Source organism: Cetorhinus maximus, chromosome 13 (assembly GCF_964194155.1).
Source record: "Cetorhinus maximus chromosome 13, sCetMax3.hap1.1, whole genome shotgun sequence".
NCBI classification, from domain to species: Eukaryota; Metazoa; Chordata; class Chondrichthyes; order Lamniformes; family Cetorhinidae; genus Cetorhinus; species Cetorhinus maximus.
In genome coordinates, this window is record NC_135891.1 from 41,552,368 (window position 1) to 41,624,456 (window position 72,089).

The 72,089-nt window shown below is 43.8% G+C and overlaps 1 long non-coding RNA gene across 1 annotated transcript; it reads right to left on the reverse strand.

Annotated features, from left to right (window-relative positions):
• Positions 1–24,083: 24,083 nt before the first annotated feature.
• Positions 24,084–31,723, reverse strand: LOC144689183 (uncharacterized). The gene is made up of 3 exons (XR_013578589.1): positions 31,592–31,723; positions 24,782–24,925; positions 24,084–24,690 (listed from the first exon to the last, which is right to left on the reverse strand). It is a non-coding gene; the product is annotated as an uncharacterized LOC144689183 (long non-coding RNA).
• Positions 31,724–72,089: the final 40,366 nt, after the last annotated feature.

Here is a 72,089-nt window from a genome sequence, read left to right on the forward strand (position 1 = left end):
GGAGGTTATTTCACAAACATCATCTGCAGGGTGTTGCAAAATCTAGCACCCAGCTGTATAAGGTTATGCAGCAAGAACTCTAGCTAGTGAACGTTCATTGAACAACAGAAATATTATTTTAAGCTAATAAACTCAATTACATTTCTGCCTTACAAGTATACAACATGGACCTTTCTTGAGCGCAAGCATTTCATCTGTGTTTGGAGCAGATGATCCTGGTCTTTCTGTGGTAATCTTCCTCTCATAAAGGAGACAAGAAAAATGACAAGGTCACAAAGAAACAATTAATTTGCATAAGGTGTTTCAAATGCTGACTTCGAAGAGGCAGTACTCCATTATTGTATTGGTAAAAGCAGGGATACAGAGTGGTGATTTGATTGTCATCAATGGTGTCTAACCTTGGGGAATGCCACAGAACTACAAAATTGGATCTTTAGTTTTTCCCAGCTAGTGCTGCATATCCACAGAGACTGTGATTCTTAACTCAGGACCTGGTAGGTCAGCAAATACATCCTTGTCAAAGCACAGTTTATACTCAGAGGCTCACATCAGGCCATCTTTAGTACTTGTGCTGCGCTGCATTAGAATAAAACTTCAAGGCTCAAGTGAGTCAGATCCTTCAATGTCGAGATCAATCTGAAGGTGCACGTCCCATATTTCAGACCTCATTTGCATTGCTTTTTCTCCTTCTTCTCTAAAGTATCCAGTCAGGAGCAACTTTATACCATATCTATGTTGCTCTGCTCACCAAAAAGCTTCTGTTTATCTGATGAAGAGTCATATTAGACTCAAAACATTAACTCTGTTTATCTCTCTCCACAGATGTTACCAGACCTGATGAACATTTCCAGCATTTTCTGTTTATATTTCAAATACCTAGTATTTTGCTTCCATTTCCTGTTTATCTCACTCCTCAGCCATCTCTTACTCTGTTCATCTCTCAAATTTTGGTGACACACTCAGGTGCTTTAAAACAAATTTAATCATGCAAATTTAAATCCCCATTCATTTCGATTAAACTGAGCAAATTTGCACATTTGTTAATTGTTGCTTAATAAACACTTACCAAACAAGAACTCATTGATGTCTTCAGTGCATTCAGGTGGATTATACCAATCTGCACTTGGACAATTTTAAGATCATGTGAAAAACTCAGAACCATTAACAGAATGACTGCATCATATTGTACAGTTAACAAATACATTAAGTCTAATTTTCAAAGCAAATTAATCCTTTCATTTTTAGGAGACATGGATGTCTGTTTAAGTTAGAGGAAGATTCTAGTCACTACCTCAGTATGAAATGAAGGACAAAAATGATCAGTTGTTATAATAAAATCAAAACTTCATTAATGCATAAAATATTCATTCTCAGGTAAGGTTCTATCTTATGTGCATATAACATGGTTGAAACTGTAGGTAAAGGATACCCAAAACAAACTGCACGGTCACAAGTACTCAATATGCAATATCCAACTCTTATACACAAGCCCAAATTAAAGCCTATAGAATTGCTCAATATATATTTTGATCTTGATTTCTCTGACAACCAGGGCTAAGGGCCAAGTGCTGGAAAATGGGATTAGAATAGATAGATGCATGATGGCCAGCACAGACATGACAGGCCAAAAGGCCTGTTTCTGTGCTGTACAACTCTATGACTTATTTCCTCTTGAAGAATCCTGCCTGTAACATAGCTCCAGGTACCAATTACTTTCTAGTACCTCATCTAAATGGCTTTTAAAGATATGTGTGTATTGATAGCCAGTGTTAGCAGGCCTTTAAATCATGTGCTAGTCTTACCTGACAATTAAGTAATTAACCGCAGTCCACAAAGGACCACAGGTATCTCTCTCCATTGGAGAGACACAATTGGTTATAAATAGCTTGAGGAGCACCATTCTGGAAGTAAAATGAGGAGGTAGGCCTCAATAAACTACCACAGCTGGCAGAGGAATTGAACCTGCCCCATTGGTCTCATTCTGATAACCATCTAGTCAACTAAGCTGTCTTCCATAACTGCAAACATGCATTTTCAGTAGTGGTCAATGAACAGCACTAAGATTTCAGAATGTTGACTAGTTTTTCCCCTCCTTAACCTATAGGGCTGAGACAATTTACACCACCTCTTTGATTGAGATTACTTGGCTACCAAACCTGGAATCCTCCTGGTCTATATACCTCAGGTGCTCACTAAACAAGCTGTTTGTGGAGCACCTTCAAGAATATTTAAATTGCATTTATACTAAAGGAGTTTGATTCCTCACAAATGATTTGATGTGATTTACTAGAAGTGAAAGATTTTGTAATAATTTTAGAAATGTCAATGTCAAAAATATCATTAGTAATATTTATCTGTAACGTATTTAAAATATGTTCGCATGTACTTCCAATCGACAAAATCTTGTCATACTGTCAAGTTGTCCATTAAAACTTATGTCCACATGTATTGCTAACATAAACTGTCTCGCTGTTAATATACCCTCCCGCCAGCAATGATGCTGTTGTCCCTCAGTTTTACATCATTCAACTCCATACCAGTATGGTAGAGAAGCTCCTATGCTTTAAACAATTCTATTACTGTTTCTCATATTAAAATATGTTTTCCAATTTAACGGTAAATAAAGTCAAAATATTATATAAAGATGGTGACAGAATATGTGATTTTAAAATGGTATCTGAATTATACCTACATTTGCCAAATTATCCTTTGAACTCTAACTCTGCTTTATCTGAAGACTACACTTGGCCTTGTTTGTCCGTACAGAACTCGAGGAGATTGACTGACTAATTTTCTACAATTTTTAAAAGATATTAATTAAAAGAGTTTACTGCATAAATGGCAACTCCTCCAGGGTTGGTGTGTTGAACAATGTAAAATTTTGGGATGATAATTCACTGCTTCCACATAAGTGGAACTGGCTAAAACATAATGGGAAAATCTATGATTCTCTGCAATTCTTTGTTATTTAAAGGTGTTTTAACATTTTCAGTAAAATAAAATTATAATGACATGTATGAAAATAGACTAAATGGTGTCTGATATTTTCCTTGGTAGTAAAACCTTTCATTTTCTCAAGGTGGTTCATGCAAATTTGGAAATTATAGTGCATTGTTTAGTTTACCATCTTCACACCTTTGAGTTTCATTCTAGCATTACATATGTTATTTCAGTGAAGCTTTGCATCTTTTATGTCATACCACACCAACAAAATGACAGCAATGTAGCACATATCTCAATGCATTGGTTTGAGAGGAAAGCAGCAATAGTTATTGGGCAGGGAATCTAGTAGTTCATGTCTGAACAAAGTCAAATTCACACAAAAATCCAGTACCTGGTAGTAAATGTGACCATTTAAATTTACTTAGAGTTTTTGTTCTCTCCATTGTGCTTCCAGCCACTAAAACAGTATGATTGATAAAACTATTCACTTCATAACAGAATAACACAGTTGTATCTGATAAATACAGAACACGACAAAGTAAATGATGCCCAGATCAAAATTCTGCTTTAAACAAAAGCTCTGCTCCTGCCCTATTTCAGATTACACCAGTCATGGTTATCCCATTACACCACACGACAGGCCAGCCACATACCTAGCAATCACTTTCAGAATTATATGGAATCTGATACTTCAAAGGAGAAATCACCCATGACATATTTTTTCACAGGTAATGACCAAGATTTTTTTAGGTTAGGAGTTTTCCTATCTTCCTCTCTCAAGTCTGACCATTTTTCTACATGCTTTCAAAACATATTCATACATAAAGTTTATGAGGAAAGTTAGGCATGTCATAGACACAAATAAATTAGAGTATCACACAATTCATGGCACCGTTTTATATATTGAAAACCTGAGGCTGACATTTTTGGGATAAAGAGAGAAGACAATAGGAGCCTGGATTCCCTTTCCCTATATTACTTGAAATTAGGGCATATAATGGAAAGGGAGAAGGGAAGTTAAACAATGAGGCATCTTGAATCCCACCCCAAATTGGCGCACAAGCTTTCCTCACTTCACCCCATCCCCACCAGCTGGGGTATTGTCACCCAGTGTTTGATAATGATGGGTGGGGCTAGGGATACCAAGCAATTTCTCTTCCAGTGCCCTGCAACACCATTGGTCACAACTAGCAGTAGCCACCATCTTCTGGTTCTGCCTGCTAGTCTCAATCAAAGGCCATAATAAAAAGAAATCCAAAAATCATTGGAGTACTTCCCTCTTTAACAGCAATTTGTACTTTAGCACCAAAATTTCTGTTTCCTTGCTTGGTTTCTTTGTAGAATGGAGATCCAACAAGTGGTCTTACCTAAATGGTTAATGGCCCCTGACCCTGGAAACTAGGTCAAATCATGATCAGGTTAGAATGGCCAAAAAAATATACCCTAGCCCTCTGGCATCAAGGAAAACCCAGTCCCTGATGTTCTGTTGATCCACTGGGTTTTAGTGTTTTCATCTTAACCATATTTTTCCTGCAAAATAACGGAGCCTCCTTAAATAGTGAAATATTATACAAAAGAAAACCCTCTAAAAAGTGGTTTTAAGAATCTACTGTTACGTGGAACATGTGAAGAAGTTAATACTTTAACACTTCCTTTTCTCATAGGATAGACTTGGTCCAGGTCTCATGGCATTGTGCAGCTGCTCCATCTATATCAAGTTTGGTGGATGTTGTAATATGCCTTTAAAGGATATCAGCATGAAATCACTAGAAGGGAAATGTGTCATATGATCCAGTCTTAGTTTCACTTTTGCTTTGATGAGAGCACAAACAAACCATCAAACCATAGAAAAGTTACAGCACAGGAGGAGGCTATTCGGCCCATCTTGTCCATGCCAGCCCATGGACACCCAGGTGCCCTTTCTACAGCTCTGATGCCTTCAAGCTTTATACCTATGTATATCTGTTCTCATGTGCCTTGTCTTAATAAATGAACCCACAACGTCTTTACCCAATCCCTAATGAGTGATTGGTGTCTTGTGTCTTGTACAGTAAATAATCCCAAGGTATTATATCATTGCAAAAACCCGACAGTAGGTACAGTGGGGAGGACACTATGCGGCTCTTTGCATAGATGCATCTGTTGTTTAAAACAATGAAATGCAGTGAGAATATTGAGGTACATGAAGCAAACAGATTATTAATTAGACTGTTCGTTTGTTTAGAGGATATAAGCAATGCAGATATTTCCCCCATAAATTAATAAACTCTCATCAAAGGTTGTTACTTCCAGGTCAGTTCAATCTTTTTAAAAACAGACAATAGGAAATAAAAATCTAGAATGTACCTTTGATTCAATGTCATCCCTTATTTTAAAGTGTAAAATTTTGGCCTCTGGAGAATTTTGATACAATTCTATTTAAGTATCAATATTCTTTCCATTATGCAAGCTTTAAACTGGGATTTGCTTCCTGCTGAGCTACTTAGGTAATGTTGTTAATGGGCTTCCTCCACTCACAACTCCAAGTGGTCCCATTAGAAACAATTTATGACTTTGCTGTAGTCTAAGAGGCACTCCAGAGTCATCCGACAGTGTATAACCATGGTAATATTTGGGAATGCAAATTTCACAGTCAGTTGCATGGTTTACTAGGGTCTTCTACTTCTGTAATGGTTTTCAAACTGGAATAAAATCACAGCCCTGCTGTTACTAATGGAACACAAGAATGCTCCCTATTAGTTACATCACTGGAATGGCATAGCAGGAAGAGAAATCGCTTGGTATCCCTAGTCCCACCCGTTATTATCAAATACTGGGTGGCAACATCCCCCGATGCAATAAATTATGTTCTTACATATTGCCAATCAAGTTTTATGACTGGTTATTCAGCCACCACAGAACATCAAGTAATTAAAAAGCAACCAAAACCAGCCAAATAAATGGTGCAATGGGGGCACTAGCCCCACATATGGCAGAGTCTGTAGATCGCACATTGGGCTTGTCAGCCATCTCAGAACCCATCAAATCAAAGTTGAAACAAGTCATCCTCACACCCGAGGAACTACCTAAGGGAAGAGAGGAGAGCAGTGGGAGGAAAAGGCTACAGGCACTAGATAACCTTTTTCCCATTCAATCTGGTCTCATATTCATGGGAGTCTTTTGGATTTGACCCTGATGGCATATTATGCACTTCAACAATTCTAACTCTGCAAGCGATGATTAGTTTTTTGAACTAATGACACTGAATGCTCCCTTTTACATTTCAGGGCTTTTCAGGTTCTGAAATAAGCTAGGACTTCGAATGCTGTGGAATCAGGGGAGCAATAGCTCTGGAGTCATTTAAGAGTCAGCTAGATGCTGTGGATGGGAGGGGTAGGGCCATTGGTTTTTCTAGAAGAATAGACCAAATGCAGTCCTTCATCTGTACTTGCCTTCATGATTTACATTGCCTTGTGGATTCCCCAACATTAGCAGCAGCAACCAATTGTTGCAGGTAAAGAAAATGTTTATAGACGGTTACCTGAAAGCTACAATTCATAACTTGCACTTTTGACTGCCAAACCTCTCTCAATGTTTGGGAAAGATCTGTGTGGGCCATCAGTATGGAGAGAAAAGTAACTGGCAATAGTAATTCTAGCTACCACCCATGACACCATTTCTGCCTCCAGAAGCAAAAGAGGAAAAACATTTCAGGCAGACCTCAACACGTGTGAAGACATCAACAGCACCTCATTTCCTTTATAATGCCATCATTGATAGGAGCCTCAACTTCAGAAAGTAGTACAGAATCACTACTTTCTATACAAAGGGTTAATTGAGGAGTTTGGTTGGAGCCTTTTAAAATTCTGTCATGTATTTTATTTACAATCGTAGAATTCAATAATACAGGACAAGCTAGTAGAAATCATGGAAATAGTGGAGCATGTAGCCATTTCATGCACACACTAAGAAAATAGAAATGTTTGATCTTCTGTCATTTCAGGTTGCAAAACTACTAGAACATTCCTTAAAAGAAGCAAATATATAACTAAATAAAACTATGGGGAAAGTGTGAAGCAATTTCATGGTCCACAAAGCTGTATTAAAAATTAAAGCTTTGCATAGAGCTTCTCATAATATATCTGCTTGAGATTAATTATATAAAGGTGCCACACCAACTAAAGCACTCACTAATCTATTTCCTTGGTTTAGCGGCATTATCATTTTTGTTATGATCTCGGTAGAGAGCAGTAACATGTTTATTTATTTCTTTTAGAATTTGAAAACACAGGTATTTACTAAAAGAATGATGCCATAAAGTTCACGTTTTAAAACAAAATAATTTTACTACATGAAATTAAGAACATGAATTCTAATAATTAAACTCTATCTTAAATGGTCAGTTACATTTAAGATCTTAAAAGCACAATGAAAACAGATACTTAAATTTAAACCAAACTTCTTAATTCAATGAAAGTGAACAGGGCAAAAGAGAAATCCTGTGTCAGACCTGCTGAGTTTATCCAGGTATTTTTGTTTTTGTTCTTAATTCAACTTTTCTTCTACAAACATTTGTTTTACACCGCCCATAACTCAAGTCAGATAATTATCAAAAATTGGAAGATTAACCACTTGGTCTGCATACTATTTCAAAGATTTGTATAAGTGTTGAGATTTCTTGGGCTTTCCACTTCCTTCCAGCAAGGTTTTCCCTTCAAATGTCCTCCAACTGTTCCAAGTGCACTGTTGTAGACTTCTTGTTCAATACAGGTGTTGCTATTGTTTTAAGCGTATAGCCACTTCAGGTTAGAACTATCCTGATTCTAGTATTCTTTAACTCTGGAGTCTTGCATCTAAAACTCTCTCTCTCCTATCAGCATGGTTATCCCAGAAGTCTAACTCACTCTTAGGAGTCCTTCAGTTAACAAGAAGTTTAAACTGTTTTAGCCAGTACACAACATTTCAAATGAAAACTGCTCTTTGCTCTGCAGCCAGATTGTTCTAAAACTAAAAACTCTGCTTGAGACCAGCACCACACCCACAATCTTTTCGCTCTTATTATAAGATGCTTTGATATAAATCTTTCAGAAAAAAACACTTCTTAAAGGAACCATCTCCCCACCATAAAACATATTTTTCCTCCCAAAAGCACAAGGGACATCACACTTTTAAAAGATTGCACATAATTTCAAAGAATCACACAGTGCAGAAGAGGCCCTTCAGCCCTTCGAGTCTGCACCGACACGTGAGAAACACCTGACCTACCTACCTAATCCCATTTACCAGCATTTGGCCCATAGCCTTGAATGTTATGATGTGCCAAGTGCTCATCCAGGTACTTTTTAAAGGATGTGAGGCAACCCGCCTCCACCACCCTCCCAGGCAGCGCATTCCAGACCGTCACCACCCTCTGGGTAAAAACGTTTTTCCTCACATCCCCCCTAAACCTCCTGCCCCTCACCTTGAACTTATGTCCCCTCGTTTCTGACCCTTCAACTAAGGGGAGCAACTGCTCCCTACCACTCTGTCCATGCCCTTCATAATCTTGTACACCTCGATCAGGTCGGCCCTCAGTCTTCTCTGCTCCAACGAAAACAATCCAAGTCTATCCAACCTCTCTTCATAACTTCAACTTCAAATTATAATTTAACATTGGAGCTTCAAACATTCCTTGAATATATAAATCAAGGGGTCTTAGGTCATAATTTTGTTGTAAAATTGGTAACCAAAATCAATTATTTAAGATCTCAATTGATATCTGTTAACCATGCCATAACCACTGAAACAAGAAGTTCTCTCCCGGAGACAGCCTTATTGATGTTTAGGTCCTTCGCATCTCTGTACCTGTCAGCACGACATGCCAAGGCCATCTTTCTAACACAGACACTAATGAAGGGCTCACTTTTATACACCATCTATATATTTTATTCTATATTTGGTCACTTTCAACTTATGCACAAAAATAATTACATGAGTCATTATACATCAAATCACATGGCTGTTACCTCATGTAACACTTTAAAAGATTCTGGATGAACAAATAATTATCATCCAGCAAAAGCCCAAGTGCTAGTCCATGTATTTAAGGTCCATGTACTTATGGTCACAATTATGGGGTGCTCCCCCTGCACCTGCAGTTGATCTGGGGGCCGCCTGCTGCCTTTCTTACTCCAGTGTATGAGATGACTGTGGCCTGTGTCCTTAGGGTGCCTGAGCCCTACTGGGGCCCAGCACATCCAGGGGCCACCTGTATCTGTGAGGGGCTGCCTCAGTCTACAGAGAAGCTTGAAGTTTTGGTGTCACCATCAGAGGGGCTGCGGATCCACCTTCAGTCATCAAAGTGCCTTGAGAAGAGCCCCATTGTCTTCAGCCAGCCCTTTCAGGCCCCACATGCATTCCCTTGGTTGCTGGATGTGTGCCATTTCCTGGCAATGGGGAGATGCATGGCTGGCCCAACACACCCACCCATCTTTCCATCCATCTCATGAATGAGGTCTTGCTCCAGAGGTCTGTGCACACCCCTTGCAACCACTTGGAGATCTATGTTCCAATTCTTTCCATGAGGTTCACCTCTCTTAATGGAGGATGCCATGCATTCATATGCCAGAGTAAAGGCACCACTCATGGCACGGATGGACTCTTTCATCATTTGCACATGGGACTGCGCTGTATCTAGAAACTCTGACAGATGTTCACATATTTGATACTACTGTTGAAGCATCTGCTGCTTTGTTGATGACATCTGAAGCTTACCACATGAAGTTGAGCATCACTGGGTCTCTCCTCACTGCTCTGAGGTGAACTGGTTGCCCCTGGCATTGCCTCTGCAACCTCCTCCTGTGCAGTAACCACCAGACCATGCCACTCATTCTACACGCACAACACAGCCCACTGATGTGAGTGTATCTGCAATGGCAGAGGCTGTGCTGGAATGAAGCGATGTAGTGTCTTGAGATGACACTGTAGCCTGTGGGCTTTCCATGTATTTTGGAGCCTCGGTCTTTTCCTCATTTGCTGCTGTACCTGCTGGAGAGACATGATTTATGTGAAATAGCTGCTCCTTCAAACAAGCCTGGGTGCCTCTCCTTGATCAGTAGCTTCCAGTGATGCTAAAGGCCCTCGTACATGCCACAGGATAGACATGGTAGAGAGAATGATGGATGCAACTGTCCTTTTACTCACTTTCCATAGCTTATGCACTCCTGCCTTTCCCTCAGCATTAGGCTGCCCTGCCAGGCCTCATCCATGTCCATGGCCTCCTCCTCTATCAGTGTCACAGCAGCAATGAATAGCACTCCATCTCCTGTGTGTTGACACTCCCTGGCTTTATGACCACGGTTCTCCTGCAAACACAAACATACTCAATGTCACTGTTCTCATGGTCCATTCTCATTGTACATCTGTGCTGGTCGCTCTGAGGTACTGTATGTGTGCAGCACTGCTTCACTGGAATGGCATGGTAATGCAACCATTCAGGCATTAAAATGCTGCATTCATCTAGTACTGACCATGGGGCTCGGATTCGCATGAACTAGGTGCTCACTATAGATGTTGGTGCCCCATGCATGGATCCACCAACTAGCGTCACATTTCATGGGCACTTTTTAATTCATGCTGGGCTTCAAGTTAGCAATTTTAAATACCACTCACTTTTCCAGACTGCACCAGGACATTTAATCTCTTCCTGCATTGGATCAAGGTTCTTGCAACCACCCTTCAGCTGATCAATATCTCTGCCACCTCCAGCCATGCCTTATTCATCAGGCTTGCTGGTATCTTCCTCCTGTCTGCTGGAAACAGTATCTCTCCTTTTCCATGTTGCCTGGAGGAGCACCTCCAGGAAGGCATCACTGAGTTGGGGATTGGCCCTTCCTCCTACTAAAGCCATTCCTCTGCAACCTCTGTTGATATAAATCCCGTCTCTGTAGCCTGTGTCTGCAGCCTGCCTGAATGTTGCAGTGGTGGCTTTAAGAATGGCACCTTACACCATACACCAAGCTGCCAGCATTATGACCTCCCAGCTACCTTTAATTGGTCAGCTCCCCTGCCTGCCGGTCCTTAATTGGCTCTTCCTCATGTAATCACTGAGGATGCCCTGTCACTTGCCAATGAATGTCACCGATCTGAATATCCCCCTGATCTTGGGTCATTGGTAAAATTCAGGCCATTAAGTCTTGGGGTAACAAAGGCATGGCTGAGGGATTCAGCAGCAGGTGCGCTGAGGCAGGGGCAGAGTCGGATGATGTTATGGAGATGGCAATAGAAAGTCTTGGTGATGGCACAGGTGTATGGTCAAAAGCTAATCTCAGGGTCAAGTATGATACCAAAATTATGAACAATCTGGTTCAGCCTCAAAAAGCAGAGGGGTTCAGTTGATAGCAAGGGAACGGAATTTGCAGTGGGGACTGAAGACAACCATTTTCGTCTCCCCAGTGTTAGATGGAGAAAATTGATAACACACATATACTTTTACCATTTATCTCCACAGTATACTGACAATGAAAGTCAAAGCACCCATTTTTTTGGCCTAGGTTTTCACCAGCCAGTTGATTACAGCTTCACTGCACAGCTGATTAGGAGAGTCCTACTTCTTGTATTTGATCCATTTGCATTAACTGCTATGCAGTTTTAAATCTTCTCTGCACACACGTGAGAGACGCATGGACGTAGTAACACTACATCAAATACTGGAGGAGGTCTTCTACCCTGTTACCCAGAAGAACCGCTGTTCATTCAAGGACAAGATCAATGCAATGAACTCTGCAAAAGATTCTAGCCTAGATTCCGTAAGAAAGACTATATCCTGAAAGAAAATGGCTACTGTGGCTTTTTATTGGCAGCATGTGGCTGAAAAGTTTAGAGTATTTGAAAAGGCCTTCGATATTCATAACAACAAAATGAAGAAATCATTGCACTTGTCCTCTTGTACAAAAATCTCTGTGCACCAGTTTTTTTTTACGAAAAATTGCAATGTCCTTTAGGCCATAACAATTCTTGGTGACACACATATTTCTGATCTTCCTTGCAGACAGTTTTCAAGTACAAGGTAATCTCAAATAATCCTGTGGGATAAATGGATCAGATTACCCTGACATCTGAATGGAGAATATAATGTTATTATTAGTCTAGCTCAGACTCCTTGGAGTCTGCTGAGATATGGGGAATCAGCATTTGTCGTAATTTAGAGATTGTTGTGCATGTTATCCCTGGTGATTTAGTTTCAGGATTTTGGATTCAAATCCCTAGTTGTTAGTGAGCATACCAATGATTGAAGGAACACTGACTGTTTTCTAGCTACCTCATATATTTCAAACTGTAAGTGGATACAAAAGGATTACTGTGCATATAAGTGCAATTCATAATTTTTATTGCAGATGCTTGTCAAGGAAATAAAATAGGTGCTATTCACTTACAACAAGGTTGATATAGTTAAAAGAAAAAAGATATATCGAAGTCACCTTCTCCTCTATTACTCACATTATCTAGAGTATTATTTCAGATATTAAGCACACATAAATATTTAGACCTATTTTTTCTGCAAACTTTTTTTGTATCAATTCCAAATGAACATCTATGTTTCTTCACATTTGGTATTCATCCCTTCTAACTAGTTGAAATGAATTTTACATTCCATTATCTGTAAGTGTTTAAATTTGTAGTCTTAATTACACAAAAAAACCCGCAATTGTTCCACATGAATGAATGAAAACCAGAGTATTGCTAAAAAGAAAAACATGTTGCTGAAGCATTTTATCTTTAACTGATTGGGACGAACACAAGAACTCTTGCCAAATTTCAAACAATCACAACAAGTTAAACTACAGGAGAAAAGGGTGCTGATTGGTTGGCATTGATTCTGATTGGCCAAGGCGCTGCCATGGAAAAAGCAATGGAAAATTATAGGCTCCCCAAGATCCTGGGTAATTCAAAAAATGCGCAAGGCTTGAACATATTCCTTTTTCTTGCAGAGAACAGGCCCCTGCCTATGAATGTATATCACTTCTAGCAAGCATAAATGAGCCACGTTATGAGCTGGACGGATTATCTTAAATTGGTTGTTAGTGTAGCTATTAACACACTCTGGATTGTTTAGCAAGTGCTGCTGAATCACAGAATCACATCTAACAGTAGACATATTGTTTTGGGTTTTGCAAGTGAAAGGTGGTTGAGTACGGTCTGTACTCTGCCTATTATGAACAATTGAAGGAACATGCTGCTGAAGGAACATTAGCCAATCGCTGAGACATTCAACCTACGTACCTGGCAGTGCAGATTGTACAGACCTCAACCAGCAAAGGGTGGTGAATTGGGAGATGTTAGGTATGCTGTCTACTTCAGCCTGGAAGGATCCTGACACAAAGAAATTCATGGCCTTGCTTACCTTCACAGTGACTAGCAGTACTGTCCTTGCTATGCTGTGAGGCTGGTCTGGGTCAAAGAGGTGACGGAGTTTTGTGAGTACCTCCTTTGTGAATCATAGGCGGCATGCACACTGCATCTGGTTTGGGTGGAGCTAAAAGTACTCTTGGAAGACCCTATATGGATAAGCTCCAGCCTGAGAGCCCTTCTCCCCTTCCTCCTTGTCCCTATGTAAGCAGCTTGTTCTCTAATTTGTTCCCTGCTGCTCCATCTCCCTCTCATGTTGCAGCCCAAAGGGGATAACAACTGTGGTATCCTTAACTAGGAGCAAGTAGTGTGCCCAGAGCTCTTGTAGTCACAACCAATATCCCCTTCACGTGCAGCACCACCATTCCCTGCAGATTTCACCAACTGTAAGCAATTCCTCAAAACACCTAGTACTTCAGTACCACATTGTGTGTACTGGAAGCTACATATATTAATACACAAGGCCCTCTTCTTTGCAGACAGAAAGAACATGTACATACATTGCGCCTGTTTCAGCTAAACAAGATAAGTGACATCCATTCATTGATTCATTCCTCAGGACAATACCTTGACCAATCAGGGTCAAGCTGCCTGGTTTAAGTTTCAAACAATGCTTGGCAGTTAACTGTCAGTGACCACCGGTGGTGCATTCTCCATGGCAATGCCACTTGCCAACCAATCAGCACTCTCTTCACATACAGTAAAAACTGTTGTTTTCCCCCTTATATTGGTATTCTTGCGAATGTCCTGAGACATGTCTCGTTTTTCAGCAATACTCAAGTTCTGTACTACCAAACGTCTATCCAGTACTTCCATAAACTCAAACAGAGTCCGTAGAAAGCAATCAACAACTAGTCTGCAATTTAGTGTTGTTGTGATGGGGAGAGAGTGGTTGAGGGGGCAGATCTTCCTGATGCTAAACGCATATTTAGCTACATGTTTAAGAGAGCACATTTAATAGGACGTTGACAACCAAAAAGGCACCAAATCAGTATTACACGCTGACTGTCATCACAATCTGCCTACTCTGCACGGTTGTAATATCCATCTTAATGCCCTCATGCAGATGGCATTTAACAAGGCCCACATTAGAAGTGAGAATGTCACCCGTAGTGCCGCAACTACAAATGTTACCGAGCTGAGTTTTGTGGCCATTGAGTTAACTAAGCGGAATTTGCTTTGACTGTTACTCTGCACGTTCATTTGATGTCTGTGAAATAAAGCAGTTGAACATGTCATATCCATTCTTATCTCATCAGAAATTTCTCAGTCCAGCTATGAAAGGATTGTCCATGTCAGTCCTCAAGCAAAACAGATGATATCCAAATCACAAGGGAGTTCTATTGTTATAAAACAGAATCATTAGGGCACTGCAGGCACACTGCACTGAACTTAAGATGCTTGGATCACTTTTCAAATGACTAGCATTGCTGTACCTCAGAAAGTATTTAAGGAAGACTTAAAACTCACACATTTGTTAAGCATTTAGGAAACAAATATGGTTCTGCATTTACAAAGTGGAAATTAACAATCTTTTCAGACAAGGGTAGATTTTGTCTCTTTGAGCTGCAGCTTGGTTAGATATCAAGTGTTAGTTTATTGCAGATCCATTATTTTCATGGAGATTGCTATCTCAAAGAATTTTGAGCTATATATTAATAATGTGTTTCTGCCAGCACAGTACATGTGAGATTATGGGTTGCACATATTATTTGTAGGAGTTTGCTTTTTAAGTCACTGAACAGCAGCCTCAGTGAAAGGTGTAAAATACTAACAGCTGGGTCAGTGAGAATATTAATATTACAAATGTTTTTAATTTCAACTGCTTCTGACTTGCTGAATTAGCAACCCTTTGCAGAATTTTCCTACAGTTTTCAAAAGTGGGGACACTGAGATCAAATATGAGGTTTACACCATCTGAAGGAGAACTTACAATAAATTGTTTTTGATCTTACTGCAATACAGGCAGCGTGAACAGAGAACCAAAATAATTCCCACCCTATCAAAGTATTAATCTCTTATGTTTAAATAAAAATGAACAATACATTGTGATATTTTATTTAACAAGAGTACTTATCTAAGAAGATCCAGAAAGAAGGTTATTATTAGTCTACATTGAACACATATGCTGGGCTGACATTCCAATGTAGTACTGAGAGAATGCTGCATCATCCAAGGTGCTGTCCTTTGGGTAAAACATTAAGCAGATACTTAATCTGCTTGTTACATTGAACATAGAGAGACTATAGAACCAAGGAGTTTACAGCAGAGTGATTTGGCCCATCATTGTTGCAGCCCTGTTCCTTCACTGGGGCTCTGTCTTCCTCAGCTTCTATATTATCTTATCATGATTCAATTGCAAATACTTCAACTGTTCTCTGTGGTACAGCAGTCCAAGGTATGGCAACTCCCTGCATAAATAAATTTCTTTTGACCTCTTTCCTCACTGTCTTAATGACAAGTTTAATTTGGTGAACCCTCTTCACTAAGTTCCCAACCAGAATAAATAATCTTTCTTCATCCACCTTATCAAAGCTCCTCATAATTTTTAAGAATCTCCTTTGAATCTCTGCTCAACGTTCTCTCCTCAACTGTCCTATTAAAGTGTACTGGCTAAAATTCCTTTACAACCATCACCACCAAAAATTAATTGGTGTTTGTAATATGTGGCTGCATTAAAATTGGCTGCTGCATTTGTCCTTGTGACAATAGTCAGTTTACTTCAAAATTATTCATTGTATGTGAAGAGCTTTGAAATATTTCTGAGAGATACAATGGGGTTGTTCTCGAAATTACAATCTCCTTTATCTAAAAGATATGGTGGTGTTATGTCTTCTGGATCCTAATTAGATTGAAATAAACACACTTTAGTCTGAAAATGCTGGAGCTTCTTCACGTGTATTCTTTCAGCTCTGCATGTGGCTGCAGGCTGATGCATTACAGTCATGTGCTGAGTTACAATGTAACAGTGAATATGGCACCCCGGGATATATATTCACATAAAAATTAGTTCCTAACTCTTTACGAATATAACAATAAAACATCCCTCTTTCTTTTAAAGAAAAAAGACCCTTTATATCAATATAACTGTTCCAATCATTAACTTCTTTTTAAACTAAAGAGGATTACAATTGACTTTTATGTTTAAACTGATCACCTTAAGAATTATTTTATAGCAATTTTCTTTTCTAAAAATATTATTCATGGTATCACTTAGATGGTAAGATGTTGTGCCTTTAACTTGTAGATTTGGCATTCATCGCTGTCAGCGGTGAGTTGGCATGCTGCATAGGCAAAGTTATGGGTGTTGCTCCTGGTGGTGTCAGAGTCATGCTTGATGTTGCTAATATTGTGTCACTTGCTGGTGACATTGTTGACGTTACACCACTTGTTGGTGATGTTGCTGATATTGTCTCACTCATTAATGATGTTGGTGGCATTGTTGACGATCTTTCCTGCTCTTCCAGCTCAGGAGCAGGTCGAATGTGGACTCTGTACCTTCTCATCTAATTACTAGTTACGGTAATTAGAGTCTCAGTTTCACCAACAACTTATGCTAGTTTCTAGACTTTCATCATTGGATCCTATACATGTACAGTTTGCTCTTTCAACAACTTGGGCAGGGATTTAGCATGCCTGTTGAAGTGTTGACCTCTTTCTACCTGTGCATCATTGAGTTGCTGTCTTACTCCCTCCTGGTAGCTTGGAGGAATTTTCTTGCTTGGAAGAGTTGCCTTAGACTTAATCCATCAACAGCTCTACAGGTGATTCCATGTCAGCCTTGAGAGGTACACATCAGAGTGACAATAAGCAAGGTTTGGTCTTCCTTTGTCTCTTGGCATTTTGTCAGGTGTCTCTTGACCAACTGGATGCATCTTTCTATGAATTTGTGTCCCCTTGGGTAATGTGATGAGGTGATGATGTTGAATGCATACTGTTCAGCAAATTTCTTAAATTCTCTGGAGATTAATTGGATTCCATTGTTGCATATTATTCTTTCAGCAATCTCTTGCTCAGTAAACAGAACTGGTACTGCTGAGAGAATTGTAGCTCTCAAATCTTTCACCTTTCAGACAAAAGTAAATTTGAGTAGTGGTCTACAACTATGAGATAACAATGTGTGACTAAATTGGCTCCCACATTATGCCATGGTTTGCTAGGTACTACATTAGCTATTATCTCCTCTTTCTGCTGTGTATTTTTATGATCTGGAATACATTGTAACATGACAGTAGAGACATGAAAATATTACAAATTTTACAACAGTGTTCTTTTTAAAATGGACACTGATGAACTGCTAAGATGTGTACCAAGGGGCCAGGTGACCTATGTAACTTCCAACACAGGCTATCAAGCTTCCGGAAAGTTCCACATTGAATTATAATGGGGGGTGGGGGGGTGGGTGTGGGGGTCACCCTCTTGAATGGACATGCCTAAACAGCACTTCTTTTCTGGAGTTTCACACCAGCTTTGTTGTTGCAGATTACTCCAAAACACAGAGATGATGGACTCCTGAACTCTATGTCTCCAGGCTTGCAATATAACAAAGGAAAACTGACAAGACCAGTTATCCACAAGTTGAGTGCATAAGACAACTATTTACCTTCTGTTGAATACCAATGGTCTTTGAGCATGTGGCTGAAACTGGTACTGTGATATGGAAAGACCCACATCTATTTTCTATTGTACATCAATGGCCATTAATCACGTTATTGAAACTGGTCCTCTGATACTGACACCCTTTTATCCCAAAACTCAGGGAGACCTGTGCCGTCTGTAAAATAACACAAACAAAACCACAAATTCAGAGAAAGGATGTGCCACCTTTGCCTTACAAGAACTACAAGATCTTTTTTAAAAACTCTCCAGCCTGATTCCAAGAGCTTCAAGTTCATCTGCAAAGCAACTGGATGTCCAGATACAACAGCCACAAGAACCTTTCCATATGACCTGCTGAACAGTCTTCACTTCAAAGGAAACCTTCAGTTAATCTGGATCTGACCCCAGCCATCTGAACTTACATGAACTATAATTCGAGTGGGAAAACACTTCCTTCCTTACTGTACTCTCAAAGACACATGAACTGATGGCCATTCTGTTGGTTTAATACTTGTAAAGTGCATTACCTTCTTTCATTGTATCATGAGTGAGTGATGCATGGCTGACATAGCATTTAGATTTTTCAAGGTGAGTGTGTGAATAAATAATGTTTTTTGCTTAAACCCAGGAAAGACTGCTGCTGGTGATTTTTAAATTGACCACATAAACAGAGGTTTAGAAACACACACATCTACCTTTTCAAAATTAAACCGCACTGATTACGGACAGGAGGGAAGGGAATTAGGGGTTTCAGTTTACCTTTCCTCCCCTGTCCAAAGCAATTGCATGTAGGCAAAATTATTTCAATGTCTTTATAGATGCTTACTGTTACAACCAGGTGAGGAGGAAGAGACTGGTTTTCCTCTTTTCCCGCTCCCTGTGGTTTTAGCAGAGGTTTTGGATTTTAAAAGGATGCTGTATTGCCAATTCAGAATGCACTTGACTGTGTTCAGTTTGTAAGAATTAAACTAGACAAGCATTCTTGAGTTAAACATGGAAGGCGTCCGTTTTATTCTACTAAAGCCCACCCAGTTAAAAACATTAAAAATGTTTAAAAATGTACAAATGTGTCTTACTTCCAACTAACATGTGAAAACACGCAGTCAAACCCCATGCATGCAGAAAAGAATACAGCTTTACTGAGAAGCAGATGTTAAACTTGGCCAAGTTAAAGTGCAGGTTCATATAAAAGGACAGTCAAGAGATTCACTGATTGTGTCTGGAATCTAGTTCTTCACTGAAGCAGTGGCTTTTCAGTCATGGCTGATAGATTACCTTTCCTCCTGAAATCACTGTTGTAGAAAATCCAATGGGTCTTTAGTACAGTTTCTTTTTGCTACCGTGGTGTAGACACTTTTCTCAGCAAAACAGGGTGCAGACTTGGTAAAATGCAGAGAGAGGGAGACCCTTGCTCCCTGTGCAGCCTGTGTGTTCTCCGATTAGACCCCAATTCCAGCATCCATACAAAAGGTTGTGTCATATGACCTCTCCCCATGGTGGTTGTATATTCCAAAGAATATAGACAACCAGCTCATGTCTCGCATTGCTTCCCTTTAGGCATTGTTTCATAGCTGAGGTGATTTTTAAAAAATGTTTCAGCCATTAACTCCTGATTGATCCATCCTCTATTTTGATAATAGGAAGGAGCTGGTCACGCATCAGGGATGCCATTATCTCTATTAAGGTCTCCATAGGCTTTGCATCTCCATACAATGGAATGTGACATCACAAGCTGTTTCAGTACAGCTACAACACTGGCATCTACACAACTATGTGGAAAACTGCCCAGGTATGTCCTGTCCACAAAAGGCAGAACACATCCATCCTGGCCAATTACATCCCCATCAGTCTACTATTGATCATCAGCAAAGTGATGGAAAGGGCCATCAACAATGCTACCAAGTGGCACTTACTCAGAAATAACCTGCTCACTGTTGCTCAGTTTGGGTTCTGCCAGGGCCACTCAGCTCCTGACCTCATAATAGTCTTAATCCAATCATGGACAAAAGATCTGAACTCAAGCTGTGAAGTGAAAGTGACTGCCTTGACATCAAGGCAGCATTTGACCAAATGCGGCATCAAGGAGCCCTAGAAAAACTGGAGCCAGTGGGAATCAGGAGGAAAACTCTTGCTGGTTGGAGTCATACCTAGCATAAGATGATAGTGATTGTTGGAGGTCAATCAACTCAGTCCCATAACATTACTGCAGGAGTTCCTCAGGGTAGTGTCCTAGGCCCAACCATCTTCAGCTGCTTCATCCATGATCTTCCCTCTATTATAAGATTAGAAGTGGGGATGCTCGCTGATGATTGCACAATGTTCAGCAGCATTTGCGACTCATCAGATATGGAAGCAGTCCGTGCCCATATGCAGCAAGATCTAGACAGCATTCAGGCATGGGCTGATAAGTGGCAAGTAACATTCGTGCCACACAAGTGCCAGGCAATGATCATCTCTAACAAGAGAGAATCCAACCATCACCCTTTGACATTCAATGGCATTACCATTGCTGAATCCCCCACTATCAACATCTTAGGGGTTACCATTGACCAGAAACTGAACTGGACCAGCCATATAAATACTGTGACTATATAGTAGGTCAGAGACTGGGAATTTGCGAAGATTAACTCACTTCCTGACTCCCCAAAGCCTGCACACCATGTAAAGGCACATGTCAGGAGTGTGATGGAATACTCTCCACTTGTCTGGATGAGTGCAGCTCCAACAACACTCAAAGCTCAATACTATCCAGGACAAAACAGTCCGCTTGATTGGCACCCCATCCACCACCTTCAACATCCACTCCCTCCACCACTGATGCACAGTGGTATCTGTGTTTACCAATTACAAGATGCACTGCAGCAATTCAACAAGCCTCCTTCAACAGCAGTTTCCAAACCCACGACCTTTGCCGCCTAGAAAGACAAGGGCAGCAGCTGCATGGAAACACCACCACCTGCAAGTTCTCTTCCATGCCACACACCATCCTGACTTGGAACTATATCACTGTTCCTTCACTGTTGCTGGGTCTAAATCCTGAAACTCTCTCCTCAACAGCACTGTAGGTATACCTACATCACATGGACTGCAGCAGTTCAAGAAGACGACTCACCACCACCTTCTCAAGGGCAATTAAGGATGGGCAATAGGCCAGGCCCAGCCAGTGATGCTCACATCCCATGAAAGAATAAAAAAAGATACAAATTAGCAGCTTCTTCAAGTCAGTGTCTTTTGTTTAGCAAAACTTTTTTTTTAAAAAGAGGCTCAATATATGACCAGCTCATGAAATTACAAATTAATATTCCATACAGCACATCTTCAAAACACTATCCAGTGCATAGCTGATCTGGCTCTGAGCTTACACTCCTCCATTCCCATGTGGTCTTCATGTATCTTCTGGAGATGTTCTTCTTGCATCGTTTTGGGTACAACTGTTCTGGATCCAGCTAGCAGAACACCATCTGTGAGATGTCATCTCTGATAGACCAGTAGTGCCCTGTTGCTGGCTGTGCTTTCTGTTTCTTATCAAGCTATCCCTGGATCACTTGCTGAGAGAGCATCTGCAACTCTTCATCTTTGCTGGTTTCCTCTCTAATTTGTCTCAGCTTTGTTGGTGTTACTTTCATGACGTGATGGATCTTTTAACACAGATCTTTTATCTCATGCATCTCCTGTGGCAACAACCGAGATAAGGCATCTGCTAGCACCATGTCTCTTCCTGACTTGTATTTCAGGGTGAAATTGTAACTCTGAAGCCTCTGCAGTTTTCCTGGTACTCTACACATTTTTTTTGTAGTTCTGCTCCAGTGGCCAATGATCACTCTCTACTATGAAGTTTCTCCCACAGAGATAAGTATGGAATTTCTCACATCCATATTTGGCTGTCAAAAACACTCTTTCTATGTTGGCAAATCTGATCTCAGCTGATGTTAAGAGCTTTGGATGCGAATATTATTGGTTTACCCTTTCGTATCAGAGCTGCTCCCAGTCCTTTTGTAGAAGGCCCTAATTGCAGAGTGACATGTTTCTTTCAATTGTAGTATGATAGACTTGGTTCCTTGCATAGAAATTCTTTTAGTTTATTTGAAACTCCTCTCATGTGACTCTGACCACTGGTACTCCACATCTTTCAGCAGCTCTCATAGCTTTACTGTGTGTTCTGACATGTGAGGTATGAAAGAACTCATGTACTGGAACATGGGAACAGTAGATGGCCATTCAGCCCATTGGGTCTGTTCCACCATTCAGTACAATCATGGCTGATCAAACACTTCAATGCCTTTTACCCACACTATCCCCATAAACCTTTACGTTATTGTTAATCAGAAATCTGTCAATCTCTACCTTAAACATACTCAATGACTGAGCTTCCACGGCCCTCAGGGGTAGAGAATTCCAAAGATTCACGACCCTTTGAGTAAAGAAATTTCTCCTCATCTCAGCCCTAAGTGGCCGAGTAATACACTGGCATGGATTGAGAATTGGTTAACAGACAGAAAACAGAGAGTAGGAATAAAGAGTCATTCCCAGGTTGGCAGGCTGTGACTAGTGGTATACCACCAGGATCAGTGCTTGGGCTCCAGCTATTCACAATCTATATCAATGATTTGGATGTAGGGATCAAATGCAATATTTCCAAGTTTGCTGATGACACAAAACTAGGTAGAAATGTGAATTGTGAGGAGGATACAAAGAGGGTTCAAGGGGATTTAGACAGGCTAAGTTAGTGGGCAAGAACATGGCAGATGGCATATAATGTTAATAAGTGTGAAGTTGTCCATTTTGGCAAGAAAACAGAAATACAGAGTATTTTTTAAATGGTGAGAGATTGGGAAGTGTTGACGTCCAAAAGGACCTTGGTGTCTTTGTTCATGAGTCATTGAAAGCTAGCATGCAGGTGCAACAAGCAATTAGGAAGGCAAATGGTATGTTGGCCCTTATTGCAAGAGGATTTGAGTACAGCAGTAAAGGTGTCTTGCTGCAATTGTATAGAGTTTTGGTGAGACTGCACCTGAAGTACTGTGTACAGTTTTGGTCTCCTTACCTAAGGAAGGATATACCTGCCATAGAGGGAATGCAATGAATGTTAACCAGACTGATTCCTGGGATGGTGGTACTGTCTTATGAGGAGAGATTGAGGAAACTGGGCCTGTATTCTCTAGAGTTTAGAAGAATGAGAGGTGATCTTATTGTAACATGCAAAATTCTTACAGGGCTCGACAAGCTAAATGCAGAAAGGATGTTTTCCATGGTTGGGGGTGTCTAGAACCAGGGGGCACAATCTCAAAATAAGTAGTAGGCCATTCAGGACTGAGATGAGGAGGAATTTCTTTACTCAGGTGGTAAATCTTTGGAATTCTCTACCACAGAGAACTTGTGGAGGCTCAGTTATTGAGCATGTTCAAACCACATGTCGATAGATTTCTAGATAGTACAAACTTTAAAGGATATGGGGATAGCGCAGGAAATGGCTTTGAAGTAGAAGATCAGCCATAATCTAATTGAATGGTGAAGCAGACTTGAGGAGCCAACAGGCCTACTCATGGTCCTATTTCCTATGTCCCTATCCTGGCTTACTTAAAGGCCAAAAGAATTTGTACCAGCCAAAGGATGTGTTTAATGTTGTTAACAGCGTAGATTCCTTGTCAAGCTTCACGTTCCAGTAGTTTCGGGAATTAAGCTTGCTGAAAACTTTTGCCCCTGTCAGTGCTGGTGTGATCTCTTCCAGTGTTTGATAAGGCGGTGATTCTTTCTTTGTTGCTTGATAGATCTTTGGAATATAGGCAAATTCTTAGTCATCCATTTGGCTTCTCTCTCACCACAATGGAATTTACCCAGTCTGTTGGCTCTGACGGTCACTAAATCATCTTCCATCTTTTGGAGCTCTCTTTCAAGCTTTCCTTTTAGTTTGATTGATAGTTTACATGGTGGATGAATCACTGGTTTCAGTGCTGTAAGAAATTGCATCCTCTATGTTGCCTGCAATGAAACAGCCTGCCAGTTCATTGGATCGACAGATGCCCAACAGCCCAAGTCTTGACAAATGCTGAATTGACTGTGTGCCTTATTCTACATTCCTTCTGCTATCTCAATACTACCTGGCAGTTTTATCTGTAAATAAAATCAGGGACATACACCATATCCAACATGTAAAATAGATTAACTACAGACTCTACGTGAGGTTATTCAATAGTTCAGTCTCAATGAATGACAAATCATTAGTGATGGAGGCAAGTTTCACACTGCACCCACCACCATAATGATCTGTCATTTTCTGCCGAAACCAACATTGATTATTAAATGTTTTGAGAATGAATTCTAAGAATCATTACCTTGTCATCAATTGCAATGTATAATTGCTCATTGGCCTCTTTGTGCTCTGGATAGGGCCTTGCTGACTCTGTCTGGATGGTGCAGGCATCTCCAATACTCTTTCCTTGTGTATTGCTGGTGCATCACCTTGCCTAGCAACATGATGAAAAATAATTTACACCATTCAGATATCAGTGTTGAGAGACCTTTGCACAAATCCAATTCACTCTATCATCTGTTTCTGACCAGAGAGCTGCATTAGTCACAGAAAGAGGTGTAGCTTTGTAACATTAAAATAACAGTTGTATCTCAATTATTTTTGACAGTTCCACAATTTCCTCCTGTAGCTTGTGGTTCATAGCCTCCAGGTGCTTTTTCATGGACTGGGAGGCCATCAAATCTTCCTTGCAACCATTGTCTCTTCCATTGTTGCTCTCAGGCCTTTGTTGCAGGCAGACTTCTCCCTAGATTCTGCCACAGAGAAGATATTTTTGAAATAATTTAGTTTTGGTTTGTGGTCTCAAAACCTATTCACAATGGAAATCAATGGGAAGATATTTACCCTGGCTGCATCTTCAAGTGCTCTCTTTGGCCAGTGCAGGTGTATTGTCACCACTGCTGTTGTCTTGGACAGTGCTGTTCACAATCTTGGGCACCCTGAGCCTTGGGCCACTCTGCATCTTCTGTCTGATCTCTTCATGAATGTCTATAGATCAAGAGCAATTTAATAGCATTACGCGGCACATTTTAGATTTGCTTTTCTTGTCGTTTGGAGCATTATATCAGAAAAATGGTTTCCAAGATTCACAAATCTTCTCGCCCCTTTTGATGAAAAGAAAGTTGCCTTGTATCTTTGAAATCTACCTGTGAGAATCATAAGAAGTTTACGACACAGAAAGAGGCCAATTGGCCCGTGGTCTCTGTGGCTGGCCAACAAACGAGCCACCCAGTCTGATCCCATTTTCCAGCATTTAGTCCCTAGCCCTTGAGGTGCATTCCAGAAAAATGTTAAATTAGTTGAGAGATTCTGTCTGTACTGTCCTTTTGGGCAGTAGGTTCCAGGCCCCCAAAACCCTCTAGGTGAAAAATGTTTTTCTCAACTCCCCTCTAATCATTCTACCAATCATAAGACCATAAGATGTAGGAGCAGAAGTAGGCCATTCAGCCCCCTGAGTCTGCCCTGCCATTCAATGAGATCAAGGCTGATCTGATAATCCTGAATGCCACTTTCCTGCCTTTTCCCCATAACCCTTGATTCCCTTTCTGATTAAAAATCTGTCTATCTCAGCCTTGAATATACTCAACGACCCAGCCTCTATAGCCCTCTGTGGTGAAGAATTCCCCAGATTGACTACTCTCTGAGAGAAGAAATTTCTCCTCAACTCTGTTATAAATGAGTGACCCCCTACTCTGAGATTATGCCCTCTGATCCTAGACTCTCCCACAAGGGGAAACAACCTCTCAGCATCTACCCTGTCAAGCTCCCTAAGACTCTTATATGTTACAATAAGGTCACCTCTCATTTTTCTAAATTCTAATGAGTACAGGCCCAACCTACTCAACGTCTCCTCATAAGAAAATCCCTCTGTATCCGGGATCAACCTAGTGAACCCTATCTGGACTGCCTCCAGTGCCAGTATATCTTTCCTTAGATAAGGGGACCAAAATTGTTCACAGTACTCTAGGTATGGTCCAACTAGTGCCATGTATAGTTTTAGCAAGACTTCCCCATTTTTATACTCCATTCCCTTTGAAATAAAGGCCAACATTCCATTTGCCTTCTCTTTTACCTGTTGAATTTGTACGTTAGCTTTTTGGGATTCATGCACAAGGACTCCCAAATCCCTCTGTGCTACAGCCTTCTGCAGTCTTTCTCCATTTAAATAATATTCAGCTCCTTTATCCTTCCTGCCAAAGTGCATAACCTCACATTTTCCCACATTATATCTCACCTGCCAAGTTTTTGCCCACTCACTTAACTTGTCTATATCCCTCTGTAGACTCCTTGTGTCATTTTCACCACTTGCCTTCCCACTGATTTTTGTGTCATTCACAAACTTGGCAATAGTACATTCACTTCCCTCATCTAAGTCATTAATATTATTGTAAATAATTGAGGCCCCAGCACTGATCCCTGTAGCACTCCACTAGTTACAGGCTGCCATCCCAAAAATGCCCCCCTTATCCCAACTCTCTATCTTCTGTTAATTAGTCAATCCTCTATCCATGCTGATATATCACCCCCAGCACCATGGGCTCTTATCTTATTAAGTAGCCTTATATGTGGTACCTTATCAAATGACTTTTGGAAATTCAAATATATTACGTCTACTGGTTCCCCCTTATCTATCCTGATTGTTACTTCCTCAAAGAATTCTAATAAATTTGTTTGGCATGATTTCCACTTCATGAAGCCATGCTGACTCTGATTGATTAGATTATGTATTTCCAAACACTCTGCTATTACATCATTTATAATAGATGCCAACATTTTACCAATGTCAGGCGTTAAGCTAACTGGCCTATAGTTACCTGTTTTTTGTCTCCCTCCCTATTTGAATAAGGTGTTACATTGGCCATTCTCCAATCCCCTGGGACTTTTCCAGAATCTAAGAATTCTTGGAAGGTTACAACCAGTGCATCCACTATCTCTGTAGCTACTTCCTTTAATATCCTAGGATGCAACCCATCAGGTCCAGGGGACTTATTAGCCTTTAGCCCCATTAGTCTCCCTAGTACTTTTTCTCTAGTGATAGTTATTGTATTTATTTCTTCTGCCCCCCTCCTTTTGCCCCTTGATTATTTAGTATTTTTGGAATGCTATTATTATCTTCTACTGTGAAGACTGAGGCAAAGTATTTATTCAAGTCCTCTGGCATTTCCTGGTTCCCTATTATTATTTCCCCAGCCTCATTCTCTAAGGGGCCTATGTTCACTTTGGCCTCTCATTTCCTTTTTATATGTTTAAAGAAGCTCTTACTGTCCAATTTTATATTACTTGCTAGTTTACCCTCAAAGTTTATTTTCTCCCTCTTTATTATTTGTTTGGTCATCTTTTGTTGGTTTTTAAAACTTTCCCAATCCTCTGGCTTCCCACTAATCTTTGCCACATTGTATGTTTTTTCTTTCAACTTGATACTGTCCTTAACTTTTTTTTCTCAAACGTCTGCCACTGTTCATCAACCATCTTTTCTGCTAAACTCCTTTCCCAGTCCGCTCCAACCAACTCTGCCCTCATTCCATTGTAATTACCCTTATTTAAGTTGAGCACAGTTGTTTCTGACCCAACTTTCTCACTGTCAAACTGAATGCTAAACTCTACCATATTATGGTCACTGTTTCCTAGGGGATCCTTTACTCTGAGATCATTTATTAAACCTGCCTCATTACACATTACCAGATCTAAAATAGCCTGATCCATGGTTTGATTCACAACAAAATGTTCTAAGAAACTCCCAAATACACTCAATGAATTCTTGCTCATGTCTACCTCTGCCAATTTGATTTTCCTAATCTACATGAAGATTAAAGTCACCCATGATAAATGTACTGCCTTTTTTACATGCCCTCATTTCCTGATTTATTCTCTGTCCTACAGTATAGCTACTGTCAGGGGGCCTACAGACTATTCCCACCAGTGTCTTCTTCCCCTTGTTATTTTTTACCTCTACCCATATGGATTCTACATCTTTTGATCCAAGATTAGTTCTTGCGATCGTACTTATTCCATCTTGTCCTAATAAAGCTACCCCACCACCCTTTCCTTCCTGCCTGTCCTTTCGAAAAGTCACACACACCTGAATACTTAGCTCTCAGCTTTGATCTCCTTGTAGCCACGTCTCCATAATGGCTATAAGATCATACCCATTAACCTCTATTTGTGTCGTTAATTCATTTATTTTGTTCCGAATACTACATGCGTTTAAGTAAAGAGCCATTAATTTTGTCTTTCAGCCATTTTTTCCCCTTTTGACCCTATTTGCTGCTATTTTTTAAATGTTTGTACACTCTCTCCCTTCCTGTCACACTCTGGGTATCATTACCCAAATAGCTGCCCTGCAAGGCTGCCATATTCTTTTATTTTGTAAGCCTACGTATCCCCTTTCCAGAACCACCCCCACCCCCCCACACCCCCATTTACTTTAAAGCCTTCTCTATAGACCTAGTTATTCAGTTTCCCAGCATGGTTCAAGTGAAGCCCGTCCCACCGGAACAGCTCCCTTCTACCCCAGTACTGGTGCCAGTGCCCCATGAACTGAAACCCATTCCTCCCACACCAATCTCTGAGCCACGCATTTAACTCCTTGACTTTATTTACCATATGCCAGTTTGCACGTGGCTCAGGTAGCAATCCCAAGATTATCACCTTGGAGGTTTGGCTTTTTAATTTAGCTCCTAGCTGTTGACATTCTTTCAGCAGAATCTCCTTTCTAGTCCTATCAATGTCATTGGTACCATCATGGATGATGACAACTGGATCCGTCCCCTCCCGTTCCAAGTTCCTCTCCAGCCCTGAGATGTCCTTAACCCTGGCACTGGGCAGGCAACACAGCCTTCAGGATTCACTCATGGCTGCAGAAAACAGTATCTATTCTCCTACCACTAGTATGTTCCCATTTCCTTCCCCTCACTTGAATGGCTCCCTGTACCACGGTGCCATGGTCAGTTTGCTCATCCTCCCTGCAGTCCCCGCTTTCATCCACACAGCTTGCAAGAATCTTGTAACCATTGGACAGTTGCAGGGGCCGGGGCTCCTTGAACACTACCCCTGGATCCCCAAACCTGCTTCTCCTGCAGTCGCATCCTCCTGTCCCTGATCACAGATCAAATTTGCATTACCTAATCTGAATGGTGTGAAGCAAAGCGTCCAGGTAACTTTTCCCTCCCTTATGTGGCACAATGTCTGCAGCCCGGACTCCAGATCCTGAACTCAGACTCGAAGTTCCTCGAGCTGCAAACACTTGGTACAGATGTGTTTGCTCTGGATCACCTTGGTGTCCAGAAGTTCCCACATGCTGCAGCAGCAACACGTCACCTGCCCTGCCAGTGCTATCTTATTTTATTCAATTTTTAATTAATTGCTCTAGTATCCCCACCTTTTACACTTTATTATATTTTTTTATACACACCAGTATCAATCTTATACTTAACAAGCTATCTTTAAGAAGAGAAAATAAAGACTAGAGATCTAAACACAAACTAAAGATCTTACTTTACCTTAAAGGCTAGAAATACTCACCAATCAGCTGCTCTCCGCGCTCTTTTCCCACTCACGCTCTTTAATGATCTCACACTCTTCTCTCATTCTGTAATTGTTAAAGGTCCTGCTCTTCTCGCACCCTGTAAATGACCCTGCTGTTTCTCTCAAACTCTCTCACTGTAAATGACCACGCTGTTTCTCTCTCACTGTAAATGACCATGCTGTTTCTCACACTCTCTCACTGTAAATGAACTCGCTGTTTCGCTCTCACTGTCTCACTGCAAATGACCATGCTGTTTCTCACACTCTCTCACTGTAAATGACCACGCTGTTTCTCTCTCACTGTCTCACTGTAAATGACCATGCTGTTTCTCTCAAACTCTCTCATGGTAAATGACCATGCTGTTTCTCTCTCACTGTCTCGCTGTAAATGACCACGCTGTCTCTTTCACTGTCTCGCTGTAAATGACCATGCTGTTTCTCTCACACTCTCATTGTAAATGACCATGCTGTTTCCCACACTCTTTCACTGTAAATGACCATGCTGTTTCTCTCTCACTGTCTCGCTGTAAATGACCACGCTGTCTCTTTCACTGTCTCGCTGTAAATGACCATGTTGTTTCTCTCACACTCTCATTGTAAATGACCATGCTGTTTCCCACACTCTTTCACTGTAAATGACCATGCTGTTTCCCACACACTCTCATTGTAAATGAACTCGCTGTTTCTCTCTCACTGTCTCGCTGTAAATGACCATGCTGTTTCTCTCTCACTGTCTCACTGTAAATGACCACGCTGTTTCTCTCTCACTGTCTCACTGTAAATGACCACGCTGTCTCTCTCACTGTCTCGCTGTAAATGGCCATGCTGTTTCTCTCACACTCTCTCATTTTAATGACCACGCTGTTTCTCGCTCACTGTCTCACTGTAAATGACCATGCTGTTTCTCTCACACTCTCTCATTGTAAATGAACTCGCTGTTTCTCTCTCACTGTCTCGCTGTAAATGACCACGCTGTTTCTCTCTCACTGTCTCGCTGTAAATGACCACGCTGTTTCTCTCTCACTGTCTCACTGTAAATGACCATGCTGTTTCTCTCACACTCTCTCATGGTAAATGACCATGCTGTTTCTCGCTCACTGCCTCGCTGTAAATGACCATGCTGTTCCTCTCACACTCTCTCATTGTAAATGACCATGCTGTTTCTCTCTCACTGTCTCGCTGTAAATGACCACACTGTCTCTCTCACTGTCTCGCTGTAAATGACCATGCTGATTCTCTCACACTCTCTCATGGTAAATGACCACACTGTCTCTCTCACTGTCTCGCTGTAAATGACCATGCTGTTTCTCTCACACTCTCTCATTGTAAATGACCATGCTGTTTCCCACACTCTCTCACTGTAAATGACCATGCTGTTTCTCTCACACTCTCATTGTAAATGACCACGCTGTCTCTCTCACACTCTCTCATGGTAAATGACCATGCTGTTTCTCTCTCACTGTCTCGCTGTAAATGACCATGCTGTTTCTCTCACACTCTCATTGTAAATGACCACGCTGTCTCTCTCACACTCTCTCATGGTAAATGACCATGCTGTTTCTCTCTCACTGTCTCGCTGTAAATGACCATGCTGTTTCTCTCACACTCTCATTGTAAATGACCATGCTGTTTCCCACACTCTCTCACTGTAAATGACCATGCTGTTTCTCTCTCACTGTCTCGCTGTAAATGACCACGCTGTTTCTCTCTCTGTCTCACTGTAAATGACCATGCTGTTTCTCTCACACTCTCTCATGGTAAATGACCATGCTGTTTCTCTCTCACTGTCTCACTGTAAATGACCATGCTGTTTCTCTCACTCTCTCTCATGGTAAATTACCATGCTGTTTCCTACACTCTCTCACTGTAAATGACCATGCTGTTTCTCTCACACTCTCCCATGGTAAATTACCATGCTGTTTCCCACACTCTCTCACTGTAAATGACCATGCTGTCTCTCTCACTGTCTCGCTGTAAATGACCCCACTGTTTCTCTCACACTCTCTCGCTGTAAAAACCATCCCCCTAGTCACTTACCTCCATGCTAAAGTACTGAGTGAAACTCTAAGGAGGATTAACAACTGGCTGCATGGGGTTGAGCTTAAAACTCAAAATCCATTTCTACTCTACCTCTTGTAGTCTGCCGCTGTTTGATGGGATCCATCACACCATACAGGGGTTTATGTTGCTGATGTACAATTCTACAAGTACAGTTGATCGAGGAATTAATTAAGGCAAACTCTGTCAGGCGTTGAAGTATTCAGTGAAAAAAATAGATCTAGCAGTGAAAAAAGAGCAACAATGTTACTTGAATGTTTAAAGAAGTGATATCAAAACAGCTCCATAGCCTCAGACCTGACTGCAGGAAAACTGTCAAATCCGCGTGCCTCCTCTCCGAGGGCATTCAAAAAGACAAATGGTCCCTCCTTTACCCAGAATGCAACACTACAGGTGGGACATCCACTGCTGATTGACAAACGCTTTGGCCAATCAGAAAGTGAGTTTGCTAAAGTTGGCCAATCAGGGCGTTGTGGGTGGGGTTTCTTCCTGGCAGCCTAGGACCTGCTTCATTGCTTTTCTCCCGCTCCCCAATAATGTCTGGTTAAGTTCTGTTCCCCCGGAATGGCCGTTCCCGCCCTGCCCAGTTCTGAACGCATCCTTCCCGCTCTCCGTTATGGCTGTTCCCGGCCGCCCTGACACTCGCCTCACCGTCCCCGGCAGTCGACGCCTCTCTCTCCCGACCTCCAGGTCACCCAGTGTTTTGCCGGGGCTGCTCACCCTGTTTCGGTGCCGCACCTCCCGAGCCACTCATTCTTGCTCAGGAGGGCAAGCAGCCCCAGCGAGAGACTTGACGATCAGGGCCAGGTTGGCAAGCAGCGGGAGCCGAGGGCATCGAATGCCAGAGAGGATGAGGCTATGACGCAGAGGGGAGGTAGGAGGCTTTGAGTGAGGGTGAGGGGAGCACTGCAGGGGCGGCCATAACCGGTGAGGGGGAACAGATGGCCGGCAGAGGGAAAGTGCAGCAAGGGGTTATCTTCCCTCAGTGTATTTGTAATGTTCATCATTACTTATCAACATAAGAAATAAACAAATACAAGTTATGTTCAGTTCTTGTATTCATTTTTTTTTAAAAATGTGTTCATTTTCTTGAGTTTTGTTCCACTCATATTTGCCACTTTTTCAAGTGATGGTCTTAATTGATGCCCACGTAGGTTTTGTCATTATCCATTCCTGTCAAGGGGTTATCGGAGAATGAGGTTATTTCCTAATCACTATGAGTGTAAGGAATGCTACCATTGATTTATAATTATCATGGCGACTGAAGTACTCATGGCAATGGTTACTCCCATAATGGCTTTTTGCATGCTTCTTATTAAGAAAAGATCTTTTGAATCTTTTTTTCCCCTTATCCTGAGAAGTTTTCAATATAAAACAGTTTACGTTTTGCCATTATGTGACCCTTTGTGTGTGACTACTCCAAAAAAATAAATCTTTAAATGGTTAAATGCACAGCATTAATAAACTTATATTTGGCTAAATTCATAAATGTGAGGTAAGGAGATAAATATTGTGCTCATTACAACACACTGCAAACATGATGTGAAAATGTGTACTGACACACTAATGCCTTTTTGCCTTACTCAGGCAGTCTTAATCCAGTTGGATTCAACTGGTACAGTTTCCAGTTCAAAGAACCATTGAAGCAGCTACATGGCAACACCCTCCACTTAATTCCAACTGGTTGCAGTTTGCCAATCAGCTTGTCCCAGCAGAAATCAACTGGTCCCAATAAGATTGAAATGGTTGCAGTTGAAGTCAACTGGGAAAGTAGAATCACAACAGGCTTCCCATTGTAAGTGCTAGTTCTCCCAGTTGTATACAGTTAAGCCAGTAAACAAGTCAACTGGACAACTGTAGATATCAGCTGGTGACCAGTTATAATCTCCAGTTATTCTAGTCAAAACTGATTGTAATCTGTTGTTCCGGTAGAAATCAGTTATGGCCAGTTGGCTTTTCTAACTGGTTCAAACTGATTTTTTCTCGAGGGATGGATTGGGGCTGGGAGGGAATCTACAGAGCAAACTGCGGCTGCTGCTGAATCCAGGTAGGCAGTAAGGATCACTAAGCCTGTCTGGAGCACAGGCTCCACCAATTTGCAGCAGGAGGCCACCTCCAGGTAGCTACATTATCTCCCGCTGCCTGTGAGCATTTGGAGATCGACTAGAAAATTCCAGTTGGCCTCTGACAACAGGTCCTAATAAGCAACTTGAGGCTACATGCTGCTACACTTGGATAGACCTGCCATCTCACCATCCACCTCTAAGAAAATGGTCCAGGGGTGCGACGAAGCCAGGGGGCTGGCACACAGGCCAACAGCACGATGTTCTGTGTCCACACTATTCCATTCCCGACCCTGGTGGGGGATAAAAATCCAGTCCCAAAGCTCTTCATTTTTTTCTCAACCACACATTATTCATGTTGCAAAGTTGCTTTGTGACTGGCTTGCAGTTTCTAAATTTACAATGAACTATGTACATCCTTAGTAAAAGCTGGTGAAGTGTTTCCTGTATTATAATTTCCTGTTAGCCAAATCAGTTTTTGGAAACTAACTCAATGTTGTTTTATTTACATTCATGGGATGTGGATGTCACTGACTGGGCCAACATTTATTGCCCATCCCTAGTTGTCCTTGAGAAAGTGGTGGTGAGCTGCCTTCTTGAACCACTGCAGTCCATGTTGTGTAGGTACACCAATAGTGCTGTTAGGGAGGGAGTTCCAGGATTTTGACCCAGTGACAGTGAAGGAACTGCAATATATTTCCAAGTCAAGTTGATAAGTGGCTTGGATGGCAACTTCCAGGTGGTGGGGTTCCTATGTGTCTGCTGCCCTCATTCTTCTTGATGGTAGTGGCTATGGGTTTGGAAGATGCTGCCTAAGGAGCCTTGGTGAGTTTCTGCAGTGCATCTTATAGATGGTACACACTGCTGCCACTGTGTGTAGGGATGGAGGGAGTGAATGTTTGTGCAAGGGGTGCCAATCAAGCAGGCTGCTTTGTCCTGGACGGTGTCAAGCTTCTTGAATGTTGTTGGAGCTGCACTTATCCAGACAAGTGGAGAGTATTACATCACACTCCTGACTTGTGCCTTGTAGATGGTGGACTGACTTTAGGGAGTGAGGAGGTGAGTTACTCGCCACAGGATTCTTAGCCTCTGATTTGTTCTTGTAACCACAGTATTTATATGGCTAGTCCAGTTCAGTTTCTGTTCAATGGTAACCTCCAGGATGTTGATAGTGGGGGATACAGTGATCGTAGTGCCATTGAATGTTATGGCGTGGTGGTTAGATTCTCTCTAGTTGGATATGGGCATTGCCTGGCATTTGTGTGGCGCAAATGTTACTTGCCACTTATCAGCCCACGTCTGGATACTGTAAGCAAACCTCTTTTGAGTTTCCGAAAAAAAAGAGTTCAATTGACTGCAAGAAGTCAAAAGGTCACTTTGGTAAATGACTCCTAGTCTGTTGAAAAAGCCTGTGAACAGAAAATCACTTTTTAATGTTCTCAGTTACTGCTTTAGTGTCAAAAACAGTAGAGAAAGCAATTTAATTCCTGATCAATGAAGCAGCAATCTGAGACAAACAGTTTGACTTTGATGGTTGGTACCAGGGGTGGCATCTGTAGTGACTTTAAAAGCGCTAGTGTTACTGAAAATCTGTGCTGCAGTTACCATCTTTGGCCTGGTTGCTAGGCCAAATTACTAAGGCCTAATAATCCAGATATTCTCTTAGCCCCTGTCAGAGAACAAAGTATCTACTTGTTAACTGTAAATCTATATTAAGTAGTGTGACTATCTGACCACAATAGAACAAACTAAATGCTTTTGAGATGAAAGCAAAATACTGTGGATGCTGGAAATCTGAAACAAAAACAAAAATTGCTGGAAAAACTCAGCAGGTCTGACAGCATCTGTGGAGAGGAAGACAGAGTTAACGTTTCGAGTCCGTATGACTCTTCATCAAAGTCCTGATGAAAAGTCATACGGACTCGAAACGTTAACTCTGTCTTCCTCTCCACAGATGCTGTCAGACCTGCTGAGTTTTTCCAGCAATTTTTGTTTTTGTTGCAAATGCTTTTGAGAATGTCTTTGACACCAAGCCTTCAGCCATTTTGAAATTTGATCATTCATATGGGTGTATCTGAATTTTCTATGAGATTCCTCTGAATAATGTATCAGAAACATGGTCCAAACATTGCCTGGCTAATTTTTTCATAGTACCCAATAACACAAAACAAACCACAACACACTGGTTCGTTTAATATCTACAAATTTGCCATCATGTTTCATTAGGTAAAGATTGTGATGACATAATAATATTGTGATTCAAGAGACACACTAGTAGAGAAAAAGAACACGCTGTTTAAAAAAATCAAGAAAACTAAGCATAAAATATAAATTCAGTTCTAAGTCTGCCCTGGGAACAAACTAAGACAACATCAATATTTCAGCAGAAAAAGGATCTCAGAGGGGAGCTCCTCCGGCTGATTTTCATAACCACTGTGTCTTCAGTCATGCTAAATTCAGTCTCCAAGGCATCTGTAGAGCTGCAATATTTACCACATTGTAGCTGCCAACATAGCTCAAAAGACTTGCTTAGCAGTAAAACTGTTTTTAGCTGTCATCACCTTGTAAAGTAAAGACCATTACTGAATCTTAACATATGATTCATCTACAGATCAAAAAACAGTTGATTCTGTAATGAAGATCTCACCCCAAAAAAATCTTTGGTCACCTGAAGGGTCACTTTGCACACAAAGGAATGTATCAGCCAAAGGGGTCGGGATTTCTCCCTCAATAAGTTTTTTTTTGCAAAAATATACTTTATTCATAAAATATCTTCAATCACATTCCAAACCATTTCAAAAGCACCATTACAAGGGTACAATCCCTCAATAAGTTTTTTTTTTGCAAAAATATACTTTATTCATAAAATATCTTCAATCACATTCCAAACCATTTCAAAAACACCATTACAAGGGTACAATCCAGGTTAAACTTTTACAAAATGTATCACCAGGCGCATCAGTACAAACAATATTACAATCATTTACAGCCTTTCATTTTGAGCTGTACAGCCCGAGGGGCTCTAAACAGTTCCCAGTCTCTCGGTGCACTGTGGCAGAAAGGTCTTAGACAGCGACCCTTCCCCATTGCGCCTTTGCGGCAGCTGCCCCAAGCTTTAGTGCGTCTCTCAGCACGTAGTCCTGGACTTTGGATTGTGCCAGTCCGCAACAATCGGTCGGGGACAACTCTTTGTGCTGGAAGACCAACAAGTTTCGGGCAGACCAAAGCTCGTCTTTCACCGAGTTGATGATCCTCCAGCTGCAGTTGATGTTTGTCTCGGTGTGTGTCCCTGGGAACAGCCCGTAGAGCACAGAGTCCTGTGTCACAGAACTGCTCGGGATGAACCTCGACAGCAACCACTGCATCTCTCTCCAGACTTTCTTTGCAAAGGCACAATCCACAAGGAGGTGAACAACGGTCTCTTCCCCACCACAGCCACCTCGAGGGCAACGTGCAGAAGGGGTGAGACTCCTGGCGTGTAGGAAGGATCTGACGGGGAGGGCCTTTCTCACCACCAGCCAAGCTACGTCTTGGTGCTTGTTGGAAAGTTCTGGCGATGAGGCATTCTGCCAAATGACTTTGACAGTCTGCTCGGGGAACCATCCCACAGGGTCCACCCTCTCCTTTTCCCTCAGGGCCTCTAGGACGTTACGTGCTGACCACTGCCTGATGGACTTGTGGTCAAAGGTGTTTTTCTGCATAAATTTTTCCACCAGGGACAGGTGGTACGGCACGGTCCAACTACTTGGAGCGTTCCGCGGCAGCGTGCCCAGACCCATCCTTCGCAACACTGGGGACAGGTAGAACCTCAGCACGTAGTGACACTTGGTGTTTGCGTACTGAGGGTCTACGCACTGCTTGATGCAGCCACACACAAAGGTGGCCATCAGTATGAGGGCGATGTTGGGCACGTTTTTTCCCCCTTTATCTAGAGGCTTGTACATCGCGTCCCTGCGGACACGATCCATTTTCGACCTCCAGATAAAGCGGAAGATGGCTCGAGTGATCGCCATCGCGCAGGAGTCTGGAATGGGCCAGACCTGCAACAGCAACAGCGAGAGTGCCTCACACCTGATGACCAGGTTCTTACCCGCAATGGAGAGGGAGCGTCGCTCCCACATGCCCAGTTTCCTTTTCACCATAGCCACTCGCTCCTTCCAGTTTCTAACGCATGCCCTGGTCCCTCTGAACCATATCCCCAGCACCTTCAGGCCGTCAGCCCTGACAGTGAAGGGGACAAAGGTTCGGTCAGCCCAGTTCCCAAAGAACATGGCCTCGCTCTTCCCACGATTTACCTTGGCTCCCGAGGCCAGTTCGAACTGGTCGCAGATGTGGATCAGTCTGCGCACCGACAGCGGATCCGAGCAGAAGACGGCGACGTCGTCCATGTACAGGGAGGCTTTTACCTGAGTGCCTCCACTGCCTGGGATCGTCACTCCTCTTATGCCCGGATCCTTCCTGATGGACTCGGCAAAGGGTTCTATGCAACACACGAAAAGGACAGGCGAGAGAGGACAGCCCTGCCTGACTCCAGATTTAATCGGAAAGCTATCTGTTTCCCACCCATTGATTGAGACTGCGCTACTGATGTTAGTGTAGAGCAGTTTGATCCAATTTCGAATTCCCTCCCCAAACCCCATTTTGGAGAGCACATCCCCCATGTAGGTGTGCGATATTCTGTCAAAGGCCTTCTCCTGATCCAAGCTGATGAGGCAGGTATCCACACCCCTGTCCTGTACATAGGCAATCGTATCCCTGAGCAGCGCGAGGCTGTCAGAGATCTTCCTGCCCGGCACAGAGCAGGTCTGGTCAGGGTGAATCACCAATTCCAGAGCGGATTTGACCCGATTGGCGATGACCTTGGACAGAATCTTATAGTCCACATTCAACAGTGAAATGGGTCGCCAATTTCTAATTTCCTCCCTTTCCCCCTTGTGCTTGTAGATGAGGGTGATGATGTCTTTCCTCATGGATTCTGACATACTACCGGCCAGGAGCATACTCTCGTACACTCCTAGCAGGTCTGGGCCGATCAAGTCCCACAGAGCCGAATACAACTCCGCCGGCAAGCCGTCGCTTCCGGGAGTTTTACTCTTCTCGAAGGACTCAAGGGCCTTAGTCAGTTCGTCAGGAGTTAGCGGTTTGTCCAGGCTCTCCCAATAAGTGATGCAGGAAAGAAGACTTGGTGTAGAATATGCTATCACTGCCATGTAGTTTACCTTACACCAGCTAGTGGCATTACATCTTTCATTCAGAGTATGTAAAAAGGCTATACGCAGTTGAGCAATCTGGTGACCGCACTGGTTCACAACAACTCCCCTTGCAACTCTCAATCAGGCTTCCTGGGATTCCTCTTGGTAGCCAGGAATCTGGAGGTAGTTTCATTTCCCACAATTGTTCATAGAATTTCCATGAAATTCTACACCAAAACTACAGCACAAAAACAGGCCTTTGGCCTAATGGCCTATGCTGGTGTTTATGCTCCACAAGAGTCTCCTCCCACCCTGCTCTTTCTGTCCCTATCAGCATAAACTTCAACTGCTTTCTTCCTCATGTCGCTTCCCCTTAAGTGCATCTATACCATTTGCCTCAACAACTCCATGTGGCAGGGATGATGTGTCATTACAATCAGAGATCGATATTGGTCGCTCTTGCAATGCATCAATTTATACATCTAGTAATCTCTAATCTAATAACTATTGACACCTGTAAGTTAATACTGGAGTAAGTTACTTACTTTCTGAATGAGGAGCACAATATCATTGATGTAATAGTTTGCAGGACTTGTTAATTAAAAATTATTTCTCTTCATTTCTTTATTCAATGCACTGTTCATTCATACTTGATACCTTTTCCCATATTTAGAAGGTCATGCTGTGAGGTGGCCATGTGTTTAGCTTTTTGAGTCTTCTGTTCAGGCACAAATAGTGTTCTTTTATTCTCTGAATATTGCTGATAAGAGAGACATGTTGCCAAAGCTTTTTGTCTTGCACTCATCAGGACAAACACCAGAATGTCAAAATTTCAAAAGATTACAACAATTTAAAATACAGGAGAAAAGGGTGCTGAATGGTTGGCAAGTTGAATCTGATTGGTCAAGGCATTGCCATGGAGAAAGCAACAGGGAACTATAGGATCCCCATTTCCTAGGTAATTCAAAAACCATGCAAGGCTTGGACACCATTAGCCAAGCTGTGCCGGTATAGCTACAGCTTTTCTTTAAACCAGGCAGGCCAAGAGGAAACACAGCTGCCGAGACTGAAATGGACCAGGAGGAAGCGCGTCTGCCGAGAATGCGAATGAGCGAAGCAGCCTAACACCACTACGACCACCTGGCTCTGTCTGAACTAGCAGGAACTACAGCCAACTTTATCCGTGTGGGTAACATCAAGAGACAGCCCATATTCAGGGCCAAAACAACCTGAATTCAGATTGGGAGGGAAACGAGAAGGAGTGAGACCATGTGTGAAAAGGAGGGCAACGTTTATCAATAAAGGATCGAGGTCGCCTCAAATCAGGCAAAGGGGGAAACAAGGGGGAAACAATGACTGACTGATTATTTTAATGCATTGGAATAGTATTTTAATACATATCTAATTAAAGTTAGATCTCTATGTTAAGGTAATTTTCTTTCTTTTATTATCATCATTCATTTATATGTATTTTTTTAATGAACAAGCAATGTTACTCAAAATGAGTTTCCGTACGAATTTTCATACAGGTAATAAAGAGAAACTGAATTAAACTGAATTGAATAATATGACCATCCCTTGTTTAGCACCTAATATGTTCCTGGAAAATTGTGTGCTAAATGAAAATGTGCTAAACAAAAATAATTTTCTTGTAAAAAAAATGCGATAAAGGTGCATTACATTCCTGACCAGTAATTTTTAGATGAAGCAATGAGCTGACTGATTCTGGCTGCTCCTCCTGTCAGACACCAGGATCTGCTCTCTGTTTACCTGTTAACAGAGAGATAAAAAAGGCAGAGAAGTTATCGGATCTCGGCCTCTGCTTCTGCTCTGGCAACAAGCTGTTGGCTGGTGGCAACACAGATGTAGAGAAGGTGAGGGGAGAGCACTTGGCCCAGAGCCCTGGAACCTTTACTGGATGTTTGTGGGTGCCCCAGGAAGGCCACAAGCCCAACTCTGGCCAGAGTTTTTAAAAAATTCATTCACGGGACGTGGGCTTCGCTGGCTGGGCCAGCATTTATTGCCGATCTCTAGTTGCCCTTGAGAAGGTGGTCGTGAGCTGTCTTCTTGAACCGCTGCAGTCCATGTAGTGTAGGTGCACCCATAGTGCTGTTAGGAAAGGAGTTCCAGAATTTTGATCCAGCGACAGTGAAGGAACGACGATATATTTCCAAGTAAGGATGGTGAGTTACTTGGAGGGAAACTTCTAGATGGTGATGTTCCCATCTATCTGCTGCCCTTGTCCTTCTAGATGGTAGTGGTTATGGGTTTGGAAGATGCTATTGAATGAGTCTTGGTGAATTCCTGCAGTGCATCTTGTAGATGGTACATACTGCTGCTACTGTGCATTGGTGGTGGAGGGAATGACTGTTTGTGGATGTGGTGCCAATCAAGTGGGTTGCTTTGTCCTGGATGGTGTCAAGCTTCTTGAGTGTTGTGGGAGCTGCACCCATCCAGGCAAGTGGTGAGTATTCCATGACACTCCTGACTTGTGCCTTGTAGATGGTGGACAGGCTTTGGGGGGGGTCAGGAGGTGAGTTGCTCGTCGCACAATTCCTAGCCTCTGACCTGCTCTTGTAACCACAGTATTTATATGGCTAGTCCAGTTAAGTTTCCGGTCAATGGTAACCCCAGGATGTTGATAGTGAGGATTCATTGATGGTAATGCCATTGAACATCAAGAGGTGATAGTTAAATTCTCTCTTGTTGGAGATGGTCATTACCTGACACTTGTGTGGCACGAATGTTACTTGCCTTTGTCAGCCCAAGCCTGAATATTGTCCAGGTCTTGCTGCATTTGGACATGGACTGCTTCTGTGTTTGAGGAGTCGCGAAAGGTGCTGAACATTGTGCAATCATCAGCAAACATCCCCACTTCTGACCTTATGATGGAAGGAAGGTCATTGATGAAGCATCTGAAGATGGTTGGGCCGAGGACACTACCCTGAGGAACTCCTGCAGTGATGTCCTGGAGCTGAGATGACTGACCTCCAACAATCACAACCATCTTCCTTTGTGCTAGGTATGACTCCAACCAGTGAACTGTTTTGCCCCTGATTCCCATTGACTCCAGTTTTGCTTGGACTCCTTGAAGTCACACTCTGTCAAATGCGGCCTTGATGTCAAGGGCAGTAACTCTCACCTCACCTCGGGATTCAGCTCTTTTGTCTATGTTTGAACCAAGGCTGTAATGAGGTCAGGAGCTGAGTGGCCCTGGTGGAACACAAACTGGGCATCAGTGAGCAGGTTATTGCTAAGCAAGTGCCACTTGATAGCACTGTTTATGACCCCTTCCATTACTTTACTGATGATCGGGAGTATACTGATGTGGTGGTAATTGGCTGGGTTGAATTTGTCCTGCTTTTTGAGTACAGGACATACCTGGGCAATTTTCCACATAGCCAGGTAGATGCCAGTGTTGTAGCTGTACTGGAACAGCTTGGCAAGGGGCGCAGCAAGTTGTGGAGCACAAGTCTTCAGTACAATTGCCGGAATATTGTCAGGGCCCATAGCCTTTGCAGGTCCAATGCCTTCAGCCATTTCTTGATATCACGTGGAGTGAATTGAATTGGCTGAAGACTGGCATCTGTGATGCTGGGGACCTCTGGAGGAGGTTACTGCTGAGAGAATCTGGAGCGGCCACAGGCAATCAGCCTGAACAGAGGGACAAGAACAAAAAGATCCTGTCCCACCAAGAGATGCCTGGAATCATTTTCTTGCTGCCAGCAGAGGCTGAGAATTCATTTCTGTCCTGTCAGCAGAGACTAGGGATGAGCCAACTCTCACCAAGACAAGTTGAAACATTGTCGTCCAAAACAGAGTGGAACCTAGATATAGAATAATAGGAGCAATCCATTCAGTGCCTTGAGGCATATCAACTGCTCTAAACTGAAAATTAAAGTCATGTCTGGGAGCGCATTCAAAAAAGGTCCCTTCTATGAAAACCACTCTAAAATGAGAATCAATTATTCGGGACACTCTAAATGGAGCATTAATGAAAAATCAAGCGGAGTCAACAGGTTTTATGAAAGGGAAATTTTGTTTGACAAACCTATTAGAGATCATTGAGGATGTAACAAGCAGTGTGAATAGAGGGAAACTTGTAGATATAGTGTATTTGGATTTCCAAAAGACATTCTTAGTACATTGTAAGAGCAGAGCATTTTGCTATTTTGTCCTCTCTGCTGGGGAGACGTAAAGTCTTCAACATGAATGTTTACAGTGAACCCACATAATGAGTCTATTCTTAGTACAGTACACAACACACTTCATAAGATGCCACGTTAAAAAAGGTTATTGCATTTGTTAAGAGGCTAGGATATTGGAGTGGCGGGGGAGTAATATAATGGCATGGATAGAGGATGGCTAACTAACAAATGAGAGAGACGGGGTAAATTTTATGGTTAGCAAACTGTAACCAGCGGAGTATAGGAAGCAGTGCTGAGGCCTCAACTCTTTACAATCTATATTAATGACTTGGGTGGAGGACTTGGACCGACTGTATTGTAGCCAAATTTGCTGCTGATATAAAGATAGGTGGGAAAGCAAGCAAAGAATCTGCAAAGGAATATAGATAGGTTGAGAGAGTAGACAAAAAAATGGCAGATAGAATAGACTGTGGGAAAATGTGAGGTTATCCATTTTGGTAGGATGAATAGAAAAGCAAAATGTTATTTAAATAGAGGGAGACTGCAGAAATCTGTGGTACAGAGGGATATGAGTGTCCTTGTGTACAAAACACACTAAGTTAGCATGCAGATACAGCATGGCAAGGCAAATGGAATGTTGGTCTTTATTGCAAGGGGGATGGAATATAAAAGTAGGTGAGTCTTGCTTCAAATGGACAGGGCATTGGTGAGACCACATCTAGGGCACAGTGTACAGTTTAGGCCTCCTTCCTTAAGGAGGGATATACTTGCAGTGTAGGCAACTCAGCAAAGGTTCACTAGATTGATTACTGGAATGGAGGGTTTGTCTTATGAGGAAAGGTTGAACAGGTTGGGCCTATAACTCATTGGAGTTTATAAGAATGAGAGGTGATCTTATTAAAAAATATAAGATTGTGAGGGGATTTAACAGAGTAGATGCTGAAGGGATGTTTCCCCTCATGGGGGAATCTAGAACTAGAGGACATAGTTTCAGAATAAGTAGTCGCTCAATTAAGGCAGAGTTGAGGAGGAATTTCTTCTCTCAGACGAGTGTTAATCTTTGCCATCCTCTACTTAGAGAAGTGTGGAGGTTGAGTCAGTGAAAATATTCAAGGCTGAGATGGACAGATTCTTGAACTATAGGGGAGTAAAGGGTTATGGATAACAAGAAGGAAATTGGAGTTGAGGCCAAGATCAGGTCATTTATGTCTTATTGAACAGGGCAGCAGGCTCCAGGGACTGTAAGGCCTGCTTCTGCTCCTATTTCCAATTCTTTATGTTCTTTTCAGTGTTTAGGAGCAGAATTTTCCACTCGGGAGTCTAAGTGCGGTGGTGGGCAGCATAAGCAGCACATTTCCCGCTGTGTTGCAGGGCAAGATATGGTGCCTGTTTTCAGCGAGCAGCTCTCTGAATCACATGGCGGGGTGCTGATTCATCCACTCTGCCATCACCTAATGGGGTTGAAGGTCCTGGCGCCATATTTAAACACCACCTGAATACACACATTCATTCTCTGCAGCCCAGTTGCGTTCACCACCGACCCTGAGATGGCCCCAGGACTAAGAAGAATTCAGCCCCAAAGGTTAGCCAAGACTCCCTGGAGGCTTTACTGAGAGGTGTCCACCAACACCTGGATGTCCTTTACCCAAGGGATGGTTCCAGGAGGTCCGCCAACCTCACCTCGCTGGCCTGGAAGATGGTCGCAAAGGAGGTCAGTGCTGCGGGCAACTGCCAACGAATGTCCTGCAGTGCAGGAAGAGGATGAATGATCTTATCCATTCAAGCTCACTCCAATCTCACACTTTCATAATAGCATCATGCAGTTAAAGGGTTACCTCCTCAGGGATCTCACACAATATTAGCGGGGGATACATCAGTACTGATTGTCTCACGGGCACTTTAACATCAGTATTGCATCTATCATACTGAACAACAGCATCTTCAGCCCTTACTGGGGAGGGCACAGCACATACAGCAGGCATGCATGCTTCTCAACCTCTGCTCCATATCTCATCACATTCCATCTGTTTGGCTTCATGCAGGTCAAGCTTGCCCACAAGAAGAAGGAGAGACCCCAGACTAGAGAAGGAGTGGCCTACATCATGGATCTCAATTGTTTTGAGGAGGATGCCGCCGAGTTGGCAGGGGAGGACAGAGATCATTCCTGTGGTGAAGGTGAGATCGGCCCCTCCCAGCTCTCCCAGCAAGTCAGAACGGATGAGCCCCCCATTAGTTGATCACATCCTGACATTCACAGTGAGTGACATGCAGTGTTGTACTCAGCCTGCTCATGAACTCAATCTGTCTTCTCTGTCTTACAGGCACCATCAGGCCCAGACAGGCCACCAGGACTACACTAAGCCCCAGCTCCCAGCCCACCTCAGAGGAGGAAGCTGAGGAGCCATTAGAAAGAGACCCATCATTGTGTTTACCCGCACCTTCCACCAGCACAGAGACATAGTTATAGAGTTGTCTCAGGATCACATTCTGGGGAACACCTCACTGACACGTCCCCACAGCAGTCGGTGGCAGTGACAGCCCAGGTTTTTGGCACTCAAGAGGACTGCTGGAGATTAGGCACCTGCTGAGTCCGAGTCAGATGATGAACCTCTGGAAGCTGCCGTCTCACAAATTCACGAGTTGCAACAATGGGTGACGGACCATCAGGCAGAGTTGCAAGAGGCAATCAACAGACTGGAGCGAAGGATGGAGGAGTCCATTTGCATTCTCTCCGATGTCATGGCTCTGACATGCAAGCGCCTCAAGTCCTCTATGGGAAGGAGGTGGCCACCTTGGAGACCTTGGTGCAGCAGCTCGGACTGGCACTCTATCACTATAGGCATAGGTGTGATCCATCAGTGTCTAGGCAAGCACCTTCTCCTCAAGGAGTCAGACAGGGGCCTTCGGGCACCCACAGGGAGAAGGACCATCAGTTGGACACTCCAGTGCCATCCACCCAGGTGATTCTGAGAGTGTCCAACCTTACCCAATCCCCTCTGCCTGTGACTCCATCACCTCTAGCTCCACAGGCCAAGGAGAGTGCACCTGTTTCACAGCAGGAGACCCAAAGCAGGCCTGGGTCCTCCAGACCTCAGACCTCCACAGGACGCCCATCAAGGTCACCACAGACAACAGGGCGTAGCAGTCAGCAGGCTGCCTCCACCTCTGTTGTGGATGTTGGGAATGCACCAAGGCGAAGCAGTAGGGTTAGAAAAAGTAAGAAATTCTGAGATCACTATGGGGGCATGGCTGTTCACTCACTGTATATATAATGCACCTTTGTAAGTACATTTCGTGTTCATGACAATAGTCTCATGATTTGAATGCGTCATTCATATACATATCTGTTCCCTCTTATTGCGAGGGTGACCCAAGCTCCCAGTCCATGATTGCCTCCCTTTGTGAGCCTCAGATTCATGTGATGTTTAGCGGACTCATGTTAGTTGCTCACCGCTTATGTAACATCATGAAGATGTGTCAATCTCTTTCCTGAAAGTGTCTGACCTTGAGTTTGGAACCTTTAGGCTAGGCTTGTCCAATGCATGGCCTGCGGGCCGGATGTGACCCATGAAACCCCCCATTGTGGCCTGCTCCTCCAATCACAAGCCATTTCTCCCCCACGTTTGCTCACTTGTGAGCCTATCAGCAGCAACTGTGGGAGAGAAGCAGCAATGCTGATGCTCCAGAAAAAGAGGTATTGGCAGCAGCAGGGGGAGAGAGAGAGAGAGTGGGAGACAGAGGCTGGCTGCCAAGCCGTGTAGGGGAGGAAGAGGCTGCAGGGTTGGGTGAGGAGGAAGAGGCTGCCGGACTGGATGGGGGAGAGAGTGGCTGCCAGGCCATAAGAGGCTGGATGCGGTAGTGCTTGTGGGAGTGATGATGGTGAAGAGACTTGCTGCCCAGTGGTGTGGGGGGGAGAGAGAGAGAGAGAGAGAAATAGAGGCCTCAATTTTCCCGTTGGCGATTTGGGGGCGGGGCCCACTCGCCGAGGGGAAAACGACGTGAGATGATGTCATGAGGAACCCCCGACGTCATCCCGGTCCCTTTAAATTTTTAGGAAGGCGGGCAGACAGCGAAATCATCTGTCCGCCTGCCGACCTGTCAATGGCCAATTGAGGCCATTGACAGAGTAATTAAGATAATTAAAGACCCTGCCCGTCCAACCTTAAGGCTGGCGGGCAGGCCAGGAGCCCCAGTGGGCTTCTAATAATACAAGAAACCTCATCCACTGGCAGGATGAGGTTTCATATCCGTTTTTAAAAACTTTAATACATTTTATGTGATATTTATTAACATGTTGCATCTCATGTGACATTGTCACATGAGGGGGACATGTTAATAATTTTAAATTTTTTTTCTATTTTTTCTATTTATAAAATTTTTTGGACTGTCAGTAATCTCCGTGAGACAGCATTTTGTCTCAGGGAGCAGTGTGCTCTTTGACAGCTGGGGATTCCCTCCCCCCGCCTCACAGGAAGCACATAGCGCTTCCTGTCGGGCAGGCCGCTGGGCAGGCCTTAATTGGCCCGCCCACTCAAAATGGCGGCGGGCCCTGTTTCTGTGGCGGGGGTCGGCTGTCCGCCCACTGCTGAGCCGGTGGGGCCCGCACGCCCACCAAGGGCAAATTTCTGCCCAGAGTGTGTGTGAGAGAGAGAGAGAGAGAGTGAAAAAGAGTGTGAGTGAGTGTGGGAGAGATAGTGAGTGTGAGAGAGTGAGTGTGGGAGAGAGAGAGGGAGATAGAGAGCGGGATTGAGTGACTGTGGGAGTGTGTGTGTGTGTCTGGCTCACTTGCAGTCTCAGGATTCCCACTCACCTTCACCCCCACACACCAAAACACAATCACACCAACTCACAGTGGGTGAGGATGAGTGAGCATCAAAAGATTGGGAGTGAGACAAACAAACAGACTCTGTCCCTCTCACACTCTAATGTTGATCTTTATCAATTACTCTTTTTTACTTATCACTTAATTGCTTTGACATTGCTTTATTTTTGCTCAGCAAGTTGTTTCTTTTCTTTATACCTCAACTTTATTTTGAAATTCGTGTTTAACATTGTGCCAAATGTAACGAAATAAAAAAAAATAAAAATAAAACTTACCTTAAGTTTAAATTGGAGTCGTAGTTCAGGAACTACAGTTCCCATTGGGCCTCTGAACTTCTGCGCATGCGCTGGCCAGGACATGCACAGACCATCCATTTACACATCTTTAGGCCAGGAACTAGCCCTGCGCACATGCGCAAAAGGAAAGGAAGCGAGGAAGTGAATTGGCACGAAACTGGAGGTCAGGTGACCCGAACAGGAGTGCCATTTGAGAGAAGGTGGGCAGATAGCAGGATACGGGGAGGGAGACAGGGAGAGGGCCCCAAACAAAGAAGATCCCAAACCATGCAGTGGGACAGAAACAAGTACCAGAGAGAGGTCCAGGTAAGGAACAAGGGCAGAGATCAGAAACAGATCCTGTTAAGTAAAGTTGAGAGAAAGAAGCAGAGCAAAAGGCTCCAAATTGAAGAGAGAGTGCTGTGGGGAGCAGACTTGAAGTGAAGTGAGCTCGAAAGAAGCCCTGAAGATCCGAGAAGGCAGCCAAAGGTTGGTGATTCCATGCTGCAGGCCGTAAGGACAAAGGTGCCCTTTTGGAGCAGTGGTCTTCTGCTTGGCATGGCCGAAGATCTGAAAGTGTGCCTGGAAGGTGAAGTGTGAGTGTACTCAGAGATCCAGAGGAAAGGAATCTCAGAAGGCAAGATTGAAACACTGGATCATTGTTGAAGCCATCTGAGTGGGAGCAACATTTTAAGAGAATTCCAAGGTGAGATTTTCAAATGTGGGGACTGGAAACCCTTGTGAGAAAGATAGAGTGTCAGTGAGACTGGTTGACTCACGGTCTGACAAGTGTTTGGTTGGGTGTTGAGAAATTCACAGAATTTGGTTTGGTCTCATCAGTCATTTACTTTGGAGTGTGGTGTGCCTGACCACAGTTTGCCAGTTGGTTCACATGTACCACATACTTACCCTGAATATTAGAGTATAAGATAGATACAATAAATTGTTTTATCTTTCCGAATTTGTATGTGTCGTAAAGATATAGCTGGGGTGAAAGATTCATGAATATTTGAATAATTTTCTTGTGATTCTATTGAGATCTTTCCAACAACTTTTTCTGATATAATGTAGTTCATTTTTCTTGTTTAATAAAGGTTTTATTCTTTTTTGTTAAAAGTTCATCAGCGGACTCCTGTGAATTTGTTTAGTAACTTACCTCCATGGTTTCTAAGTCAAAAACAAAAGTTAGGATCTATCCAGCCAGGTTTCATACTGGGACCTGACTTGTCCAGTAGTAACATCAGCTGGGATCATAACACAAACCTTATCTTTCCGAAATCAGCTCCTCGAGTGAGAAAAAAAATGGAAATGTGCCCCCTACCCCACCAAGTGAAAAAGTCAGATAAGACTACTTTAGACCTTACAACACACCAGATCACTGCAAATCCCAGAAATCTAGCAGCCTGGCTAGTGTCATCCATTGTGAATGTTATATAATAATGAGTCATAATGTGCAGGGCATCCATCACCTCTTTTATACATTTATGTGCTGAGGACTGAGAGATGCCACATAGGTCCCCTGTGGATCCCTGGAACGAGCCACTTCCAAAAGAAATTGAGTGCGGCAGTGACCTTCAAAGGCACTGGCAGAAAATGGCTTCCCAGTCAACGTGACATTAGATTCTCCTGCAAAATGTGGCAGATATGAACCACCACATCTCTTGGCAATCACAGACATGCATGGCACTGCCTCTTGCACATCTCCAAATGGGAAAGGAGTCTTTAGTAGACTCTTGGTTGTGCCAGTCACATCCATGGGATGGATCTAGCCTCCTCATCTTTTGGTTCTTCCTGGGGACCCCTGGACCATGCACCTCAGGCTGGGGATCCTCTCAAAGCAGTGCTAGATGGTGCCAGGCCCTTTTCCTCCTCAATCTGAGCACTGCCATCAAGGAGGCAGCATTGAACGCAGCCTCCACTACTAAATCTTCCTTCTTCCTGTGGCAGATAGATCCAACAGATGAATTTTGATTGACCAACTATAGTAGGCCTCCCACTCTCAGACAGAAAGCCACTGTCATGCCCTAGTGATGCGTCTGCACTTCTCGCCTTTTCCTGTTGCAGCCTTGTAGCTGAGGCACTCCCTCACAGATTATAAATGCCTAAGAAGCCAACCCAACAACCTGATAACTCAGGTTCATTAATGATAGAGGAGGCTTGAAGACAGTCATGCTACAGTCACTCTCAGTAAAGGCATTCATACGATGTCTGATTTGGATTAGAGATTAAGCTTGCCTTGCACTTTTTGAATGACTGGGTGCCTTTTGGCCCCAAACCCATGTCAATTGGACAATGCACATTGCAAGGCATGATTGGGCATCTTGCAGGTATCGGGCAGCTGTGTTCCCTTAATGGCTGGTTGCTCCTTCTCTCCTCATCTTCCTGACATTTAAATGCCCAATGAGACCACCTCTAACGTCAGCCCATTGACTATTGCTGTCTCTTGTAAAAGCGAATCATTACTTTGTGGTTCCAACTTTCAGTTCTCAATAAAGTGTTCATGAGTTCTATAAGGTAACCCGTCATCTCCATGTCAAGAACATAATAAGCATACAGGTGCTCCCTGAAAGGGCCCTTGAGTCCAGCCATGTGCTCCTCCCACACTGCCTCAGACCCCTCCTGTCAAGATTTCTTTACAGTTTCATTTTTAAACTGTGTCACTGATTCAGGGTCTCAAGATGGAAGTGCTGCACTTCTACTTCCAGACCAGCTTCAACCTCCCCATTCTTATCCCTCCAGGAACCCCAAAATGTGCAGGTTGACTATCCAGCACCACCACCACCACCGCCCCCCACCCCCCACCCCCCACCAGTAACCCTGGATCCCATAGTTACTGTTGTGGACATTCCTGCCCTCCCCCTGAACCCATTACTGTGGATGACCCATGCCCAATGTGGACCTCACTCCTCCCAATCTCGAGGCTGCGTGCACAGCTACTCACAGTGGCAACCACCACCCCCTATACCCCACCACGAGAGCTTTGTGTATCCCCCCACTTTATTACATTTTCCGCATTTACAGGCTGCAGACACCTCCCCTGACCTTGACGATCCCATCTGCAGCCCAGTACCAAGCCATCCACCCCCAGGGCCATCAAATGTGAGACAATGACCACACCCTGCACACCAACTGTGCCTGACCCCCATTGGGCAGACAGGCCTTGCCCCTCCATGGAGTGGGACCATGACACACATGTCATGCATAGCCCTGAGGTATGGCCCACAAAGTCCCAGGGCTGCCTTTAATCTCTTACCCCAACCTTTTCACCGCAGTCCCGGGAATATGACTGTCTGTCACTCAGCCCCCAGGGTACTTCAGGACTGAACAAAACACCATTTCCCTCCCCCGCTCTGTGAATCCCTGTGTAACTCTTTCCTCTTGTGCAAGCCTTAACCACCCCCAGTCATGAGTGTGCATGCAACCCTTCCCTCTTGTGCTACAGTAAGCCCTCACCTTCCCTACTCTAGAGTCTCCCATTCATGCCGTACGTAGCCCACCCACCCACCCCCCTGCTGTTTCTGCATTCTCCCCATCCGTGTCGGGCTCCAGCTCACCCACCCCCAATCATCCCTCTACCTGCCATCTGTCCCCCACCCGTCCCCACCAACCCTCCCCTGTTCTCTTCACCCTCATGTCTCTGTCAACCCTTGGTCCCCATGCTGGTTTCTGTTGGTAGAGTGCAGCCCTGCCAGAGACCTGCACAACACACTGAGTGCAATCCTCCCAGAGAAGCACAGCCATGTGAGCAGCCATGCTAGACACCAGAGGCACCCACCAGGAGCAGCCTCACTAGACACCAGAGGCAACCACCATGAGGAGCCCAACCAGACGCTCTGACCAGTCTCGCTTTGCACAGCAGCTTTAGCATCGCTGACGACCTGGAGCAGCGCTGTTGTAGGTAGGCTTTGAATGTTGCATTCAACTCAAAGTCACGAGCAAAGTGAAGGTGGACAGCTGCACGCCACTTATATCTGGTTGTAATTCAGACTGGTCTAACTTCCCGCTGGCGTGGCACACAATTGGGAAGGAGAATGTGATTCCGGTAATTTGCCTTTTTGATGAGTATTCATGAAACGACATGCATGCAAATTGCATTCCCGACAAGGATCAGCAGGATCACCGACCCACCATCAACTCGCCATGAAAGTGTTGAGGGGAAAATTCCAACTTGTTTTCCCGCCAGCAGAATTCAGACTTTGGGCCTCACTTTCAATTTTCTGCACCCACCTGCCACGAAACCTGCCACTAACAGGGCCGGAAAATTCCTCCCTGGATGTTTTTGTATTACATCTTTGAGTAAAGATTCCATTTTCTTTTCAACCAACGTTAAGCTAACTCACCTAAAGTTCCCTGGACTTGTTCTATCTCTCTTTGGAACCACATTAGTTCTCCCCTATCCTCTGGTACGACTTCCTCTCTTAATAAATAAGTTTCAAGAGCTCCTGAAAACGGGTGTGGGCTTGTGATGCACAATTAACCCGCGCCAATTCAAAGATGAAAGCAGTATACAAATGTTGAGCTGACTGTTCATTAAAATGATAGTGGTGTGCAGCCAGGACATTGCTAAATGGCTGCACATCTCAGCAGGGAGCCAAGCTGTGTGAGATTAGTACCATTTAAAGCTAGTCCAAACTAATTAAAGTCAGTTTGCTCTTCTTAGAGTGGAGATGCATTCGGGCTGCAGATGCACTGGAATTTGTTGAAGAGTGCCTGATCTACAGAGGAGTAATCATCCTGCAGCTGTGCAAGGTTAAGAGAGCATGTTAACTAGAGCGTGAGGTCCCAAGTGGAAGTGGGGCATCAAATCAGCTTTACATGCTAACCAACTCATGATCTGCATTATCAACATGCTACCGGCGCACATTAAAGTCCTCATTAACACCTTCACTAAGGTGCCGTTTGGTATAACATCCTGCGCTGGAAGAGAGCACATGTGACGCGGATGCCATTTTGCCACCAAACAGCCCCCATTGGGCCGAAACTCTGGGCACCACAGAGCCCAATTTTGTGGGTCAGGAACCTTATTGACTCTAACACAAAGGCAAAGTACTGTGGATGCTGGATATCTGAAATAAGAACAGAAAATGCTGGAAATGCTCAGGAGGTCTGGCAGCATCTGCGGAGTGAGAAACAGTGGGCAGGATATTTGTCCTGATATGGGTTGGTGGGGGTTTTGGAAACATAAGTGGGCAGGGGAATAATTTGTGCCACCGGCCGGCTTGCCACATCTTCCGGCCCCGATCTATTTTCCTGGAGTCCAAATCGGGGGTGGAATGGCTAACCTGCTATGGTCGTTAGGTCAATTAAAGCCATTGATTAGATGCCAACTAGAACTTTCCAGTCGACCTGAAAGTCTTCTGTGGTGTGGGAGAACAGCAGTCACCTAGGAGTGGCTTCCCTGTGATAGCCTGGGGCGCGGGGGTGGGGGGTGGGCGGGCACGGTGGAAAGCGCTGCAAGAGGATGTTGAGGTCCCTCTCCTCCCCACAGGCCGCCCCACAGAGGGTTTCCTCTCAGTGGTGGTCCAGCTGCTGTGGCCACATGTTTTTCATTTTAAAAGTTTTAAAAATGCAAAGAGGCTGCCTCAAGGTTGTGGCACCCTCTCTCTTCCTTACCTGCAATATCAGGCTGCAGCTCCTTCCATGATGGGACGTCCTGTTGATCCTCCAGCTTTGAGAGTCCACCCGCAGCCCCAAGTCTGCCCACTCGCCACTAATTGGTCAATCCAAACAAAATCAAGGTCGGGTGACTGCTCCTGGCATAGTGCGGGGTTGAACCACATTTGTACCCAACATTGGGGTCCTAACTCAAAGCGCAAAATTCTGCCCAGAGTTTTTGTTTGTCTTTCCACAGATGCTGCCAGATCTGCTGAGTATTTCTATCCTTTTTAGATTAGATGTCTTTATGTGCTCTTTCTCTTCTACATCTATATCAATATTAGAAAAAACTGAAACAAAGTAATTATTCAATATTTCTGCAATTTCACTGCAATTCAATGCAATTGAATCGCTTAGTTACCCTGTCCCTGCCATGGCTTTCCTTTTGCTATTTATCTGTTGGTAGAATACTTTCCTACTTTTTATAGTCTTTGATAATTTAATTTTGTTCCTTCTGTTTGCTCTCCTTATTGCTTTTCTGACCTTGCTCCTAACCTCCTTGAGTTCTATTTGTCACCCTCCTTTATTGTCTATGTGCCTAGTGTATGCCTTTTTCTTTAATTTCAATTTTATCCTCATTTCTTCGTTCATCACTGTATTTCATAATTTGTTAGTTTGTATTTTAGCAGAATATATTTCGCTTGAATACTATTGATCACTTTTTAAAATATTTCCCAATGCTGTTTTAGCTCTTTGTCATTTTTAAAAATGGTTTATCTTCCCTAGTTCCTTCCTCACCCCCTCATAATGAGCTTTTCCCAATCTAGTACTTTGGTCTGTGTTTTACTTCTGTATCTGTTAAATCTTATTATGTTATGAGTAATATTGCTAGATGTTCCCGTACACTTACTTTCCTTATTTGTTCTGATTCATTTCCCATTATTAGATCCAGCAGTGATTCATCTCTGGTTAGACTTCTTATGTATTGGATATGAAATGAATCCTGAACACAGTGTAAAAACTCTATTCCATATTTCCCTTTGCCTATCTCCTCATGTCAGTTCACTTGGGGCTTGATGAAATCTCCTATTATTATTATTCTATACATTTAACTAACTTTATAGGTTTACATGTTTACATATTTCTTGCTCCACTTGCATTCCAATATGAGATGGTCTATAGAATACCCTGATTGGTATGATATCACTTTTTATCCTTTCTAACAATCCATTTGGATTTTGTTTTCATCTTAATGTTAATTATGGCCCTTCTTTCTATTGACATTGTTATCTTTAATTAGTACAAAAACCTCACCCACTCCTTCCCTCGTCATTCATTGTAAATACATTGGATGCAACACTTCTATCCATAGCATTGCTGGAGGTGGCACAATGGAAACCGATCACTACCGCCCCCAACCCCTGCCCCACACAAAGGGTGTGCGTTGTACTGTCAGCTGTTTCCAGCATGGCCAATGGGGGCATCCTCTTGAGAACGGCACTCACGTGGGATACACTGGAGACAGCTGAAACAGTGCAACCCTGGCGTCACTCACCCCAACCAGCTGATGTGGTGTCTGGTATCCTAATGTGGATCACTCAGGTCCATTCAATGAATTTGTACACCATCTCTGTAAGCATCAAGCTTTCATCTACAAGAGGGGCCCAGCAATAGCATAAAGGACTAGCTACCCAACTTTCAGGCAAGGTAGTTTTTGAAGAGCTACTGCTATTGCAATGTACCTGAGAGTACGCTGGATTGTTTTTGAAGTTAGTTTCAGAGAGCTGGTGCTTATATTCAGGGAGGGCAGAGAATTACCTAACCCAGGTATGGAAGCCTTTTGGTCTGCAACTTGACCATGAATTGGAGCTGAGGATGCAGAGAGGGGAAAGGGAGGTACGGGAGGAGGCAGTAGGAAAGCATTCTGAAATTCTTGTAACCTGACGAGCTGTCAGAGAGTAGATTATCAGGCTCTGTTTTCAGTGATACAAGTTCGCCTAACCAACATGGACCCACTATTTCCCACCCTTACGTCCATCTGAGCCACCCCATCGTAGCGTTTCCTTGGCAAACCTTTGCATAAAATCTTTATCCAACAGCACACCCAATTATACACATAATGAAGTGCTCACCCTTGCATAATCCATTAATACCTGCCTTGTGGGTGTCCTTGCCTGTCCTAGTGCACTTACGCAGTGCTTGTTATAATCAAGTAAGTCTGGTGCAAAAGAATAGAACTAGAGCCAACCTTTACACATTTACATAGGCTTTTATTTACAGAGATACACATTACAAACACGGAGCTCCTAACCCAAGCTCCACAGTTTCAGTCTGTTCCTATTTATAGGAACACAAGGGAATCCTCAGTTAATGCACACCATCTATAAACTTTTGAGCACAATTCATTTACAATTAACAGTGTTACCATAATGGCTGCAGTATGACTGGTGGGAGGCTGCTGACTTTCACTGGAGGAGACTGCTGATACCCTTTCAGTATGCCCTTGAGCAGACCTGGGCCTTGAATCATAGAATCTTTACAGCACAGAAGGAGGCCATTCAGCCAATCGAGTCTGCACTGGCTCTCTGAAGAGCATTTTACCTAGTCCCACTCCCCTGCTTTATCCCCGTAACCTTGCACATTCCCTCTTTTCAGGTAGCAATCCAATTCCCTTTTGAATACCTCGATCAAACCTGCCTCCACTACTCTCTCAGAACGTTAATTCCAGACTCTAACCACCTTCTGGGTGAACACATTTTTCCTTCACATCACTTTTACTCCTTTTGCCAATTATTTTGAATCTGTGCCCTCTAGTTCTTGATGTTCTCTTGAGTGGGAACAATTTCTCAATATTTACCCTGTCCATACCCCTCTGGATCTTGAATACCTCTATCAAGTCTCCTCTCAGCCTTCTTTTCTCCGAGGAAAACAGTCCAAACCTCTCCAATCTATCTTCATAGCTACAGTTCTTCATCCGGGGAATCATTCTTGTGAAGTTCCTCTGTTCTCTCTCAAATGCCTTCACATCCTTCCTCAAGTATGTTGCACAGAACTGGACGCAACACTCCAGATGAGACCTAACTAGTGTCTTCTACAAGTTTAACATGACCTCCTTACTCATGCATTCAATGCCTCTATTAATAAAGCCTGAGATACTGTATGCTTTATTAACTGCTCTCTCACCATGCCCTGCCATCTTCAATGACTTATGTACATATACACTGAGGTCCCTCTGTTCCTGCACACCCCCCTCATTTAGAGTTTCTCCCTTTATTTTATACTGTATCTCCATATTCTTCCTGCCAAAATGAATCATCCCACACTTCTCTGCATTGAACTTCATCTGCCACTTTTCTGCTCAACCCACCAACATGTCTATGTTCTTTTGAAGTTCAAAACTATCCTCATCACAGTTGACAACATCTTAATCTTCATATCATCTGCAAATTTTGAAATCATGCTCTGAACACCACAGTCAATGTCATTAATATATATCAGGAAGAGCAAGGGTCCCAACACTGACCCCTGGGGAACTCCACTACAAATATTCTTCCAACCTAAAAAACAACCATTTATCACCACTCTTTGTTTCCTGTCATTCAGCCAATTTCTTATCCAAGTGTTTACTTTCCCTTTTATTCCATGAGCTAGAATTTTGTTCACAGGTCTGTTGTGTAACACTATATCAAAGGCCTTTTGAAAATCCATATACACCACATCAACAACATTGGCCTTATCGACTTTTTTTTTGTTATCTCCTCAAAAAATTCCAGCAAGTTAGTTAAACATGATTTCCTCTTAATGAATCCATGCTGGCTTTTCTTAATTATCTTTTCTAAGTGGCTACTGATTTTGTCCCGAACTATGGTTCCCAGAAGTTTCCCTACCACTGAAGTCAAATTTGACTGTAGTTGCCAGCTTTATCCTTGCACCCCTTTTTGAACAAGGGTGTAACATTCACAATTCTCCTGCCCTCTGGCACCACTCATGTATCTAAGGAAGACTGAAAGATTATCACTAGTGCCTCTGCAATTTTCACTCTCACTTCCCTCAGTGCCCTTGGATACACCTCATCCGGTCCTGGTACCTTATGTATTTTAAGTAAAGATAGCCTTTCTAACACCTCCTCCTTCTCAATTTTAATTTTTTCTAGTGTACCAGTTCCGTCCTCTCTCACCTTGGCCTAGGTAGCATCTTCTTCCTTTGTAAAGGTAGATGCAAAGTATTTGTGTAATACCATCGCTATTTCTCCTGCCTCCACTTGCAAGTCCCCTTTTTTATCCCTAATCAGCCCTACTCTTTCTTTTACCACACTTTCATTTATATGCTTATAGAAGACCTTGGGCTTCCCTTTTATGTTCGCTGCCAGCCTCTTTTCATGCTCTCTCCTTGCTTTTCTTATTAGTTTGTTCACTTCCCCTTTGGTCCTTCCATATTCAGTCTGGTTCTCCATTGTGTTTTCTACCTAACATCTGTCATACGTGCACTTCCTTCTTTTCATCTTTACCTCTATCTCTCTCAGCATCCAGGGTGCTCTGTATTTATTTGTCCTACCTTTCCCCTTCAAGGGAATATACCTTGAATTTGCCTGCAATACTGTTTCTTTGAAGGTGGCTCATTGTTCAGCCAACATCTTTTCTGCCAATCTTTGATTCCAACTCACTTGACTCAGATGCATTTTCATCCCATCAAAGTTGGCTTTCCCACAATTAATTATCCCTGCTCTGGATTTCTCCTTGTTCTTTTCCATGGCCAACCTAATCCTAGTGATACAAGGCCCGGTTTTGTATGGAACCACCTTGTCATGGGCAGCAGTAGTCTGAGCTGGCTGGCCATGAGGCAACAGCAAAAGCACTAGTGGAGTGGCCTTGATGATAGGATGAATGCTGTCATTCTGAGAAAGGACAGTGGGTTCATGCACCTTGGATCTACTGTCACTCCCATAGAGTGGCACCTCCACAAGTCTCGTAATCTGTTGGAGCACAGATTGCTGGGCTGCTGCAGGAACCTGCATGCTGCCTTGAGCACTTAGATTTACAGCAGTATTTACCTGCATGGAAGCAAGCTGGGCTTAATAGTTAGCAGAGGAGATGGATGAGGCACTAGATAAGCTAAAAATTGATTAAGAGGAGATATTAAAAAGGCTGGCTGTACTGAACATTGATAAGACACCAGGATGGTACAAACACATGAATCAGGAGCAGGAGTAAGCCATTCAACCTCTCAAGTCAGCTCCTTCATTTGATAGGATCATGAATGATCTGATTGTGGTCTCAACTCCACTTTCCTCTCTGTCCCCGATAATTTTTGATACCCTTGTCAATCAAGAATCTATCTAACTCAGCCATACAAATATTCAATGACCCTGCCTCCAATGCTCTCTGGGGAAGAGAATTCCACAAACTAATGACCCTCTGAGAAAAAAAAAATCTCCTCATCTTCATCTTGAATGGGAAATCCCTTATTTTTAAACTATATCCCCTAGTTCTAGTCTTACCAGAAGGGGAAACATCCTCTCAGCATCCACCCTGTCAAGTCTTCTCAGGATCTTATATTTCCAATAAGATCAGCTCTCATTCTTCTAAACTCCAATGGATAGGCACTCAACCCATCCAAGCTTTCCCCCTAAGACAATCCCTTCAATACAGGAATCAGTAAATTGAACATTCACTGCACGGCTTCTAATGTAATCATATCCTTTCCTAAATAAGGAAACCAAAACTGTACACACTACACCAGATGTGGACCTACCAATGTCTTGTACAACTGTAACAGAACTTCCCTACATTTATATTCCATTTCCACGCAGTAAACGGTAACATTCCATTTGTCTTCCTAATCAGTTGCTGTACCTGCCTACCAAAGTTTGGTGATTCATGCACCAGGACACCCGGACTCCTTTGTACCACAGAGTTCTGCAATCTCACTCCATTTAAATAATACACAGCTTTTTTTCCTGCCAAAGTGGACAAGTTCACATTTTCCCACATTATACTCCATCTGCCAAATTTTGCCTATTCACTTGAAGCACCTATATCCCTTTCCAGTCGCCTTATGTCTTCTTCACAACATACTCTCCTATCTTAGTGTCATCAGCAAATTTAGTAACTATATGTTTGATGCCTTCCTCCAAGTCATTGATACAGATTGTAAATAGTTAAGGTCCCAGCTCTGATCCCTGTGATGCGACATATTGCCAACTCGAAAATGACCCATTTATGCCCACTCTATGCTCCCTGTTAAGTAACTAATCCTCTCTTCATGTTGATATGTTACCCCTTCCACCATGAGTTCTTATTTTGTATAGTAACCTTTGATGTGGCAGCTCATCAAATACTTTCTCAAAATCCAAATACACCACATCTATAGGCTCCCCTTTATTCATGTTACTTGCTGCTTGCTCAAAGAGCTCTAATAAATTAGTCAAACATGACTTCCCTTTCACAAACTCATGTTGACTCTGCCTGATTGCATTAAGATTTTCCAACTGCCCTGCTACAACCTCCTTAATAATAGATTCTAGCATTTTCCCTATGACAGATGTTAGGTTAACTGGCCTGTAGTTTCCTGCTTTTTATTTCCCTCCTTTCTTGAATACAGCAGTTACATTCACTATTTTTCATTGTGATGGGACCTTTCCAGAACCTAGGAAATTTTGGAAAATTACAACCAATCCATCCACTATCTCAGCAGCCACTTCTTTTAAGATCCTAGGGCACAGGCCATCAGGTCCTGGGGACTTATCAGACTTTAGTGCTAACAGTTTTCTCAGTACCCTTTCCCAGATGATTGTCATTGTTTTAAGTTCCTCCTCTCTTTCACCTCTTGATCCAAAAGTATTTCTGGGATGTTATTTGTGTCTTCTACAGGGAAGACAGACACAAAATATCTGTTCAATGCATCCACCATTTCCTTATTTCCCATTATTAATTCCCCAGACTCACTCTCTAGTGGACTAATGCTCACTTTAATTATTCTTTTCCTTTTCAACTAGCTGTAGAAACTCTTGCTTGTTTTTATATTTTTAACTAGCTTTTGCTCGTACTCTAATTTCTCCCTCATTTTAATAGTTATTCTTTGCTATTTTTTATATTCTGCCCAATCTTCTGACCTGCCACTAATATTCGTGAAACTGTGCACTTTTTCTTTCAATTTGACACTATCTTTAACTTCTTTAGTTAGCCACGAATGATGCATTCATCTCCTAGGGGCTGAATTTTTCACTGAGCAAGCGGGTGTACGCCTGACCTGCTTGAGCGTAAAATGACGCGGGATGATGTTGGGCGAGCATCCCGATGTCATTGCGCAGTCGCGCGATATTTCAGTCAGCAGGCATGTGCTGGAGTCAGCAGCGCACCCGCTGACAATTAAAAGGCCTATTATGGCCATTAACAATGTAATTAAATGTTATTTTTCACTGCCCGTCCAACCTAACGGTTGGCGGGAAGGCGAAAATGCTAAGCGGCCTTAGCATTTTTTAGGAAACCTCATCCACGCGCGGGATGAAGTTTCCAGCAGCAAATAAAAATAAGCTAAAAGATGTTGAAATTTAATTAATAACATGTCCCTGCTCATATGACAGAGTCACATGAGGGGACATGTTTTATAACATTTTAGGAACTTTTATTTTTTTTTTGAAGAATGTTTATCTCCCTGAGGCAGCTCTGTGCCTCAGGGAGATTTTCAAGTGCAAGCTCTGCGCTTCTCCCTCCCCACACACAGGCAGTGCTGAGTGCTGCCGCTCGCGTTTCATGCTGGATGGGCCTTAATTGGCCCGCCAGCGTGAAATTGCAGTCCAGCGCCAATCACGGGTGGTGGTTGGCTTCCCAACCGCCCCCGCCTGTCCCCGCCAAGCCTGCCCGACGAGGGAACAATCCTCCCCATAGAGTCTTTCTTTCTCACTGGAATGTATCATTGCTGAGGGTTATGAAATATCTCCTTAACTATCTGCTGCTGCATCTCTACTGACCTAGCCCTTAACCTAATTTCCCAGTGTCTTCATACCCTTGTCACTGCCTTTATTTACGTTTAAAACACTATGTTCTCGCTCCTTCCCTCTGCACTCAGAGACTGGATGAGATGCATCCGAGAAGTAAGGGTAGAAATTGCAGAAGCACTGCCCATAACTTTCCAATCCTCCTTATATAAGGGGTGGTGCCAGAGGACGGGAGAATTGCAAATGTTACAATTGAGCACCTGAGTTCAAAGAAAGATTTAACGGTAAGCCCGGCAAGTATACACTATTCAGTTTAACCTTTGCGAAGGGTGCTGGGGAAGCTTTTAGAAATGCTAATTCGGGACAAAACTAACAGTCACTTGGACATGTGTGGATTAAATAAAGAAAGCCAGCTTGTATTTGTTAAAGGCAAATCATGTTTAACTATTGTCTTCACAGCTTGAATTTTTGATGAGGGCTGATGTGTGGTTGCTGTGGTGTACATTTGATGAAGGCATTTGATAAAGTGCCACATAACAAGCTTGTCATCAAAGCTAGAACCCATGAAAGAAATGGGACAGTAGCAACATGGATATGAAATTGACTGAATGACAGGAAATAGAGATTAGTGGTAAACTGTTGTTTTCCAGACCGAAGGAAGGTGTATAGTGCGGTTCCCTAAGGACTGGTGTTAAGGCCCCTTGCTTTTCTTGATTTATATTAGTAACATAGACTTGCATGTACAGGGCAGAATTACAAAAGTTGCAGATGTCACAAAACTTTGCAACATTGTGAACTGTGAGGAGGATAGATAGTGATAGACTTCATGAGGACATAGATAGGCTGATGGAATGAGCAGACACATGGTAGATGAAATTTAATGTAGAGATGTATGAAGTAATATATTTTCTTCTCCACCGATGCTGCCAGAACTGCTGAGTTTTTCCAGGTAATTCTGTTTTTGTTATGAAATAAAGGGTACAATTCTATAAGAGGGTTCAAGGGCAGAGGCATCTGGGGATGCAAGTGCACAAATTATTGAAGATGTCAGGGCAGGCAGACAAAGTAGTTGGATAGAATAAAATGGTTACAGCACAGAGAAGACCATTTGGCCTGTTGTGCTTGTGCTGGCTCTCTGAAAGAGCATTTCACCTAGAGCCACTCACCACCCCGCCTCCCCCCCCACCCCACCCCACTGCCATCTTCTGCCTGCACATACTTCCTTTTCAGTTAATCAATTCCTCCTTGAATGCCTCGACCACACCCAGAGAGTACATTCCACATCCTAACGCTTGCTACATGAAAATGTTTTTTTTCATGTCACCATGCTTTTTTAAAATTCATTCCATCGGTTGTAAACATCACTGACAAGGGCAGCATTTGTTGCCTATCCCTAATTGCCCTTGAGAGCAGTTAAGAGTCAACCACATTGCTATGGGTCTGGAGTCACATTTGGCCAGGCCAGGTAAGGATAGCAGGCTTCCTTCCCTAAAGATCATTAGTGAACCAGATGGCTTTTTATGACAATTGATTATAGTGGTCATGGTCACTCTAGCTTTCAATTCCAGATTAGTTGAATTATGGCAGGATTCAAACCCATGTCCCCAGAGTATTGGGCTGGGCCCCTAGATTACTTACCCAGTGACATTACCACTGCACCACTATTTCCCTAGTATTTCAGGTCTACTTTGTATACTCTCTAAAGCTCAACATCTCCAGTCATTCACTTAATCAGACCTCTTGCATCCCCCTAGTCAGAATGCACTAGCATTGCCCATTATCATGTTGAAGGATACGTGCTTCAGTCAATAATAAGACCACACACATTGTGTAACGGGTAGCATAACAGGGAGAATTTTCTCCCCGTCGGAGGGGCTGAGCGGGAGCGAGCTGCACGCCGCCATTTTACATGGGCGGGCCAATTAAGGCCCGCCCAGCGTGACACGCACCCAGAAGCGCTGAGCGCTCCTTGTGCGGGCGGGGGGAGGAGGCTGAGCCGGGGCGCGCAAAAGAGCGCAGAAATCTCCCGGAGGCACAGAGCTGCCTCAGGGAGATTAGTTTGATTTTGAAAAATTGAAATAAAGAAAAAAAAATTTTAAGACATGTCCCCTCATGTGACAGTGTCACATGAACTGTGACATGTCTATGAATTTTATTACAATTTTTTATTAAAGTTTAAAAACCTTCATGAAACCTCATCCCGCCCGTGGATGAGGTTTCACGATAAATGCAAAGGCTGCCAGGGCTTTTCGCCTGCTCGCCAACCTTAAGATTGGACGGGCAGCTCTGTTAATTCTTTTAATTGATATTTAAATGACCTTAATAGGTCTTTGACAGTTAGGCGGGTGCACAGCCGATTCTGGTACACGCCTGCTGAACTGAAGATCTGAATGATACGCGGGACACACGCCCGACGTCACCACCCATCATTTTACATGTCGGAGAGTGGGGCCCGTCCCCGCACGCCAACCAGAAGATTCAGGCCAATGTCACATTTAATGCCACATGCATTACTCCTATCTGACAGAGGATGGACTAATGATCATTTTAGTGAAAGATTAATAAGGCATTTGGGATCCTAGATTTTATAAATAGATGCATAGGGCTGAATTTTCCGTTTGGCGGGGGAGGAACGGGTGCAGGCAGACGCGGGCACAATCGCCACCCACGGTCTGGTCTGCGCTGCCATTTTATGATGGTGGGCAAATTGAGGCCCGCCCACGGTAATGCCCAGCTCCCAAGGATAGTGGGAGTGGGCGGGCAGCAGCGGGAGTGCATTGTCCGCCAGGTCCAATGGCGACACGGTGGCCTGTTTATCAGAAGCACTGGCAGCCTTTGTAAGGCTGTTCACGATGTCAAGTGGAAGGGCTCATCAGGGGGCTTCTGGTGAGCAGGCCAGTCCGGAGGGTAGGCCAGCAGAGCAGGCGAGGCAGGAGGGTAGGGCAGCGGGTCAGGCCAGGCAGGAGGGTAGGGCGGGGGGCCAGTGTGCCCCTCGTTTTTCCGATTATCACCTTGCTGCCCTCCTCGAGGAGGTGGCAGCACGGCGGGAGATGCTGGTCCCCCAGGATGGGAGGAGGAGGCCCCCCCACATGATGAAACGTGCCTGGGAGAAGGTGGCAGAGGTGGTAAGCTCCCGCGATGTGGTGCAGTGCACCTGGATCCAGTTTCGCAAGCGCTTCAACGATTTGTTGCGCTCTGGCAGCGTGAGTATCATGTTGGCATTGGGCATTTATCTCAGAAGGTCGGCTTATCCCCCTGCTGCCCGCCCCCCTCCCCTGCTCTCCCCACCCCACCCCATCCAAGTATGAGTGTAGTAACTGCATTGAATCATTGACGACATTTGTCCCTGGCTGGGTGGGCAAGCAGGTACTGCCCATTGCTGAGGTCAGCCTGAGAGGGTGGTGAAGAGATGTGTTTTTCCCCCGCAGCATGTGTTATACTGAGTCCCACATGACTGGTTTGGGGGCAACCTGGAGGTGCTGCACCTAGGCGCTGTGTTTGAACTGCAGGATATGTCCAAGTCAGAGTGACGACATGCTGGGAGGGGAGCTTCAAGGTGGCGTGGCAATGAACCATTGGCTGCGCTCTGCGCTCCACGTGCTTGTGCCTCCTTGCTATGGAAGGATATATCCTGTGTGGTGCCTAATGTGATGTAGGCAGCATGTGTACAAGGGTGGGGTGGGGGTGTGGGGAACAGGCCTAGCATCTTTGTGTGAGTGTTCGGCAGCAGCGGGGTGAGGAGGCTCTGGAGCCCTGATATGTCCCACTCTGGTTGGGGTGGGCCGTCCGCGAAGAGAGTCCATGTACAATTTTCACTAATCAATGCTCGTCTCTCATTTTCAGGAGAAGAATGCTCATAACGCGGCAGAGCGTGTGAGGACTGGCAACGGCCATGCGCAGATCACCATTCTTAGCTACTTCAAGCAGGAGGCCCTGGATCTGGAGAAGCACCATGCACCCAGGTCCACTGGTGTTGGTGAGACTGGGCTGCCACAGCCAGGTATGTATGCCCAGCAGTGAGGTCAGCATTGTTCCCCCAACAGCCATAGCACTGCTGAATGTTAAATGATTTAATTTTGCAACATGGCTTGACCATTGGTTATAGAAGGATGAGCACATAATGATCCGAGGGACAGAGATACACTTTGACATTGTCTCCAAGTTAACTGATCCGCTGTCCTTGTTCTTCCTTTCAGCATCATCGGAGCAGGACCGGGAGGAGGAGCAGCAGATGCCCCCTCTCACACCTGAGGGGCCTCAAGTCTCACCAGCGTCACACCATTTCTGCCAGGGAGGCACCAGTGCAGATACTAGCACCTCGGTGGGAATTAGAACATCGGCTAGTGCCCTGGGGCACAGCGGTGAGGGCACTTCACAGTCGCTGGAGGAACAGGCAGAGACGGAGAGTGCCCATGGCACCAGCATTTGGAGGACTGCAGGGGACCAGGCACATGCTCAGTCGGTGCTCGATGATGTGCCTCTGGAGTCGTCCGCGACGCAGCAAATGCAGGAAATGCGGCAGGGTGTGCGGGAGAATCTGGGGGAGATCCATGAGGCTATGCTTGGCTTGGTCTCTGTGGTGAAGGAGTCTACGTGGACGATTGCCGAAGCAATGAGCTACATGTCCGTGTGCCACGCATCCTCCATGGAGACAGTGGTGACTCTTGTGGAGAGCCTCCTCCAGGAGTTCTGTCAGGACTTCCTGGGGATGCACTCTGACCAGCAAGCCCTCACATCGGCATTGACCTCAGGGGGTCAGTGCCAGTGTGGGAGATGGTTTGGGCATCAACTTTCCCTGCTCGGTGCCCATCCATCTACAGTGAGCAGGGAGGTCCGAAGTGACCTCATGTCAGCGCAGCTGCTGCCTGATGTCTCTGCGGGTATCTCAGGGGCTCCAGATGAGGGTGGCAGCTTCTCTGCCCCTCTCCCAGTGACCGTAACATCCGGTGAGGCTGCGACAACCGGGGAGATGGCAGCTGTGGAACTGGCAGCTCCCTCCCAGGCGGGGCCAGCACAGGTGCCACGGGCCAGAGGACGAGCGCCAAGGTCATCAAGGCCAACTGGACAGCAGAGTCAGCAGGCTGTCTCAGATGCCGCTCCAAGCATCGGGGCAGCACCATGATATAGCACCCGGAAACGACAACATAAGGGACCTCTCAAGGGTGGCTCCCCTGGAGACTGAATGTGCACTCCTGGCCTCCTCCCCCTTCTAGCCCTCCCTTCCTCCTCAGAGGAGCTGCCTCCAGTGGACAGATCAGATCCCATACCCAGGCTAAGGGAAGGCTTCCTGAAACCTGCAGGCCCAGAAATGATTCCTCACTGCAGAGTGCTGACCTAAAGGTTAAGAGTCCAGAAAAAACAGCTGGTACGTGTTTTGAAGTACTGCAGATCACACAGGCAAGTTTCAAAAACTTTCAGAAATAAATACTTGACTGTGCACATTCATGACCTTGGTGAGCCCTCTTATCCCGCCCGTGGATGAGGTTAATACAAATGTGTCCTACCCGCCTGCCCATTGCGCCCGTGTGCCAAGCCGAAGATTGCACGGACGCCGAAAAATCGGAGTCGATTGGTGCCTCAAGGGCCTTAACTGGCCCATTAATTAATGGCGGGCACGCATTGGACATCATCGTGCGCCCGCCCAGTGAAATATCACGATGGTGCACGGTGACATCGGGATGCTCGCCCAACGTCACTGTGCGTCATTTCATGCACGGGGCCCGCCCCCACATGCTAAAGGGAAAATTCAGCCCATAGAGTACAAAAGCAAGGAAGTATTGGTGAACCTTTATAAAACGCTGGTTCTGCCCCAACTAGTGCTACACACTTTAGGAACAATGTAATGGCATTAGAGAGGATGTAGAGAAGATTCACAAGACTGGTTCCAGGGATGAGAGAGTTCAGCTACATGGATAGATTAGAGAAGCTGGGACTGTTCTGGAGGAGAGAATGTTGAGAGGAAATTTGATATAGGTGTTCAAGATCATGAGGATTCTGGACAGATTCGAAAGGGGGAATTGTTCCCATTAATGGACAGGTCAAAAATCAGAGAGTGCTAATTCAAGGTGAATGGCAAGAGAACAAAAGGATTTGAGGATTTTTTTTTCCTAAGTGCTGCATTAGGATCTGGAATGCACTGTCTGGGAGTTAGGGTGAGGTAGATTCAACCATGGCTTTCAAATATAAATTGGATAATTATTGGGAGAGAAAAAGATTGCAGGGCTATAGTGAAAGGGCAGGGGTATGATATTGGCTGGATTGCTCTTGCAGAGAACCAGCATGGAAATGAAGAACTACATGACCTCCTTCTGTGCTGAAACCATGCAATGATTCCATTATATGATAAAAGCAGAAAGAAAGGGTTGGGGTGAGGGAGGAGGATAGACGGGAAAGCAAGATGTCCATGGTCCACGCTAGCTGCAACTTTCTCTTCATGCCACATCTCACGAAAAGGATGAGGAGGGAGTTGAGGAAGGGTATAAAGCAATAATATAGTCATACTCAATGGCCTCAATGACACCTGATCCCACAACTGTCGTGGCTGGCCCCATGATTGTCACCACCATCTCCTCCATTATGCCCAGGCGATGGAGTTGAGGCGGCTCTTTGCCAGCCCTCTGGGTCCCCCTCTTGTGTACAACCTTCTCCTTTAAGAGAGAATGTCAGTGGTTGTATGGCACTTTGTTTGCATGATATTCCCGCCATAGTTGCTTATCGGCAGGTATGTGAAGGCAGCAAGAGGTGGATACGAGGTTGACATCATCGGAAGGTAAGTGAGGGTGAGGTAGAGTATGTGGAGTATGTAAGGTGTGAATCCTGAGTGCCAATGAGTACTGCTGGGTGGATGGTCGGGGTGTGATGTGTATAATATCACGACTGGGTTCTGGGAACCTCCAATATAAGAGAGATGGAAACCATGCTGTCGCAAACTGGTGAACATTTATTGATTATTTATACTATCTACAGATTCGGACTTCAGCAGTACTCCATTAGAATCTTTTTCCCTCAGGTTTCAGTTACATGTAATCTGACGTAATCTAATAATGCACTCTAACAATCAGCATAATAGCTATTAAGCTCTGATACTATATGGTGCGTTGCACAGCATGAGAGGAAATATGAAAATGGTTTCACTGACTTTGAATATACCTGTGAGGTTATTAAACTTGCTTGTAGCACTACTGGCAGGTTTTTGGTGGTAGACTTTGGGCATTGACTTCCCTTGTCACCTGTTCCCATTCCCTTCTGCCCTCCCATCCCCATTCAGAAGCATGACCTCTGTCTTGGAGTCCACTACCATGGCTCTTGCCTTCACTTTAAACACTCCGCTCAAGCACTCTGACCTACATTTTAAATGTCTGCTCAGTCACTTTCACCTGCATTTTAAATGTTCCATTCAGCCACACTCACTTGTATTTTAAATGCTCCACTCCTCACTTGCGCCATAAGTGCAGGTTGAGCCTTGTGCTCACCACACACCTGTGTTCCTTACCCTAACTGTCTTCCTACCATCAGGCACAATTGCTCATTTCTCAACAAGAGGCTTGGCTGAATTGGAAGGTCCACCTCATCAAAGAGAAGGGATTTACTCTGCAATCGTTGATAGCCTGCTGAGGGCAACCTGGTCAGCAACTGAAATAATTTATTTTTTGAAGTGAATTAAAAAACTTCATGCCATAGCACAGATCCAATGATAATATGACATTTCCATCATGCACATTATTTAATACTCCCCCCACCCCTGTATTTGGGCAGATGGAGTAACTGCCTAAAGTCACTTCTGGGAGGAGATTCTAGCCAGTCAAATAGCTCCCCATAGGATTTTCTGGTCTCCTTGCTAGAGGCTTTACGGATAATACTGGATAGCTGGTGTAACTCTGGAGGAAATTCTGTCCTTAGACTACCTTGGAAATGACCTGCATATATGATTTGCGTGTCAATGAAGAGGCCCTTTCTCATAGCTATAATCCTGAAGTGCCAAAATGAAAGTTTAAACAGAGGACTCTGAAATGTTTTCATGAATATGTATGTACTGGCTGAGTAGCGTTTCACTTTAACTTTAACTTGTTATTGCTGACTTGGACCCAGATCAGAGGATATACGTAGATGCTGGTGGTCTCATCTGACAAATTCTTTTCTGTAGCAGCACCTTAGTCTCTGACATAACTAGGTCTTTAAAAAAAACTCAAAATGCAACAGTGCCTGAAACATGTCAGATCAAACATCCCCGTTACCTATGATTTTTTTTCTTGTGTCACATTTCTTCATCCTTGCAACAGTGCTTAGGCTACCCTACACAAAATATAATACTAAGAAATCACAACTTGTAACTGCTAAAGTCATAGGACAGGATTTTTCACTGAGCAGGCAGGCATATGCCCGACCTGCTCGAACGTAAAATGATGCACGATGACGTCGGACGAGCATCCCGGCGTCATCGCACGATATTTCAGTCAGCGGAATGCGTGGGAGTTAGCAGTGCACACCCTGACCATTAAGGCCATTAAACATGTAATTGAATTACATTTTTCGCTACCCCTGCAACCTTACGGCCTTTGCATTTTTTGTGAAACCTCATCCACGGGTAGGATGAGGTTTTGATCTGTCATAAAGAAAAAGAAAATAATTCATCCTAATTTCTAACATATCCCTGCTCATGTGACAGAGCCACATGAGGGGACATGTTCTTTAACATTTAAAAAATTTTATTTTTACTTTTCAAAACTCTTCATCTCCCTGAGGCAGCTCTAGGCCTCAGGGAGCTCTTCCAGCTTGCATCTGTGTGCATGCGCGAACTTGTGCTCTCGCCCTTCTCCCGCCACCCTCCACACTGGCAGTGCTCAGTGCTGCCACGCGCGTTTCATGCTGGTCGGGCCTTAATTGGCCCGCCAGTGTGAAATCGCCGTCAGGCTCCGATCGCTGGCGGCGGTCAGCTTCCCAACTGCTCCCGCCCACTCCCGCTGAGCCTGCCCGATGAGGGAAAATTCCTGGCCACAGATTATATAAGGTATCAAGCTAATGGAAAGCTGAATTCCCTGTTTCTGCATTCAAATAATGCTCAAAAATCTTTTGAGATTTGCTGTCACAGTATATGATTCCTTTATAATTTTAGTCTTTACCTTTCTGCTAGATATTTAATACCCTACATTTCTTTTTTAAAAAATGCTGCTGGAAATTTTTGTACATCATTTCCTAAATTGTGAAAACAGCTTCAATTCAGAAATTAAAATAAACTCCAAAATCGCAAAACAACTTTTTCCACTCTATTGTACGGACATACGAAATAGGAGCAGAAGTAGGCCATTTGGCCCTTCGAGCCTGCTCCGCCATTCAATAAGATCATGGCTGACCTGTTTGTGTTTTGAATTCTACATTCCCATCTACTCCTGATAATCTTTGTTTCCCTTGGCTAACAAGAATCTATCTACCTCTTCCTTAAAAATATTCAATGACCCCCACCTCCACCGCTTTCTGGGACATTGAGTTCCAAAGTCGCACGACCCTCTGAGAGAAAAAAATTCTTATCAGTTCTGTCCTAGAAAAGTGACTCCTAATTTTAAAACAGTGCCCCCTAGTTCTGGACTCACCCACAAGAGGAAACATCCTTTCCATGTCCACCTTGTCAAGACCGTTCAGGATCTTATATACTTCAATCAAGCCTCATAGACTCATAGACTCATAGACATTTACAGCACAGAAGGAGGCCATTTGGCCTATCTTGTCCGTACCGGTCAACAGAGATCTGACTACACTAATCCCATTTTCCAGTTGTTGGCCCATAGCCTTGAAGGCTATGGCAATGCAAGTGAATACCTAAATACTTCTTAAATGTTACGAGAGTTTCTGCCTCAACCACCCTCTCAGGTAATGAGTTCCAGACCACCCTCTGGGTGAAAGAATTTCTCCTCAACTCCCCTCTTAGCTTTCTACCTCTTAACTTAAATAAAGGCCCCCTGGTTATTGATCCCTCTACTAATGGAAAAAGTGCCTTCCCATCCACCCTATCTATGCCCCTCATAATCGTATAGACCTCCATCAGGTCCCCTCTTAGCCTTCGCTGTTCTAAGGAAAACAACCTCAGTCTATCCAATCTTTCCTCATAGCTCAGGCCCTCCAGCCCAGGCAGCATCCTGGCAAATCTCCTCTGCATCCTCTCCAGTGTAATCATATCCTTCTATAAAGTGGTGACCAGAACTGCATGCAGTACTCCAGTTGTGGCCTAACCAACATTTTATACAGTTCCAGCATAACCTCCCCGCTTTTGTGTTCTATGCCTTGGCTAATAAAGGCAAGTATCCCATATGCCTTCTTAACCACCTTATCTACCTGCCCTGCTACCCTCAGGGATCTGTGGATATGCACACCAAGGTCCCTCTGATCTTCAGTGCTTTCCAAGGTCTTACCTTTCATCGTGTAATCCCTTGCCTTGTTAGCCCTCCCCAAGTGCATTACCTCACACTTTTCTGGGTTGAACTCCATTTGCCACTGCTCTGCCCACCTGACCAGTCCATTGATATCCTCCTGCAGTTTACGGCTATC